Genomic DNA, 72,089 nt, shown 5'->3' with positions numbered 1-72,089 from the left:
CACGTCGGGGCATACCCATCCCACTTAGGGTGAAAAGTGCTATGCAAACAATATATGGACAGAATGCTGAATAAATCATACATTCACCCCCAGTCAAGATATCTGGGTTAAATCCATCGTTCTTTTTCTCACCATGCCACCCCAGTTTAGACCCAGCCATATGCAAATCAGTCTTGACCCTGTGCCTCATGGGAACAGTCCAGACCGAACTGCCAAGCCTGGCCCTCCCTGGACCGGAACCAAGCATTCTGGGACCGGTTTCTGGGTATTACCCTTCATCAGCCAGGCTAGCTTGAATCCAGTGGCACAGTGAGCAAGGGACCCAGGTCAGGGCATACCCATCCCACTAAGGGTGAAAAGTGATATGCAAATAAATGATGGACGGAATGCTGAATAAATTATACATTCCCCCCCCCAAGTCAATAGATCTGGGTTAAATCCATCATTTTTTTGTTCACCATGCCGCCCCAGTTTAGACTCAGTTATATGCAAACCAGTCTTGCTCCTGTGCCTCATGGGAACAGTCCAGACCGAACTGCCAAGCCAGGTCCTCCCTGAACCAGAAACAAGCATCCTAGGACGGTTTCTGGGTATTACCCTTCATCAGCCAGGCTAGCTTGATTCCAGTGGCACAGTGAGGAAGGGACCCACGTCTGGGCATACCCATCCCACTTAGGGTGAAAAGTGCTATGCATACATGCTCTCCAGCCCTCTGGAGTCAAGCTATCCTGGCTGATGAGGGCTGAAAGCCTGAAATCGGTCCTAGTATGCTTGTTTCCAGTCCAGGGAGGACCTGGCCTGCCAATTCGGGCTGGACTGTTCCCATTGGGCGCCGGGTCAAGACTGATTTGCATATTTCTGGGTCCAAACTGGAATGGCATGGTGAGCAAATAACCAATGGATTTAGGCCCAGATCTCTGTACTGGGGTGAATCTATGACATTGTTCTGCAATCTGTCCATCAATTGTTCTTTTTGCATTCGTCACCCCTAGTGGGACAGGTATGCCCAGACGTAGGTCCCATGCTCTCCATGCCACTGGAGTCAAGGTACCCTGGTTGATGAGGGCTGAAAGCCCGAAACCGGTCCTAGGATGGTTGTTTCCAGTCCAGGAAGGACCTGGCCTGGCAGTTCAGGCTGGACTGTTCCCATTGGGCGCAGGGTCAAGACTGATTTGCATATGGCTGGGTCCAAACTGGAATGCCATGGTGAGCAAAAAAACAATTTATTTAGGCCTAGATCTCTGTACTTGGGTGAATGTATGACATTGTTCTGCATTCTGTCCATCAATTGTTCTTTTTGCATTTGTCACCTCGAGTGGGACGGGTATGCCCAGACGTGGGGCCCGTGCTCTCCATACCACTGGAGTCAAGCTATCCTGGCTGATGAGGGCTGAAAGCCCGAAACTGGTCCTAGGATGCTTGTTTCCAGTCGAGGGAGGACCTGGCCTGGCAGTTCGGGCTGGACTGTTCCCATTTGGCGCAGGGTCAAGAATGATTTGCATATGGCTGTGTCCAAACCGGAATGGCATGGTGAACAAAAAAACGATGGATTGAGGCCCAGATCTCTCTACTGGAGTAAATGTATGACATTGTTCTGCATTATGTCCATCAATTGTTCTTTTTGCAATTGGTATGGTACATAACACAGAAACTCGAGTTCCGGATCCAGTGTGTCAGGGGAGGGATAGGCCCTGCTTCTTGTGTAAATGGGAAGAGATTGAGGAGGCAACACTGCAGTCAGAGACAGCAGAGAAATATAAGTTACCCTGACAGAGTAACAACTCCCTGTCCCTGATCAAGGTTGACAAAAGTATTTTGCAGCTCTGGGTCTGCAACTGTGTGGGGTGCACCAGACACATCTTCGGTATTCTACAGGTGGAGCCATGCAAACTGGCATATTATTAATAATGTTAAGTTTGCTTTAAATTAACACACATTGACAAAGTCAATAGGTCTGGCATTGGCAGCCAGCCTTTTGACTTTGTTAATGCTTGTTTTAGTTTGTGATGGTTTTTATTAAACGTTTTTGGTGAGTTATCTGCTAGGCTCTCAACAATATGAGCAAAGAAAACATTGGCTAAAAGCAAAAAACTTTTTATGTCTCAAAAAGCACAAATTGCTACATAGTGAAGGTAGCTGATAGCTGAAGAGGGCTCACTAATTGCCACAGGTTGCTTGTTGGGGTGGGCAAAAGAAAAATGTGAATGATATAGCAACAAGCCAATAGATGAAGATGACTGGCTGAGCGCCCTTCTAAGTAAGTATAATATATAACATGTAGTTTTAGTAAAATAGAAAGGTATTAGCTAATGTGGGACCAAAAATTATATACATACATTTTTCTGAGAGAATGCTCTTATTAGTAAGTATAATACATATAGGGGCATATTAGCAAGAACCTCGTTAAATTTATCGCCGTTTTAGAGGTAGGAAACTGCCGCTAAAATGGAGATAATGGGCTTGCTAATATGCATTATAGAATTCCAATAGAAACCCAGGTTAGTTGTGCAGGACATCTAACCTGGACTTCTATTGGAATTCTATAACGCATATTAGCAAGCCCATTATCGCCGTTTTAGCTGCAGTTTCCTGCCGCTAAAACAGCGATAATTTTAATGAGGTTCTTGCTTATATGCCCCCTAGTTTTAGTAAAATTGAAAGGTATTAGCTAATGTGGGTCCAAAAAATCTATACATACATTTTACCGATGTGGCCATTAGAGACCAAGGGCCAGATGTAGGAAGGCAAATACCGGTCGGTAACGGCCGATTTCGGCCGTTACCGACCGGTATTTGGAGTTTGGGATGTAGGGGCATGTTAAAATACAGATTCGGTAATTTTACCGAATCTGTAAAATACCGAATCGGTATAATTACCGAATCTGTATTTTGACATGTAGGTAGCACTGTAATCAGTGCTACAGGGGTTTAAGAGTTCTTAATTTACCACCAACTAGAAGTTGGTGGTAAATTATGAAAACCCTTTAAAAAGCATTTCTTTTGCTTTTTAAACAGTGCCATGTTGCAGACATACATGCCCTAAGGGCATGTATGTCTGCAACATGTGCACCCATGCACAATTGAGGGGTGCAACAGGGTGTCAAAGTGACACGCTGCCACCCTTCAATGTTTCCCCCAATTACCGAATCGGTATTTACCGATTCGGTAATAGACATTCATTCCTATGGGCCTCCAGGCCCATGGGAAAGAATTGCAATTACCGAATCGGTAAATACCGATTCGGTAATTAAATCGGTAAAATTACCTACATCCCGATTGCCAGTTCTTAAATACCGAATCGGTATGATTCGGTATTTAAGAATCGGTAATCTGGGATTACCTACATCTGGCCCCTAGTGCCGCAAATAGTTCAACAGGGATGAAATACACACATTTAGAAAGACAATCAGTTTGGATGCTGTAAACTTAAACACTATTACAAAGCTTCACGAACATCCAGCATCTGTGCAGCTTAGGCTGTAGCTATGATTATTTTTGCAACAGAGAGAAGATACAACATTGACAACAGCAAAGCAGATTTCAATCTCACACACCAGGGCCGGCTCTAGGCTCACGGAGGCCCTGAGCAGGGAGTGTAGGTAGGGGGCCCGAGGCCGCCAAATCCCTGCCAGGGGCCGCCACGCAAATATGTATCTAAGGATATATATTGGCGTGGCGGCCCCTGGGGTTTGGGGGCCCTGTGCAGGTGCACAGCTTGCACTTGCCTTAGGCCGGCCCTGCACACACATTCAAACGGACCTGGAACAGATGCAGCACAAGAGACATTACTTAACCCTTTCTCAAAACAGGTACAACATATGTAGGAGATATGCTAGCTTTTCTGACATAAATACACACAGTCGGCTCTGTAATCTAGCACACAGTGCATATGCCTGAGGTGGCAGGAATTCAAGAGTAGGCCCAAGTGGAATTTAAATTACTCTAGCATAATTAAAGTAATTTCAGAAATTTCACATTATGCTGGTTACTGAAATGGCAAAATTACCCCATTGTAAGACTGTAAGAAAGTGCCCCTTTTTGCATGGTTACCACACACTTTTTGCCTGACATTTGATGCACTTTGACTTGACTTGGAGCCCCTACGGACAGCAGCAGCACTCGCACTTTCCTGAACCTCGCCACTTTGTCTACGGACCCAAACGGCACTAATCGGGACCAGAGCAAACAGCGTCCCTAGCGCAAGGAGGGGCCAATGTAGATCGTCAGAGCCGCCAGGCAGCACATAAGAGCGGGGTCGGGCTCCCGAAGCGCGGGAGCCCCTACAGACAGCAGCAGCACTCGCACTTTCCTGCACCTCGCCTCTTTGTCTACGGATCCAACTGACCTAATCGGGACCACAGCAACCAGCGTCCCTAGTGCCAAGCAGCGCATAAGAGCGGGTCGGGCTCTCGCAGCACGGGACTCGTGCGGGCGAAGCCCGGGCCAAGGGCGGGCCCATCTGTGCCCGTCAGAGCCCAGAGAAGGGCCACATTATTAACATTTTTGAATTAGGAGCGTTGCTTACTGACTCTGGAAGGTATTGTGTCATATAATATTATTGTTATCACTATCTGGTTCCATCAAAATGAGGCTTGCAGCCTACATAGAGCAAATGGCGTCCCCATAGGCACCTGGCTGGGTGCTGTCCCCACCAACCACAATGCTGCCATTGCAGCGTTGTGATTGGCTTAGGGGAGGGGAGGGAAGGGAGGCTGCCTGCCTCCTTTTCCTGCTGAAGGCAGGAGAGCACAAAAGCAGCAGGAAAATGCTGGACCCGGCCAGTAGAGGAGGTGGCAGGAGACCCAGTATGGTAAGCTTATTTTTTATTTTTAAATCTCTCCCCAAAGTGAACCCCCGAATAACCCCGCCCAACTCCCCCCCACCTGCGAGCCATTCGAGCCACGACTGCCAACTCTGACCTGCTCACAGCAAAACCCCGGTGTGTCCCACAGCCACGATCCATCCAGAACCCGGAGGACCTGCCCTGCCTTCATCTAAAAGAATCTGTCTCCTGTGGGCACCGGATTCGCTCAACCAAAGAGTTTAACACAGAACCCAGATCTAGGCGGCTCAGCACTTCTGCACCCAATGCTCACTGCCCAAGTTTGGGTGGCCCAACACCACGAGGAGGTCTCCCAAGCAGCCCTGACCTGAAATCTGGTGATCCCCAACCTACCTCGAGCTTCAGACCCATACCTGCAGCTTCAGCTTGAGGCGTCCTCTCAACCGGGACCGGAGCTGGTAAGTAGATCCGATGCCTAAAGACACCCCTGCACTCGATGCCCCACGGCCTTGGGCGGCCCAACCAACAGTGTCCAGGCATCCCCCAAGAACCCAACTTACCTCTCCTGCCGGTGGTCGCCCACAGGACACCTCCTTGTCCTGCAGTATTTTATTTGAACCAGAGATCTCCATTGCTTATCACAGGGCTCCCGACGTCTCCTTGGCACTCTGCATCTTGCTGCCTCCGCGGAGCTCCTGTGCTGATTATTTGGGCCTGCAGTGTTGATCCTAACCCCTGGAGTTTTGCGCCCTCAACTGAATCGTCTGCTGGTAAGCAGCCCCTGACCGAAGGCCCCCTAGCCCAATTGGCTAACACTGGGCTTCTCTTTTCTGGGATCCGGCCGCCCTAGTGCCACTGGTGGTGCGCTTTGAGTGCCTAACCGGACCATGGGGAACCTTGGTTCTAAACTCCAAAAGCTATCAGTGCAGGCCATTTACTTACCTGCAAACTGTTAACATTCTTTTCTCCCATAGGAACCAATGTTATGATTCTTTCCCTCCAAAAAAGTTCTAAGTATTGAACTGGCTTTTTGTACGAAAACCAAAGTAATTTTTCTTTGAACCAAAAACCTGTGTTTTGCAAGACCCACAGTGTGATATCTAGGCATATCACCCGAATAGTAAAAGTAATCTTTAAGAACTCTAAAAATAATTCCAATGTGTTCTTAACTGTTTTAAAATCAAATTCAAATCTATGTAATGATTCCAGTTTCAAACACAATTACATCTCTGTGTACAGCCTGGCATTTGAAAGTGTATTTTACTTACCTGTGCTAAGTTCTGCTTGGCTCTAGAATTAACACATAAGTATACCTTTTTTTTGCTTGCCTAATTGGTCTTGGTTCTGTCTCTGAATGAGTGCCGTCAATCTTGATTGAGTGTATACAATAAATGCTTAGCACTACCTCCTAATAAGCTCAACTGCTCGACCACACTACGTCAAATAAAGCTGTTAGTGTTTGTCTATTTTAGCCTCTGTTATACCTCTGGGGATCCACTGAAATCTGTGCAAACTAAATCTTACTTTAGTATACCTAAACAATTACCGGCCCATCACTAATATCCCCACCCTGGCCAAACTGCTGGAGAAATGTGTCCAACTCCAACTAACAAAACACATTGATCAATTTGACCTCCTCAACCCTCATCAATCAGGCTTCCGAGCGAAACATAGCACAGAAACAGCTATGACACACATAATTGATGACGCCCTCCAAATTCTTGATCGCAATGAGTCCTGCCTCCTCATCCTTCTTGACCTCTCTTCAGCATTTGACACGGTCAAACATGAGAACTTGCTGGAGCTGCTAAGCACTAGAATGGGTCTATCGGGAACTGTCCTCAAATGGTTTTCGTCCTTCCTTCACAACCGGTCTCAGATGTTCAAGATCAACAATGTGCTATCTACACCCGTGCCTGCAGATCTAGGTGTTCCACAAGGATCCTCCCTCTCCCCCACACTGTTCAACCTCGTCATGGAACCGCTCGCCACCCTGCTCCAAGCCTCCAATGTCCAATTCCATATGTACGCTGACGACACACAACTTTACCTAAAGCTACAATCCCCGGAAGATATCAAACATCTGAATTCCACGCTTATCAACACTCAATCTTGGCTGGCCGATAATCACCTCAAACTAAATGCTCTGAAAACTGAGTTCCTACTCATCTCACCCCCGGCCAAAATTTCCACCACCCAAACCTGGCTCAATAACCTAACAGCACTCAATGTCCATCCTACCATCGTGGACTCGGCGAAATCCCTAGGCATCACACTCGACGCCAAGCTCAACATGCAGCAGCACGTTAGCAAAGCCACAAAAGGAGCTAATTTCCAAATCAACACACTGAGGAAAATTAAACCCTTCCTCCCTGCCGATGACTTCCGAACTGCTGTACAAGCTTTAGTCAACCCACGAATAGACTACGGAATTGTGGCCCTCAGCGGACTCCCGCTATCCACAACAGCACCTTTAAGAGCCTCCCTGAACGCTGCCGCGAGACTCATTACTGGCTCAAGAAAACATTCGCATATATCCCCAGACTTAAAGTCTCTAAAATGGCTGCCTTTTGAAGCCAGAATACAGCTAAAAATTGCAGTTATGACACACGCGGCCGTGCACCACAATGCACCCAACTACCTCGCTCAAAAGTTGTCTATTTCAGGAGGTTCGAGATCCAATAGAAGTGCAAAAAATCTACTCCTGAAACCTCGTAGATTCCGGAAAGAGAAAACATACAAGCGCTCCTTCTCAGGAATGGCACCTAGGATCTGGAATGCGCTCCCTCCTGAAACCAGGCTTATCTCCTCCACTGCACTCTTCAAGAAAGAGGTGAAAACCATCCTTCTGGCCAAGATCTCCTGAACCTTATAGGGGCTGGATCAGAGACTCTGCATTGCTTTGTATCACTGCTCACCTTGTCCTTTGGCACTATACTTCTACTTGGTGGGGACACTACTACGTTACTCTCTTACTACCGACCAATATATGATACACTTTGGTTTACTGATTCACTCTCCCGATGCCCCCACTCAGTGTTCTCTATATACTAGGACTTTGGTATAAGCCACTCACACACCCAAGGTGTACCTGAACACCTCTGTAGTGGGATCAATGACTTGTGCCGTCTTATATTACTTGTTTACCTGATTGTATATTGAGATGTTTTATGTATGTTAGTATTATCCTACCATGTTAGTGACTATTATACTGCTCCCACTATCTCTGTTCATTCCTACTGCCCCTGCCCTGTCTTTGTGAAGCGCTCTGATATCTGTAAGGATCTTGTTCGCGCTATATAAAACTTTGAATAAATAAATAAATAAATAAGTATAGTCTATACAGAGCCAGCTTCCTACAAAGACATCATGTAATTGCACGCCATTCACTGTAAAATATTACAGCGAGTATGTGGGAATAACGCAAATGACAAGAATGCGAGTGGCTGTTGCTCAAGCTACTTGAGTTTTTTGCTCTAATTTCTACTGCAAAAGGTGTCCTAGCTTAAACAATTGACAAGCATGCATTTCACACAAAAATATAGTGCTAAAAGACAGATTTGCATTTTTTGTAATTATAAGTAAATTCACGTACTTTCCCCAAACTTTTACGTAATTACACAAAACTAAATAACGTGAATTTTGCACACCCCTATTAAAGCGATGACAAACAACTTTCAATAAAGGAAACCATTTTTCCCAGCAGAGAGAAACTTTTGCCAATATGCTAGCTTCTGAAAGAATGGTGTTCAATGGAGTGGCTTGCTCTAATTTTAAGGTTATTAGCAACTCAATTTTCTTTTTATAAACACAAAAGTAGCAAGATCCATTAACTCTTTGTTCTGAGTACTATATAAGGTAATTGCCCCTATTATATGTAAAAGAGGTGCATATGATTTGCAGCAGGTGAAAATGGTACCTGAATGTTTTTTTCTTGATTTTAATTCTAGAGAAAACATTTATTAGCTTTTTTGTTTTTATACAGCACTCAAGCAGTCTGGCTGTTGCCTCAGAATGCGGAGAAAACACAAGGCCAAACACAATATAGTATATTGCGTAGAAATACTTTGTTTAGTGTCTCTGATATCATCTTGATAAGCCTGATATATTTATAAGAACAGCACGAATGCATAGTTTCTCAAGTAAGCTCTCTACTTCTTATTTCATCATTAAAAGTGATAATAATTTTTTGTAATGTGATGAGACACAGCTGCAAAACAATCACTTAAAAAATTCTCTTAATGTAAGATGCTGAAAAACAGCGATTTACATTCTTTTTTTAATTTAGGAAATTGATGCTTTCTTGTTGTGGCTCTCCAAATGATCTCATCAGATGCATTTCCAAGAATAGTTTAAGTAGGGAAAGAATTTTGATTTCAGAGGAACTTTGAAAGGTGGAGGCCTAAACAGAAGAGAGGCACAAGTGAAAAGACATGCAGCGGTCGCAATATGTATGTGGTTTATTGTGCTTGGGTACTGGTGCCGGGCTTACCCACAGCTATGACATGGTGATTATTCTGTCTGCTGAGTTGGGTTTATGTAATGGCAATAGCCTATATACTGTTGTCTCCAGTACATCTCTCAAAACTCTTATGATGCTCACTTGTTGTTTGACTTGAAATGACACAGTAAAAATACACTGGGTCTTATATCACCCCATTGCATCCGGGTGAAAAGAGTGACCTATCCATGTACACAAAGTGCTCCACGGTTGTGCACAGAAATATTTTGCAAAATTGTGTGAACTGATAGAGCGCAATCATGCTCTTTCATTTGTAGAGGTGCATCATAATCACGAATAGTCTGCACCTACATGTATTCTTTTGTTGTGTTAACATTTGGTGATTAGGATGTACTGGGTAATAACATGTGAAAGTGAAATGATAGAATTATGACGTGCCATGTAAAGAAATAAAGGTGGCGGTTATGTTTTGAATAATGTAACCTTTAGCATTTGTTTGTAATTGATTAACAAAGTTGCTCATTTATAATGTAATGCATACATTTAAACGTGCACCAGATTAAAATTGTATAAGGATGTGGCAACTCAAATTTAAACAGGTGGAAATCATGTGCTGCTTACAATGAATTGTACCTACAATGTGTTTATGTGACATGATGGTTTAGGAATGCTTAAGCAGAATGTTAATTTATATGCATTTTCATAGGTCCTATGTGTTTCACGCTTATGTTGACCGATTTCTGTAGGCCTGAAATATATTCTCTCTACCGGTTCTCCACGAAAGGGGAAAAAGCTGAATTTAATTTGCATGTTGAATTGTAGTGTTCTCACGTTTCTGTTGCAGGGGGAGAAAGTCATCTTTGTTAGATAGAATAAAGCCTTTTGTTTTAGGAGTTAGGCTCAGGGAGAAGATACTTTTATGCAAAGAACGCTGATAATTAGGAGACAGTGTTCTTTCTCACTGAAGGAGGCCTGGGAATCAAGGTAATTGAGCCAGTAGCTCGTATTTTCGAAACTAGATGGAAAATCCCCTATGAGAAGTGGGCAGAAGGATGAGGTGATCCAGATACAAGCAGTGGGAGTGTTTTGTATTTTCAGTTTTGAATTATTAGGGACAGTGCCCCGGGGGTTGAGTCTGGAGAGGTGGTGAGGAGATCGATGGAGAGGGAAGGAGCCGCTTAGAACGAGCTCTGTAGCTTAGGCTACTTGACCCATATACATGAGTGCACTTCTTAGGAAGTCTTCACTAGCTGACACCTTTTCCTGATCTTGCCTGGAAAATGCTAAGTAGGGATATCACAGTAGTAGTAGTGTAGGGAAAGCCTAATGCTTTTCATTTACCAATTCCAAATGAAGACTGATCATGACCTGGGGCAATAATTGCCTGTGTTCTGGAATTTGTAATTCTTTTCATGCTACAGCGTTTTAATCTCACCCATAGGTTTGGATTTGTATTAGTTCCTATGTACTTTTACATCCTCCTCTTGAGGTGTCTGTATTGCCAGTTATTTTTGGCTTTGTGATAAACCCGCTAAATTGGAATTCGGAGTCTGTGATTCTTCAAAGTCATGGATCTTTAAACTTGTTAGTTTGCCTTAATTAGTTATTTCTCCCCTCTACACTTCTCAGCAGGTAACAAAGATTCATTGACCAAGGGTTCCGGAGTAAATCGGTAGAGAGGAACCCAGTCCTATCAGTCCCTTGCCAACTAACCAGAAGCTTCAGGTCAAACAACCAGTGCTTATTGACAACCAGACTGATTAAGTGCAAAGATACCATGATCAATGCTTTCATGTTTTGGGATCTTAGGGAATTCTATTCAGAATAGGAAGTTCTCATGTCTTCATTATTGCATTTGGATACTGAGATCTTCTTCACAACTGTAATTTCCACTTGGATCCACAAGTTTTGCCTGGCCAGACTCCTAAGACCAGTGCTACCCCGAAACCGGTGTTACCCTGAAATCAGTCTCAGGATGCTTGTTATTGGTCCAGGGAGTACCTGGCCTGGCAGCTTAGGCTCGACTGTTCCCATGAGGAGCAGGGTCAAGACAGATTTGCATGTTGCTGGGTCCAAACCGGTGTGGCATAGTAAGCAAAAGTACAATGGATTAAACCCAGATCTCTTGACTGGGGGTGAGTGGTTGAAAAATGTCAGCACTCTGTCAATCATCATGTTGTGTTTGACTTCTCTATCTAACTTTCAGGACTCTTGCTCTTTTTCAAGGTCTTGTCATCAAGATGAGGACATAGTCAACAGTGGGTACCTACAGCACTTTTCATCCCTGTTGGATGATCAACTGCTTCACCACCAAATGGTTGTTACATATTTACTTTCTTCAAATTTGCCACTCACTCTTATATGTGTCAGTACCCAAAAGTTCTCTGATTCCACAATGGGCTGGTTAGAAATACTTTACTAAAAACCTGAATAAATAAACACATAATTATATGGCATTATAGATGGGTAACTACGAATAAATGGGATATTATTCACTAAGGTTTCGGAGCTATTTTAATTGGTGGGAGCGAAGCTTGAGTTGCCTATGATGTCACCTAGACCTCCACCACAAATAACATCCTGCTATTCACATTTTATAATTGTACAATTTCCATATGCAATTATAGGAAATCTGCCTTTTCTGCATGATCACCCTGGATTTTCCACCTTTTTTTTGACCCTATATATTTATTGGCTTTGAAACTATGTACACGTTACCCTTGCTAGCCAGTAGTAAAGGGCCTATACCTCCCTTTACACTTAGTCAAATCGGCATATTCCATTTTTTTGTTTGAATATCTTTTATTGGTTTTCACTGTACTTGTACAATACATATCATAACATCAATCAGAGAAATTCAACTTGACTTCCTGTACTCATGTCAATTTGCATAGGTAAAAGCAGTAAGTCATCACAGGACATCAGTCAGGTATCACATTACATCAAGCTAGTACATCCGCAAGGGCGCTTCCTGTGTTAAAAGAAATCACATACCTCAAAAACAATGTTTATAGTGTACCTTAAGGAAGGCGGTGTGAGGGCCGGGGAAATACAACAAGGCCCGAGTCGTAATTCAACCGGTTAAAGAGGGTTCATGTGGTAAAAGTGACTTTAGAGAGGGCGTAGCTATATGGTCTTAAGAACTGTATTTCTCGGGTGTCGCGTGCACTTGACATAAGGGGCTGATTTTCTAGCCGTGCACCTCTTGTTGCTCTTAATGGAAAAGACGGATACAGGGTGTGTCATCCCCGACAGTGTCGTTGATGGATGCTGATATGTGTCATGTAAGTTTCGGAGAACATGGTATTCAAAACATCATATCAACTAGAACAATTGTGAAAGAAACGCAAATATGCTAAGATATAACATCAAAAGTAAAGAAAAAGAAAAAACCCAACAGGTGTGCGGGGAGTCTGTCAATTTAACGCTATGATTGTGTGTCTTCGGTCTCGGGGGAAGGTTAGTGTGGGAGCCGGTGGTCTGGGAAGTCCACCGCGGGTGGAAATCTTTGGGAAAGAAAAGGGTAAAGTTCTATGTTGTAATCACGCCAGGGTCGTGGCCTCGAGGGAGCAGGGTCCTCACCTAGTGGGGAGCAGTATTGTCTCCTAGTGTATCTGAGTAGTGCCACTTATGAGCGTCAGGTGCCAAGCATTCACGTAGACGCATAGCCCCCCCGTCCCACCTGTCGTCCTGGTGGGGCCTGAGGAGAACCTTCCTAATCAATTCCTCTATTGTGACATGCCCGGTGGAAAGACTTCAGGGCATCATCCCAGCTTTGCGCAATGGGGTATTTACGCAGCCCCGCAGTTTCCTCTCTATGAAGAGTTACGCTCTCCGCCCTCGCCCAATTATCAAAAGAGCTGTACCAGTGTGTTGCCAGGGGGGTCCGCTGCACTTCCAATGTTTGGTGATGAGCCTCTTCGCCGTGATAAGCCCAAGGTCCCAGAATCTGGAAGGGACTCTATTAAGTTTCGTTCTCTTGTATAGGCCTAGTATGCATATCTCCCATGTGTGTCGCAGTTCCTCGCCCACACCCTCTGTCAGCATGTCCGTCATGGTGTGCCAGTATGTCTGTAGTGTGGGGCAGGACCACAACATATGAAGTAGATCCGCGCCCACAAGGGAGCATCTCGGGCACACCGACGTTGTGACCTCAAAATACCTATTGACCTTATCAGGTGACAAGTATGCGCGATGTATTATATAGAGTTGGATAAGCTTGAAGCGGGAATTTCGTGGTATGTTGGTGGCACGGCCAGCACTGCCGCCCATTCCCTGTCCGTCCATGCCCTTCCCCTATCTTCTGCCCAGTTATCTCGAAGGGTTTGGGAGGAGCATTGCGTGTGGGTCAGGAGAGCTTGTACCAGCAAATGAACCACGTGGGAGCCATGTCCAATGACGTGCAAATACTGTACTAATGAGTGTGTCGGCAGTTCTTCCGAGAGGTCTCCACACCGCCGCGAAAATATATGCAAAAGTGCTGCATGTAGGAGAAGCTTCCCGCCTGGAAGGCTCGTGTCCACCGCTAGTGTTTCGCACGGAACCAAGACACCTTCAGTATATAGGTCACCCACTGTATCTACTTCGGCCTGCGTCCATCGTGTTAGTGCTGCTTCCATCACTATTCCTCCATCCCTGGGTGTGCCCAACAGTGGAAGCACCGGGGCGTACGGTGTGACAGCACAGGTGAGTTTCAGACTCCTGACATAGCACTTGCAAGCCACTGCCAGATGCAGTTGTGTTGGGCAGGGAGTCTTGGTCAGGGGATGAAACAGTGTGTTAATTTGCGTTCGGGTCCAGGTCGTGGTGTCCGTGGCGGTATCGCACAAATTCTTCCCGCTTAGCCATCCGGCTACCCATTGCAGCTGTGCTGCCAGGTAGTACAGTTCCATATTGGGGACTGCTAGGCCTCCAGCATCGGGGGGCGCATAGAGCTTCTTCAGCACCACGCGCGGTTCCCCGTGTTCCATATTAGGCCTCTAATTGAGGTTTCTAGCTCTCGGAATATGCGAGTCAGGACATACACTGGGATGATAGCATAATAGTATAACAGTCTGGGTAAAACGATCATTTTCGTCAGCGTGACGCGAGCAGGCACATTGAAAGGGAGGGTTTTACAGAAAGTCATCTGTGCTTGCAAGGAGGATATCGGTACAAAAGGGGGTGGTGATGGACGGAGCATCAGAACCAATCAAACACTCACACCCAGTCAAAAGATCTGGGTTTGATCCATTACCGTTCTTTAGCCCACTCTGCCACCCCAGTTCAGACATGGCTATATGCAAATCAGTCTGACCCTGTGCCTCATGGGAACAGTCCAGCCCGAACTGCCGTGCCATGCCTTCCGTGGACCGGAAACAAGCTTCCGAGGACGGGTTTCTGGCATTCCAGCCGTCTTCAGCCCGGCTTGCTTGAATCCAGTGGCAAAGTGAGCAAGGGACTCACATCTGAGCATACCCTGCCACACTTATGGCGGCCAAAAGCGGTACAAAAGGGGGTGGTGATGGACGGAGCATCAGAACCAATCAAACACTCACACCCAGTCAAAAGATCTGGGTTTGACCAGGGAAGACGTGGCTTGGTAGTTCGGGCTTGACTGTTCCCATGAGGCACAGGGTCAGACTGATTTGCATATAGCCATGTCTGAACTGGGGTGGCCGAGTGAGCTAAAGAATGGTGATGGATTAAACCCAGATCAGTTGACTGGGGGTGAGTGTTTGATTTGCTCAAATGCTCCGTCCATCATCCCCTTTTGTATCGCTTTGTTCGCCCTAAGTGTGGCAGGGTATGCTCAGACGTGAGTCCCTTGCTCACTTGGCCACTGGATTCAAGATAGCCTGGCTGATGAGGATTATGAATCCGAAACCGGTCCCAGGATGCTTGTTTCGGTCCAGGGAAGACGTGGCTTTGCAGTTCGGGCTGGACTGTTCCCATGAGGCACAGGGTCAGACTGATTTGCATATAGCCATGTCTGAACTGGGGTGGCCGAGTGAGCTAAAGAATGGTGATGGATTAAACCCAGATCAGTTGACTGGGGGTGAGTGTTTGATTTGCTCAAACGCTCCGTCCATCATCCCCTTTTGTATCGCTTTGTTCGCCCTAAGTGTGGCAGGGTATGCTCAGACGAGAGTCCCTTGCTCACTTGGCCACTGGATTCAAGATAGCCTGGCTGATGAGGATTATGAATCCGAAACCGGTCCCAGGATGCTTGGTTCCGGTCCAGGGAAGACGTGGCTTGGCAGTTCGGGCTGGACTGTTCCCATGAGGCACAGGGTCAGACTGATTTGCATATAGCCATGTCTGAACTGGGGTGGCCGAGTGAGCTAAAGAATGGTGATGGATTAAACCCAGATCAGTTGACTGGGGGTGAGTGTTTGATTTGCTCAAACGCTCCGTCCATCATCCCCTTTTGTATCGCTTTGTTCGCCCTAAGTGTGGCAGGGTATGCTCAGACGTGAGTCCCTTGCTCACTTGGCCACTGGATTCAAGATAGCCTGGCTGATGAGGATTATGAATCCGAAACCGGTCCCAGGATTCTTGTTTCCGGTCCAGGGAAGACGTGGCTTGGCAGTTCGGGCTGGACTGTTCCCATGAGGCACAGGGTCAGACTGATTTGCATATAGCCATGTCTGAACTGGGGTGGCCGAGTGAGCTAAATAATGGTGATGGATTAAACCCAGATCAGTTGACTGGGAGTGAGTGTTTGATTTGCTCAAACGCTCCGTCCATCATCCCTTTTTGTATCGCTTGGCAAGGAGGATATAGCACATACTCGATTGCCCTCCAACACATCAGGTAGAGTTCTGTAAATATAAACCCCAAGATATCGAAACGTGGTGGGGTACCAAGTGAGTCTCTCATTATTAATGCGGATCTCACATTCCTGTGTGTCCGCACAGAAAGAGTACACTCCAGATTTGGCCCACTTGACCTTCAGTCCCGACATGGTTACAAAGGCGCAGAAAGTATCAGTCAGGGCCAACGGAAAGCGGGTTAGGTCTCTGATATATAAAAGTAAGTCGTCGGCATACAGCAACACTGTGTGCAGCCCATCCGCTAGGGGGATCCCCCACTCCATGCTTGGTCCCTCAGGAGTGCCGCCAGGGGTTCCATCACCAATGAAAAAAGTAGCAGGGACAGAGGGCATCCCTGCCTGGTACCCCTCCTAACACGAATGGTGTCTGACAGCAGCGCACCAGAGCGCACTCGTACTGCGGGCTTCTGATATAGCAATCCCACCATCTGGATGTAATCATCTCCGAGGTCATATTTCCTTAACACTGCCACCAGTTAGGGCCACTCCACAGAGTCGAAAGCCTTTTCGAGGTCAAGTACCAGCCCACCCGGATCTGGGCCATTGTTGCGTGGTGTATCTTTGCACCTTGAAGAAGCGCCGAATATTGAGGGAGGTGCTCCGTGTGGGCACGAAACCATTTTGGTCGATTTGTACAAGGGCGGGAACCAAGGGGACCAGTCGCTGAGCCAATGCGGAAGCCAGTATCTTGTAATCAGTGTTGAGAAGGACTAGTAGGCGATATGAGCCTAAATGGGTGCTGTCCCTGCCGGGCTTAGGGAGGGAAATGAGGGAAGCTTCATTCAACGTGGGTGGGAGGGAGGAGTCAGAGATGGTCGCCGCATATACTCTCAATAGCTCAGGGATCAATAAGTCTGAATAGGCTTTAAAAAATTCAGCTGGCAGCCCATTCAGGCGTGGGGACTTGCCATTAGAAAGGGAGAAAATGACGGTGCGCAGTTTGTCAGGTGTGAGCGGGGCTTCCAAGTCGTCTCGTTGCGTATCATCTATCGTTGGCAGCACTATGTCGGAAAGGTATGCAGTTATGTCAGCAAGAGAGACTCGTAGTCTAGATTGATATATTAACGTGTAATGTTGTACAAAAGCTTCATGTATGCTATGTTGTGTATGTACGACACCTCCCCCGCTAGTGCGTATTGCCGCCACCGGTGTCGTTCTAGTATCTTGTTGGATCAGCCATGCTAGCAACTTTCCCGGCTTATCCCCAAGATGGTGAGTGCGCGCCAAGTGGGCCTCATAGTTAAGATGACGTAATCTCTCTAGGAGCCTTGTATGTTCCGCACATGCTTCGTCTAGTGGTGGGTCATCCCCCCCACCGCCTCGCGCTCTTTTTTATTTTCACAACTGAACAAGGTGCCTCGCGCTCTTTTTGAAGTAAATCAGCTTCAATATGTGTCAGGTCCCTATCTAACTGTCTCCGCATGCCAGCTTGTGTGCCCAGGCAGTGGCCCCTGATTACAACTTTAAAGGCATCCCACTCAATTTGGGGGTGGACGCTGTACTGGCATTCTCTTCAAAGTATTGAACAAGACGCGTACTCAGTGAATTGCAAAAGGAGGCATCAAGGAGGAGATCAGGTTGAAGCCTCCAAGTGGGCACAGGTGGGTGTGGGCGCGTCCATGCCAACTCCAGGACATGCGTGTTGTGATCCGAGTGGTTACAGCCCATATGTGGAGAAGTGTGTGGAGAAGTGTGGAGTGTGGAGTGTGGAGAAGTGTGGCTCACTGGTTAGAGGAGGCAGACCTGGAAGCAGAGGTCAGCCCGGGACCAGGGTTCAATTCCCGGCTCGGCGGGGTCTTGAGTCCTAAAATGTCCATGGACTCGACAATTCTCGCTCCAGTGCCTACTCGATTCTCGGGTTCACACTCTGCGACTCTGGGCAATAGCTTGCTTAATCTCCACAACGGCCCCTCGCGGCGGGATGCCTGGCTTTCACCTTGCGGATACCCTGCCGGGGTTATCTCACAGGGGAATACCAGGACGGGTTCCCTAAGCAAGCGCTTAGAAACCGCTTGGTGATTTGCGCTATATAAATTCCTGTACATTTACATATAGTAGGTGTCAGTGACATGCAGGAGCAGCTCGCCTGACAGCATGTACCTATCCAATCTGACGTGCAGTGTATGTGCGCCTGAGTAATAAGAGTATATCTTTGTGGTTGGGTTGCGACTCCGCCAGGCATCGTGCAGATCCCACTGTAAGGCCCAGCTAGTCAGCGCTTTCATAGCCCCGTGGACAGGAGCCGCAGACTGGGGCGGGAAGGATCGGTACAGAGAGATGTCAAGGACACAGTTATAGTCTCCTCCCAGAACCCAGGGGACCCCATGCCAAGGTGCCAGTGCCATGGTTAGTTGCCCAAGGAAGCCTCCCTGATCTGTGTTAGGGGCATATAGTGAAGCCAGGACCACTAGTTGACCATCGAGTTTACCCCGAGCAAGCACAAATCTTCCCTCCTTGTCTATGTGGGAATCTGAGACCGCAAAAGGTGTCCCCGGTCTCACCCATATCAGTGCCCCATGAGCGTAGGACGAATATGTGATGGTATAAAGCTGCCCGCGCCACCTACGGTGCAACTTCTGCACTTCTGCGTCATTTAAGTGTGTTTCCTACTAGAGGGCTACCTAAATCCGGTGTCGTTTGAGATAGGAAAAGATTTGGTACCTGCGCGAGGGTGTGTTCATTCCTCTTACATTTCACGTGCATATCTTTATCGTTGACATTGCAGTTTCAGGTGGTCACCCCACTCCCACTCCTCCACAACTCCACAGCGAGTCACCACCTAGGCCCTCCCACCACCCCCCCACACACAACCATCAAAGACTTTTCAGTGAATGTTCGTAAATACTGCACAAAATAAAGTGAGAGACGCAATCCAAGTGGTGCGTCGGACCAAACAGAACACAACAACTGGAAAATACCAAAAGGTCGACTGCTAAACATGCTGCCGTCCAAACTCTCCAATGAGGTATAGAACATTTAGGTCCAGGGGGGTCGCTGCGCAAGTGGCACAACGGTGATAGTTCAACTGTTGAACAAATAGATTGAACGCTGCCCTCCCCAGGCAGTCTGCGTCGGCCTCGACTGGCACAAAGTATCCCATCGGGGAATGGCATAGTCCATTACACCTGAGTTACTGAATCAGTAAGGGCGCCAGGGGGCCCAGGAATTCCAACGGCACTCCACTCAGGCAGTGAGGCGCCAGTGCAATTACACCCAGGTTGTCCGCCAGGCAGCTCCCGCTGGGACACCCTCCCCCCAGTAAGCAACAATCACAGAGCTGATACTCACTGCGCCTTGCGCCGATGTCAAAGGGTGTGATAGGCGTTCAGGCCTTGGCTGCGGCCAAGGTCGTGGGCATGGTTGATGTACAGTTGAGTAGCAGCACCTACGCACTGCAAAGCAGAAAATCAGCCTTAAGTGATGTAGTCGTCCATTCAATGAATCAGATCAGCGGTCTGCGGAGTTACATCTGGCTGTTCCGTGGACATCTGGGAGTCGGGCAGCCCGTAGATAAGTTCATCGTCACTGGGTAGTTCCCGTGGGCTGGCCTCCAAAGCGGCATCCGTGTCTGGCGACGCACTGAGTTCCGCTACCATTCGGAGAGCATCCTGCTGCTCACTGTGCACAAGTTCCGCAGGCGGGCCAATTTCTGCCACCGTCCGTGTCTCGCGGGCTGGTGATGATCTGTTCCTCCAGCGGCATCGGGGCCCCCGGAAGCGCCGCAAAGATGAAAGAGCCGAAGTCGGCCTGGAGTCTGCAGTTACTCCACTGTCCAGTCAGGTTTCAACTTCCTCCGGGCTGGCGAAGAAGTGCGTTTTGTCCTGGGCTATCACTCGCAATCTGGCGGGGAAAAGAAGGGAGTATTTGAGGTCCAGCTGGCGGAGTCTTTGTTTAACTGCTAGGAAGGAGTGTCTTTGATGCTGAACTTGAATTGTATAATCGGGAAAGAACATGATTTTGGCATTGTCAATGTGAACATCTCGGAGCAATCTGGTTTCACGCAGTATGGAGTCCCGATCACGGTAGTTCAAGATTCTGATGAGTATGGGTCTGGGGTTAGTACCCGTAGGCAGTGGTCGTGTCGGAACTCGGTGCGCCCGCTCCACAACAAAGTGAGGTGAAAGTGCGTCATCCGGTAACAGTGATTTCAGCCAGTTCTCCAGATGTGTCGCCGGCTCCTTCCCCTCCCATCGCTCCGGCACCCCTACAATTCTCACGTTGTTTCTCCGTGCCCTCCCTTCCGCATCCTCTGCACGGTCCTCTAAGAATTCAACTCTGTTCAGCAGGTCTCTCATCTGCTTGTCAGACTGGGCGACTCGTGGTGTAAGATCTGCCACATTGCCCTCCAAGGTAGTGGTGCGTTCCGCCAATTTCTTGTGGTCAGCACGCTGGTGTGTTAGATCGACAGCCACACCATCTATCTTGGCTTCTAGTGAGGTGCGGGTGAGTTGCATCGATTTCTTCAAACGCTCCATGGCTGCCAGCATGGTATCAAGTCTAGCCGCCGTTGGGTCAGAGTCCGTCGCCTTCATGGACTTCTCCATCCTTCTCTTCGGTTGCGAGCTGCTAGAGCCAGTCCTCGCCCTGGTACCTCCAGACATGGGCAGCGTGGTAAGTAAGAGGCCGGCGTCTAGCGAGGCAGTGTCCAATGAATGGTAGAGCTCCGGCCTGCACCAGTGGAGGCGGGGAAGGGCAGGCACTCAGGTACAGCAGGTCATAAGAGGGATATCTCCACTGGGCGCTTCTAACAAGGAGCACTTAGACGATTCACTGCAGGACGGCGGAGCACCGGAGGGGGGGGAGTCCACCAGCATCCCTCTTCAATGCTGTCCAGTACTGCACGTTGTGTTGGGCAATGAGCAGGATATGCGTCTCCCCCAGCACCGTGTACAGGCCGGAATCCACTCCCAGGGAGTTCGTATTGTGTGGACGCAAAGGGGGGGGGGGCCGCCGCGCCAGCCCCACGTGGATGGCGTCTTCACCCTGACTCTCCACAGGTAGCCCAGCTCCGCAGGGCATCCAGCGGTCGATGGCGCGCACTGCGCCCCCTGCGCGCCGCAGCGCTGGCCTCAACTCCACGGCGCGGGCAGGGCCCCTCCAGGCCAGGCAATGGCTGGGCACGGGTTCCGACCCCGGCGCGCTCCACGGAGTACAGCACCTCCGGTAACCAGGAGGCCTCTCTTCCTCAAGGCCACAACCCGTGGCTCCGACCACCCACAGGGGTCCCGGCCTCTCGCCCTCTGGCCTGCCGGTCAGGACACGCTAGGGGCGGCCACGGCACACCCTCAATCGTCGTTGGAGCCTGGATCATCCGCTGGGCCTGTAAGTCCGCCTGCTGGTTTCTCTCTCAGGGGGGGCGCAGGGGGGGATGCGCCCCCCGGCTCAACGCGGACAGTATCTGCACCCCGCCGCACACCAGGCAGTCCCAGCCCCGCAGCGCTCCCGGCAGTCGACAACTCGCCCAGCGCCCCACGGTGCTCCTCAATGATGTCCCTGGCGCAGTAGTGCAGGGGGGGGCTCCCCAGATCGGGCGACAGTCAGGTGCGTGATCCGACCCATACTCGCTCCCGGATCGTCACAGCAGGCGTCTCCGCAGTGCGTAGTGCCCCAGATGCGCCACACTTCTTCCACCTCCAGGCCGCGTTTCGGGGCCTCGCCTACCTCCAGAAGCCTCTGTCTCTCCTGAGCAGGCCCGTCGGGCAAGTCGCCTCTGAAGCGGCCTCGTCACGGCCGGAACCACCGGTGCGGTAAGATGCGTCCAATGGGCCCCAAACTTCGCCAGCCAGTGGTCGCCGATACCCCACACAGCGCTGCAATTGGAGGCCGGATCAGGAGAATTTTAGCGGAATAATGGCCTGGGGAGACGGAGCTCGGATCGGAGCTCTAACTCAACCCGTCCGTTCCCATTGTGTGCTTAGCCACGCCCCCCCAAATTGGCATATTCCATATTCATATATTTAACATTTCCTATAAGTCCATAGTATATGGTACAAGGTGTGCCATGGCTTGGAAGTAAAATGCCACCAGGAGACTGCAGCAACAACAGTGGCAGTATAAACATGGCTTCAGGCCTACCATTGTAACCTGACTGTAGCAGTGTAAAAACTGCAATTTGCCCTGTCAAAATAAACTCTTTTCACAGGTAAGCACCTCCCTTTTAAATATTAATAAGTCACCCTTATGTAGGCCTTGTAGTCCACAAGGGAGGGTGCATTTCTTGTGCATTCACTGTCTGGTTGCTGGAAAACGTACTTTTGTTCTACCAAACTTCCGCCTCTGGGTTTATTGTGGGTACAGTGTCTGCCCCAAATTCTAGTTTTAAATGTGGGAGGACACTATCATTACCACAGTACACTCCTCACACACACACCCAGCCTTCAGAACAAAGGTTTAGTGTGGTTGAAGACATTCGCCATCTTTAAAATGCCCAAAGAGGGTAGGGTTGACCCCAGGGACTTTTACCCAGGTGGTTAGGACATGCCCAGGAGTCATTCCCACCAGGGAAATGTGGCATCTCCAGGCACCCACTTCAGAGCACTCCTCAACCTGAGGAAGCCCTGTCTGTGACTTGTGAGGAGCCAGAAGGACTGTACCTGCTCCCTCCCTCTTGTACCCAGGACAAAGAAGTGGACCCCAAGGCTCAGTTGACTGACCTCTTATTCAAGCAATGGGGATACAACTAGGTACAAGAGGCCTTTCCTGCAACTACCCAGTTGATCAGTGGCAACTGAACCTGCACCGGACCCTGCTTTTGGCCTTTGGATGACACCCTGTGAGTCTGTAGGTGCTTCCCCTGAGGTTCTGTGGAACTTTAAAAGTGTAGTCCTATGGTGGATTGGTAATTAAAGGACTGAAGTTAGAAGGTAAAATATTTTACCAGGACAAACCTGGTTGGTGTAGCCAATCCTCATACCATCGCGGTCATCATCAAATTGCGCCTAGGTCTCGGTTTACTGCGACCATTGGCTATGATTTGCAGTTTGTGCTTCTTGCCGTTATTTTTGCCATTTTGGTGTCATTTTGTTTGCTAAATTTCACTCTATTTTTTAAATTTGGTTTAGGATTTTTTTGTTCTGCATTTAAACGTTATTATTGTGTTGAGATTGCATAAATACTATAGCCATTGCCTTTAGGGTAAGCTTGTCTGCTTGTAGCCATAGCTAGCAGGGGGTTACGCTCAGGTTTATTTAGTGACTTTAATGGTTCACCCTGACAAGGATTGTGATTATTGCTTGCGATGGGTAGTCATCCACTCCAATTACTAAATCAATTTCTTACATATACATTCAGGGGCAAAGAAGTAACTGGGGTGGCATTCACACCCTGTATTAAAAAAAGGAAAAAAACACTGGCCTCCTTCCACACATACTAATCATCTCAAGACACTCTTCTCCCCCTAAGTGAAACAAGCATTTACAATGCAACGGTCTCGCCTTTGAAAAAGTTAGAGCTATTGGAATTGTAAATGACAACATTTTTATTTATGTGTTGGTTTTGAAAACAGATAAATAAATGGCACTGTCATTTACAATGCCAATAGCTTAATCTCTCGCAAATGCCACACACAAACACACAGAGTCCCACACACATACATAACTACAGAGCCACACGCAGAGCCACACACACACACATACACAGAGCCACATACACAGACACACACACAGCCCCCGCCTCCCCCCATCGGGACGCACCCTCCAGGGCCAGCATGGACGGGAAGTCCTTGCAGTCTGAGATGACCAAAGAGCTGTAAAAACACCAACATCTGTTATTACGGACGTTTATAAAATTACAAGGTTCAGAAACCCCCATGCTGTTATGCCAACTCTTGCCACCGCCGAAGATGCAGGTGTAGCCCCCGATCACAAGATGGCAGCAAGTGCAGCAAAGCATCAATGTATGGCCTCACATTAGGCGAACACGTACATGAGAAGGCAAACCCCCTAAAATAGTCTTCGCAGCACCTTTTGGTGCACTGGACAGGGCTTTTCAAACGGACCCGAGGGACCTCAGCAGAGACAGGGCCTTGAACCCTGCTAGTGGTTTTTAGGCAAAACAACGAGGAGCATATCAGAGCAGGCTCCATCATGTGGTCCGCAGAAAGGCTAGGGTGTGTCCAGCGCCCATATTGCCCATGCATTAAAACTTATGAGACCTTGGGGGACAAGTGAAGGTTATTATTGTTTTATTTATTTATTTTGTCTGGGCTGGACTGCTGCTTTCATCCTGACCCCAAGTGTTTTAGAGCGGTGCCAGGAGAATGAACAAACAACCAACGGGGCCCGAACTCCACATGAGTAAAACTCAGATGCTGCCTGTAGGCACCAGAGTGCAACGCAGCATGGAGCCACATGCTCGAACCTGTGCTCACCCCCAGCCCTTGGCAGACAACCATCCAGCAAACTCCTCACCCACTGCAGAAAGAGGGCCTGTTTCGGAACCCCTGCCGGCCCCCATGCGCCCACACCCACAATAACAGTGCTTGTAGGGGGCATACCCCTCATACTTGTGCCGGACTATGCATGCTGTGTAATTGCTTACGGGCGATGGACGAACTGGGAGATTTCAAGTCAGGCTTACTTCAATCCTACGAGGCCAGACCCAACCCACAGCTGTGCCTAATTAACAACCACCCGCATCAAACAGACACGACGGAAAGACAGCAGGAACCTCGCACCCCGGGCCTACGCCCACAGTTTATCACAAGCAAAGAACCAATGGCCTGAGTGGGGGCCTAGAGATACTTATTTTGACAGCCTTTTGCGTTTTATACAGTGCTTTACATGACCGCCTGTTGCATTACAGGAGGAAACAAATTGTTGTAGGTAGGGGGAGATTCCGAGACGTCCAAGCCAGCCTTGAACATGGTTCTGCAGCTCCCCAACATTAAAGTCTACTGCCCTAGCCATTAGGCCAAACAAACGAGCAGCAGCAGAGCAGCTGTTTACATTCCTCAAATCAGCTGTATGTATATATATATGTATCCCAGGCCATGTAATCCCAACGTACAAAGCCCTGGGTGAAATTCACACTTCACTGACCCTGCTTGCAACCACCCAACTCAATCTCACAGAAGTGAACCCTGGGTGACCTGCACGCGCTACGCATGCAGAAGACCAGAACACCCTCTACCCTAAATAACAAGAAACACGAAGGGTTTTGGTGATTTGCGTAGATTTAACGAAAAACTGTATCTCCCAAAAGCAAAGTAACGAAAGGCATATTCACAGTAACATAAACTATACCACTTTGCTACTTATGAAGGAAACATGCTCTATAATACATTTCTTCAGGGATGTCAGTTACACTTAGCTGCTCTGCTTTCAGCTGCTTTACTGCATGCTGGTCGAGAGATGCGCACACTCCTTCCTCTGTTCGGCACGCTCGGTCATCTCTCCGTTCTACTGACTCAGTCCTCAAGGCTTTAATTGCGTGGCAGACTCCCCGAGGAACCTGACACCTGAAGACATGAACGAAGGACTAAAACGGCATGAAACAATAGTGTATCAATCTAAAACATGCAATAGGCTACACAGAACCGTGTCGACAATATATGTTACGCCATCTAAAACTGAACAAAAATAAACGTGCATGAAAGAATGACTAAAAAGTCAGCTGATGACGTACATTCAAGATAGGAATCTAAAGCATGCAACAGGTCAAACACAAAAACTGGGCAAAAGTGGAGGGCCATAGCGGCCATCTTAGAATGGAAATATTTTAATGCTATTAAACGGAGGTATTAATGATTTAATTTAGGATCACCAAAATCTAATGCAGTCCATGAACATTTTATACTTGAATAAAATTATCGTGAAAATACAAAAGTCTACCTAAGCACTATTATTACCAATCTAATTTTCTTTAGAGCACGATAAATTGTATTACTGATTACTGAGTAATGCAATACATTTCGTTGGTAATGTAATTACCACTGGCTCCCCGGTAACATATGATGCACGCATGGTGGCAGGGTGAGTGTTATACACAGACTGTCGACTGAAAGCACAGCACGCCCTGTAGGAATTCGGGGGCGCGTTTTTCGTGCTCTCCCCTTCCCATTGGCTGGAAGGTAAAATTCCAGCCAATGGGAAGAGGAGAGGGCGGGACTTAAAAAAACACACGGAAACGCCCTGAATTGCGTTTTCACGGGGAAAGCGTGATTGACAGCCAATCTCTTCCAATGGCTAGCCTCCATTTATGGAGCTAGCCAATGGAAGACAGAGGCGGGACCAAAGCCCCATATGTAGGACATAAGATTTCGCCCTGGGCGGAGCACTGCTTACGCAGTGCTACGGCCAGGGCGAAACCTAAAAAACAATACCTGACCTCCTGCTACCCTCCTCCGTTGCCCTTTGCACAAAAAAGAGGAAAAGTTATCTGGCCTACTGCCACCCTCCCACACCACCCTCGGCACATTCACATCCCCTCAAAGCAAAATTCATGCTCTCCATTTTCAAATTGAGAGTGGAGAGTCGGTACTACACTGACAGCAGCTCTGTGAGAGCTGCTTGTCAGCCCAGCTGCACATCTATCATCAGCATGGGTCTGCAGAGACCCACTTTGACTGGGAAGAAAATGGTTGGATCAGTCACACTGCTGCCTGTGTCCTCCTGTCTCACTCAGATCTGTGGAGGCCAGAGAGAGGCTGTAGGAGTCTGGCGAGGCCACCATCGGCCTTACTGCCACAGCACTCAGGTCTCTGGAGACCCGGTTGAAGCATCTGAACTAAGGGGAAGCAAACACGTCCCCAAAATGACATCACAATGGAGGAAACCAGGTTTAACCCCTTTGGTCAATCACTGTTGTGATATCAATCCAGTGGATAACTAAATTCCTGCCCGGTGCTCCAGCTCAAGTCTTCCTATGGAATAAATATCCAACAAATATATAAATGTTTACTTTGAAAGAGCTATGATGTAATGATCTTGCCAAAAGTATTATTGCTAATCTTCTTAGCTAAGAGTGAAATGTGTACGGTAAATTAAGAGAGTGTGTGTTGTTTCAAGGCCAGTCCTGTATTCTCATGACAGGTAAATAGCAGCATCATCATTGCACACACTTCTTTACACACAAAAGTTACAACACAGGCAAAACCCAGCAAAACAATTGAATGCATCAGCTGTGTTTGTTTCAATATGATATTTGAGCGGAAATATAAAGAAATTCAGCACAGTGAAAAACTATTAGCCTAATTACAAGTTGGGCGGTTAATACAGTCCTGTGCGTAAACAGGAATTACAAGTATGTTTTTATTTAATGTATCCAATAATAATCACATGCATTAAATAACCCAACATTCATTACATTGCGGCAGTTCAAACCTGCCGAAAGTTGAAAGGGAAAAACATATGCTATTTACCGTATCATTTGGATTTTGGTGCGTTAAATACCAAAATCTGCTTGTTATTCCCCATAAACTCATTATTAGTGTTATTTTATCACACCCAATAAATAATGTACCACATGGTATCCTTATTTATCAGGGGCAATAAATAATGCCTCAGCTTGTAATCAGGAGCTTAGAGGCATATCTATCCACTGGGGTTGTAAAACGAGAAGCGTCTCTAAGAACTATTTATCAGCATTGGATTGTGTGATCCTTGGACGCACTTGCACAAACACACCTTTGTGCATCATCAAACATGCTCGCGATTTTTGAATGTGTACGTGTGAGTGGTTCTAAATGCAGTTTTTAAACACCTTAGCACAGCCGTTCTTAACCTTTTCACTTCTGTGGACCCCCGCTGAATAATTACTGGAGGCTGGGAACACCCAAGTAAACAATTTTTACAATTTGAACCTGAAAACAATACATAAACATACAGTAATGAGTATGCCTTAAACAAATATACAAATTATAAAATATTGTATTAAATTATCAAACAAAGAAATATGAACAAATCAAAACTTTAATGGCAAGGTTGGACCTTTTCAAAATTTTAATTTTATTTCTAAAAGACGAAGCAATATGATAGACTCTAGAATATAACTTTGTCTTTTTTGATCCCAAGACATGATTTTTTTTCTCAGTGTATAACAGAGTTGTTTCTATTGATGCTACCAATCCATTCATTTTGCTGTACTTGTGCTGCTCTAAAAAATCAAGATAAGGATGCCAACTTAAAGTTCATCTTCCACTTTGAAGTTCAGAACGTTTTACTTTTTTGTATGTGTACTTTATTATTAAGCTGGTAATATTATTTCAGTTTCTAAACAGTTACTGACCCTTTCAGTAGATGTTGAGAACCCCCAGGGGTCGCTGGACCCTAGGTTAAGAACCACTGCCATGGCACGTTTAAAAACCAAAACTCCCAAAAGCTTTCAACAATGTACTTACATGTTTTATATCAAGATACGTTTGCAAAAAAATATTTTGATCAACACATTAAATACAAAATACAAAGATAGGTGGAGACGTTGCCGGCAGGGGCAACACCACAGGAAAAGATCCCACAGAGGGTGCGTGACCACTTGGAGACACTTGCTATTTCGGACTTTGAGAGGGTAGAGACTGACGTCCTGTCCCCATTGGGGGATGGAGGTGCTGGAGGAGATGCTTCCCATGTGGGGAGAAACTAGGGGTCCTTCTGGAGGAGCATACACATGAAACATGTCGCGTTTTATTGCGCCACTCACTGGTGCTGCTCCAGCTAGCAGACCTAACACTGGAAAGGGGTGACCGATGTGGTGCCTTAAGGCCTGGTTTCTCCAAGATATGACTTTCACCAGGTCCTTGCAGATCCAACTGAAGGTATTCCTGATTGTCAATCAGGGAATGGGCAACTCACTGGGGACATTATGTGCAGCTTGTAAGCCCACCATGCATGGTAACGTGCGCTCTTATACAAGAGGCAGCTCCCGCGAGACGCAGGACCGACCTGCCCAAATAGAAAGGTCCATTATAACCCTAAAGATTAGGAATTGGAGTAATCTGACTGAATTGCTTGGCCGATGCTTGGCACTGGAGAGTGCTACCTTGTGCTTAGATGAGTGTAATAAAGATGTCTCCTTCACAACAGATGGAGTGAGAATATAATTTTAATTATGTAGAAAAGTAACTAAGACAGCATCAACCGTCCAGCAAGACCTTCAGCCCTGGAATGAGTGAATCACAGAATCGCTTGCCTCACTACATTCCATGACATAGTAGAGTTCCTAACTAGATTACAACACATCTCCTTTACACAAGGAATTGATAAGAATAAAATCATGAAATTAACAAATAAGGATAACATACAAGCATTAATACACAGAAGAAAAATATTGCAAGAATAATATAAAGAGAAAAGTTTCACAAAATTAGACATTCCAATTAACATACAAGAAATAATTTTATTAAAAAAACTATATCAAGGTAGAACGTAAAATTAATGCAAAACGTAATCTCTGAATTTCACAGGTAGATTCCGGCTTCTTTGAGGAGAAGTTCCCAATTTTTCGCTATAGGAATTCTCATTCGAAATTGTTATGATCAAAACTCTCATTCATATGGTTATGATCACTTGAATGATCAAAACTCTCATTCAATAGATTATGACCACCAGGATTGCGTACATTCATGGATTTCTTCAAACACTTCACCAACCTACACATACTCCACCCACCCCCGGTATTAAATTTCACAACATTTTTCTTGATGGCAAAAATAGTGAAAGGACCATTGAAGCTAGTCCTACCTTTCAAAGTATGTCTTGGATTCTTCACTAAAACTTTGTCAGCAATATTCCACTTCTTGTTCTTCACATGCATCCAGGAGTCATAATTAGCTTTACATTTACGTTGATATTCGGAAATTCTAAAACACCTTGCTTCTTCAAAAATTCCCAGATCAGAACACGCAGGCAGCCAGGAAAGATTCAATTTTGAGACAGCTTTCCTACCTCTCAAAGCTTCAAAAGGAGATTTTTACATGACCACATTGGGTGTGGTACGGTGTGCCCACCACGTATCTCTCAACACACCACTAAATGATATTATTAATTCAAGAGCACGATGGGCACAATCTTTGACAATCCGGTTCATCCTCTCAGCCAAACCTTTGGCCTGAGGTGTATATAAAGCTGTTTTCTGATTAACAATATTGTGATCCTTGAGGAACTTACAAATTTCATGAGATGCAAATTGTACCTTCAGAGACAAATACATCTTTGAGAAACACAATAACAGTTTTAGTGTTCACAGAGGAAACACATTTTGTGACTACCCACTTAGAAGTATAGTCCACAACCAATATGACAAAACGTTCATAAGAGGGCAACAATTCAAAAGGCCCCATAATATCTACACATAATTTTGACCACACAACGCCAGGAACTACAACAGGAGATAAAGGCGCATGATTGAGAATATGCAACTTATCACTGGATGCACATGACATGCAGTCCTTGACAACATTCTCAATCATGTGATCCATGCCAGGCCACCAGTATCTCTCTCTTATTCGAGCTTTAGTAAGACTCCGTCCCAGGTGACCCTCATGAGCTGTGTTGATTATTCTGTCTCTAAATTCAACCGGGGAACCACCCTATCTCCTCTCATAAGATTTCCACAAACAAATGACAGTTCATCCCTCACAGGCCAGTACGCTTTCATTTCTCGATCTAAGGTTTTATAATCATGCCATCCTTGATTAGTCCACAATCCAAGAGAAACAAGAATTGACAATGTCGATTCAGCAACCCAACACACACTCTTAATTTAATTTTCCCTTTGTTCCTTCTCCACGGGTAAACGAGAAAGACAATCAGCGGATTTATTACTGGAGCCAGGTATGTATTGTACTCGGAAATTATATTCCTGAAGACCGTCACTCCAGGGCTTGAGTCTGGGTGTGATATGTTCACTGTGCCAACATGAAAAGATTTGAACTAAAGGTCGATGATCTGTTCTAACTAGAAAAGGAATGACCCAGAGATAACATTAAAAATGGTGTACAGCCCAAAAAACACTCAGAGATTCTCTTTCAATACAAGAGTAATTAATTTCCGCATCTTTGAGAGCTCTGGAGGCAAATGCAACTGCTCTCTCTTCTCCATCCACAACTTGAGAGAGCACTGCACCCAAACCCTTGAGGCAGGCATCAGTAGTTAGCACGGTTTTTCTGTTGACATCAAAACGCCCTAACGTAGGCATTTTTCCAATTTCAGACTTGATCATATCAAAAGCCCTCTGGCAATCATCAGACCATACAAAATGTGATCCCTTTTTAAGTAATGCTCTGATAGGTTTAGTGACACATGCAAATCCTTGTACAAATTTAGAATAGAACTCGTCGAGTCCCAAACATGATCTTACTTGTTCTTTATCTTTGGGTGTGGGAGCTCTCACAACACTCTCCCAAAGTTCAACTTTGGGTTGGATCCCCTCACCAGAAATTACATGTCCTAAATATGTAACTGTTTCCACTCCAATACGACATTTTTCCAAAATCAGATAGGACTACAAAGTCATAATCATTTACCAAAATGTTACACTCAGGCATAGTTATTTTACCGGCATTAACCTCACCATTGTCATCATTGACACTCAATATTACAGTACGTACCACCTCAGTATTCTTCTCCGAATTGCGAGTTTTGTAGGATGATTTACAAACTCAGGCATAATGCCCTTTGACGCCACACTTCATGCAAATTGATTCTCTGGCATAACAATGGGGATAATTTAAAAAGTGTGAGAAACTTCCACACCTAAATACTTAGGTTTAGGAGAATCTCCGGAACTCCTTTCACTACTATTGCTACTATTAGTGGTAAAATTAGGACGAATCTCACGATCTGTTTTGACTGGTAAACTCTTGGGAAAATTACGCATGCGTGATTCCCTTTCTGAGGTTTTAAACTTTTCAATAGGAGAGACTTTAGCTACACTGTCTGAACTCTCCAAATTGTCCGTTTCTGCCAGAGCATGAACATCGCTATGTCCCTTCTTCTTATCATCGCGATTTTTCCTCATCTCTTTCACCCAAGAAGAGGTATTCTCAATACCCTCTACAATGGCTACAGCTTCAACCAACGTTGTTTTTTTTACAAGAGTTTTTCTTGGACACGAGTACTATTTGTGCACCTTACTAATTGATCTCTGACTAAAGAGTCAGAGAGTTCACCAAACTCACATGATCGTGCCAAGGTTTTAAGAGAAGCAACATAACTTCCAACCCGTTCAGTAGGACCTTGAATTCTAGTAAAAAACGTATGCCTCTCTAGAACCACATTAATGAGGGGGCCAAAATATTTCTCCAACATTGTCATGGACATTTCAGACAGATCAGTTGGTTCACCTCATCCCTTACCAATAGGAATGAGATCCATGCTGTCGTAAATATTACGTCCTTCAACACCTAAATTATGTAAAAGAATAGCTTGTTTCCTGAATGCTGAGAATTTTTCTCCTCCAATTACCACAATGTAGGAGTCAAATAAATTTCTCCACCTTTTCCACGCAAGAATTGGTTCACCTTTTTCTGAAAGAAAAGCTGGAAGTTGAGACATACTTGTTGATGCAGCCATATTAAAATTATACAAATGCAATATGTATATGAACCACAATATTTAGGAGTCTACAATAGCCCTGGTGTAGAAAAAATGGTAAGTAAAAAAAATAAGATTATTAAATATACATTGGGTTTCAAAGATAAAAGTATGACATTCACATTCATGATTGTATTCAATAAACCAATCTCCTTAGCTTATATTTCTCCTAAAACATTACTAGTTAACAAAGGTTAAAAAAACAAGTCAAAATAATCAAAGTAGTCACTGTTGTCAGATGGTCTTGAATTGTTGTCTTAAACACTTGCTCGTTGCTTCCAGCTGGTAATATTAAGTTCTAAATCCATTAAACCTTGAGGTGTTGGTTTTCCTTAAAGAAATCACACTGTTAGTGAGAACATGTTGCTACCAATGTTGTGTGCGTCTGTTACGCGCGTGCTGACGTGTTTATTAACGTTGATGCAGCTTGAGGCGATAATGCGCGGAAAAACAATGAGAGGACACGCGCGGCCAAATCTATTCACGCTGATGCAGCTTGAGGCGATGGTGCGCAGAAAGAATATGACAGGACCCACACGTTAATAAACTGCCGGTGAGTGTATTTCAAAAGATAACACCGGCGTGTCTTTTGTAAAAGTGGAAGCCATAGGAATCAGTTTCAATAAATATGCGTTAGTGAAACAGAACTCGATCTCACACTGCCGCTGGTGCAATCATACACATCCTTCATGCAATAGGCATGCAAAACACACAGCTGCTGGTGCAATCAGGGCACAGTCATGTTAAAGCACTTTGTCACTGACCTTCGGTGAAATGAACTGAATGGTTGTTCAATTCTGGTCCATCGTATAGACGTTGAACTTCAGTTCAGTCGGTACAGTTCAGTTCAGTCTTGCGTGGATCTTTACAGTCCAAATAAAAATAGTTAAAAAGGGGAACTGATGCTGAAGATGCCTGTCCCCAATCAGGCAAGGGTCCCTTGTTGCCAGTGTAAAAAGATGTCTCCTTCACAACTGATGGAGTGAGAATATAATTTTAATTATGTAGATAAGTAACTAATACAGCATCAACCGTCCAGTAAGACCTTCAGCCCTGGAATGAGTGATTCACAGAATAGCTTGCTTCACTACATTCCATGACATAGTAGAGTTCCTAACTAGATTACAACAATGAGGCCCGCCGAAACTGGTAGACAGCGACCAGGTGTGTCTATGAGTGGGGTTATAAATTGGGCAAACTCCTTTACTGGCTCGCGACTAAAGAATAAGAATCTAGGGTGGTGCCAAGTGTGGTGAGGGAGGATGGTACACGAGCCGTGACGGGCCCTGACATAGCCTCCTCATTTGTGAATTACTATGCTCTTCTCTGTGACGAGCGCACACACCCGGAGTGGGAAATGTCTACCCTAGTCATTGCTGATATTCTGCTATCCAGTCTCACCCTCTCAAAAGTAGTGTTGTTGAAATCTGGCAAGACGCAAGACCAGTGCGACTCCTACCGGCCGATCTCCCTCCTTAATACAGAGGCTAAACTATTTGCCAAATTGCTGGTGTGCTGACTCAGCATGGTCCTGACCCGGCTGGCCCACCCAGACCAATGCAGTTTTATCCCGCGGCATTAGACACTGCATCTGCCATGACTCGCTTCTGGTTGTTGCAATTTGTAAATGCCCTGCTGCTTCTTGACTTCCAGAAAGCCTTCCTCTTGGTTGACTGGACTTTCCTACAGGAGGACCTGGCTACAATGGGCTTTGGCATGTGATTCCAATCAAATATCTGGGTCTTTATGCCAAACCATAGGCGCAGGTGCAGGTGAACTGGGTGGTATCCCCCAGTTTTCCAATCAGAAGAGGCACGAGGCAGGGCTGTTCCCTGTCACCACTGCTCTTCATCAAGGCAATCGAACCATTAGCGCTATGGATACAGTGCGATGCTCAGGTCTGGGTGTCTGACTGAGAGTTGGCCCTATAGGGTAGAATAGCGTTATATGCAGATGACGTCCTTCTATTTATGGCCCGCCTGGCAGAGACCGGTCCCTGCCTTCCGTTTGTTTTGGACACCTTTGGGTCTGGTTCTGGGCTAAAGTGAACTGGTCTAAATTGAAACTAATACCTCTGCGGGGTGACAGGTGAGAACTGGCCCCCAAGCCTCTCCTTAAGGTGCCTCAGCTTCCGCTACCTAGTGATCCAAATGTCCTAGGAACCAGAAATCGTATGGAGCCTTAACTTCAGACCTCTAAACTGAACAGTACGGTTGGACCTTGATAGGTAGACCAAGCTACTGTTCAATCTGTACAAAATGATGATCGTTCCACAACTATTGTATACCATCTAGAATGACCCTTTTTCTATCCAAAATCATTGGCTGGCCACCTTCAACGCCAAAGCCCGCAACCTTATATGGGTGGGCAAGTCCCCAGGATCTCCTTTACCCAGAGTGTCAGGTAGGCATTTGATGGTGATCTGGGCATGGCGGACATTCGTCTCTGCTACTGGGCTGCACATACCTTGCTGGTGAACGACTGGGCTCATGGAGGGTGAGTGGATCCAGCCTTCGGGATGGAAATTTCACTGATAGGTCTGGACAACTTCCCGGGCCTGTTATATGGGATGCCTATACCGCAGTCCCTCCCAGAATCGGGCAGGGTAGTGCTCGGGATCTGGAGGGCTGCATTGCAGTGGACAGGTTAGGACCACAAAGTTACGCTGGAGACAAAACTCTTGACTGGCAGATGGCTGACTCAGGTGACATGACTGGAAGGCTTTAAGGACTGGGATAGAATAGGGGTGTTGAATTTGGGCAATGTGTGGGATGGAGATCACTTGAAATCATTTGCTACCCTTCAACCAGAATTCTCTCTCCACAAGTCGCAATTCTACCATTGTCTCCAGGTTAGACATGCCCTCTTACGGCACTACCGGTATACAACCCCCTTGAGGCTTCACTACGTTTGAGACTAATAGAGAAGTGGGACATTTTGCAGGTAGATAAAGTCCTGGTCCACCACTCACCCTGTACCCTTTCACATCTGAGAGCCTGATGGGAGTGCTGGGTGGGAACTGTAGAAGATGCAGAATGGACTGAAGTCTGTATGGCACCATGTATCCTGGAAATATCGACTACACCTAAAAAAAACTATTTTTACACAGCACCTATTTCACACACAGAAGGCTGTGGAAGGTGAAAAGAACCTCTGAACCCAGCTGCACTAGACTTCAGAACAGCACAGGGGATTTCTTCCATTTGGTGTGGGGATGCCCTCCTATCCAGCAATATTGGCACACCATCTACAGAATTCTCTCTGATGTTTTGGGTAAACAGATTGAGGGCGCACCTAAAATTGCATTACTGTGGATCCTAGATGATTTGGGAGGACCCAGGTTTGAACGAATCCTGGTGGGAATAGGGACGATCTTAGTGAAAAGAGACATTGCAAAATGCTGGAAGAGTCCGACGGCCCCCCGCTACGAGAATGGAGAGCCGGTATAGACCATTTTGCAAAGCTGGATGAACCTATTTATATTGCGAAGAAACATGCCAAGGCGTGGGGCAAATGGAGGTCCTATAATGGATTTGAAGGGATTTATAAGTAAGAGGGGATCAGAGGGCTACAGTGCCTTTCATGGATCCTTGCTGCAGGTTCTCTGCGTAGACCAGCGAATGGTCTGTTTTGTTTCTGTTTGTGATGAAACTCTAATAAAAATGTTCTTATAAAAAATATGCAACACACAAAAAATAAATAAATGCATATGAGGAAATAGGAGATTTGAGTCACTCATTATCAATCTTTGGAAGGATGAAAACCTATTTGCCTCTGCTCATCAATACTCGCTCAGATTTTGAGTTTTTGGGAAAATAGGCTGTGGTAAGGGACTGAGGAAGATGAATGACGAGGAAAGAAAGAGCAACATCATTCACCACAATCTGACAACAGTGAACACTAAGGGCCTGATTATGATGTCGGTTGGACCGACTTCTGCGGTGCTGTCAGAGGCAGTCAGACCGCCAGGGTCTTGTCGGAAGCAGTCAGTCAGAATGCCGGATTTTTTATGCATGCATCCTGTTTTCTGAAAGACCGCTGACTCGGACAGCCTTTCTGTGACTGCCGAGATAGTGGTTGGGGAAAAACAGTATCCATAGGGCAGTACAGGGATCTCCCAGTGCTGTCTGGATTATGATGTGGGTTTTCAACGATCCGACTGCCTCGAGTCATCGGAAACTATGGATTTGGGGTGCCTACTCAACCAAACTCGCTTCTCTCCAGCATTCTCCACCGTCGATCCCATTCTCCAGGTCCCCCGTACACCTTAGCAGCTGCACCTCGATGACTACGAACCTGTGGGCGCTGGAATCCAGGTCCTTATGCGGTATGTATCCCCATTGACTGGACCATGCACATTCTGCCTCACTCCAGCAATGGGGTACATGGTGCACTAGGCATATCCCCACACGTGTCATGCATGTGTGTACAATTCGCATGTTTTCTGTGATTTTGTACACTTTTTCAGTGACATAGTTGGGGATATGTGCTCCACTGTAGGTGCGACCGCCATGGTAGCAGCAGTTGTATCGTAATATGGAAAGAAGAAACTTCCCGGCCTCGATGGTCGAAAAGGGCCCACGAAGATGGCAGTCAGATGGTCGGTCTGACCGGCATCGTAATCAAGTCCTAAAATGTTAAACCTGAGCTGTTATGCCCTACAATCTCCTGGTATATAGTTTTTTTACACAATGCAAGAGGAAGCCGGATAACTTAACAAATAGATTGCAATTTGCTAAATTTGCAACCTGCAGCTATCCAGTGAGAAATCTGGGCAGCACTGCTCCTATGGAATCAATACTTTGGCCTGGCATATGAAGACTCACTCATGAGGCAGCTCAACTGAATAGTTGAAGCAGTAGGCGGAAACGTGAGGAGAAAATGGATCTGCCAAGGCTCAGCTATCAATCTCAAGAGTGCTGGGCACGCAGCTGGTGCGCCAAGATGAAAGGTTTTAGAGCAAGTATCTGCCACAAAATCTTTACCAAGTTGGAAAATGATGATGTGCACTACATCACAGTTTGGCAAGAAGGAGACCAAATTCGGATAAGGCTTTTGACCTTTGAGGAGCATAATAAAATGGGTCCTAACTACTTTTCCTTCATAAATCTGCTCTTGTCATCCATTACTCAGATATGAAACTAATTTTTTGTCGTGAAGCTGCAAGCAAGTGTCTTTTCTTTAGTTCAAAGTGAAAACAAATAAGGGAAACTTATAAACATCTTGTTACAATGATAAAAGGGTCCAGAGGTGGTAGTTTCAGGTAAGTATTTATTGTAATATAAGTTTACAGAGGTATGATCATGAAGCCAGAATGTAAAGTAAGGCAGTAAGTATCTCTGTAAATATGCCCCACCAGGAGCTGTCCTCCTGGCAGCTCAGCCTTCAGTCACCAACTGAATCAGTTCACCCATCCAACATTCCATGACATATACAACATTCCACACAGACAGGCTAGAGAGCAGGGGAAGAGAGAGGATAGAGAAATCACCATAGAACATATCCCCCTTCTTTACACTTGAAACAAAAACAGAAGAAGAGTCAAGAAATGAATAAAACAAGCTAAACGTAATAAACAGAAAAAGAACCACTGCCATAAGGAAAGTTGAAATAAGACAAGGCACGAACACCAAGTGAGGATAACGAACTCCTACAATCAAGAAAATGAAGAAACAGGCACAAACACCAGGAACATAAGCAATACTAAGTCAGAAGAAGAGAACAGTTAAAGGAAAGAAGTAACAAGCTAGAATAAGATAGAAGAGATGAAGCTTGAATATAAAAGAGCACACATCTTCTCCCTTTAATGGTAAAAGAACGAGTAAAACACTAACAAGAAATAGAGAAAAATAAGAAATAATGGAAAGTTAGTGAAAAGTTCTCGGACACATCGACACACACCAGTTGGCCAGACCGGAGTGGAGAGTAACCACTCAGAAGAGAAAAGCAAGAGAAGTACTCCCAAGAATTCAAGAGAAAACTCCATTACAAAGTGAGAAAAGAGGTGAGGATATATACATTAAACAGGAGTACAACCAAGCAATACAAAATCATGAATTTAAATTTGCCTGAAATCTGGCATCAATGCAACAATACATGTAAAGCATTAAAACTTATGTATCACTAATAGAATGACAACTGAATACCATGTGACGTACGTCTACGCACAGGAAATGTACAAGAATAATAAAACTTTTGCGCAAAAGAAAGAGAATAATATCAATAGAGCTCTAGAATATCAATCAGAAAACAGTACTGATTTCAAAGAATGACGTCAGAAAAATATCATTTTAAACCGGTAACCGTAGACAAATAATGTCCACTCATAAAGCATGCATACATTTAAATTACTTAAATATCATTTGTAAAATTTTAAAACGGTAACCGTAGACAAATAATGTCCACTCAAAGCATGCATAAATTTAAATTACTTAAATAAACACTATCAATTATAACTGCATCATGCATCGTCAAAAGAAAATTGCACTAAGAATGCGTCATTAACATTTAGCTAGCATAACATAAGAACTGGTACCATTTATCCCTAGAACACATAGTACCCCTGTGGATAATCCTAAAAGGAAGTAATCAGTGCTGTATTATAAATGAAAATGTACTCAGATAATAATAATATTAATAATAATACCTGCTGCAATCTAAAATCACATTGCATTAAAATTGTAAAAGGCATACATGTAATGTACATCATCAACAATTATTATTATTATGAGCAATAATAAAACAACTAACTAAAATAAGTAAAGTAGTCACCGCTGTCAAATGTAGGAAAATAAAGAACTAAAATAAATAAAGTTGTCACCGTTGTCATTGCAATAAAAGGCAGAAACAGCAGGCTAACAATAATCCAGGACTTGCAGCAGGAATAACACGCTATTACTGTAAAATACTGAGATTGCCGTAATATTAATAAATGAATGGTGTGCACGTCACCGATAACAGGAAGACATGCACGTTGTGATAGTGATGAACTTGAGAGTAATATGAAATTACCTGTGACAAAATATGAAGATCTGGAATATTGAACAATTTAAAGAAAATCCATGTTGTAGAAGAAAACGAAACTTCCATTCTTTAGAAGCTGAAATAAATGGGTACTAGAACGTCTTGATGCAGCGTGAAAACTACGTTGAAATAACTTTATTGTCCCGCATAGTAAACAAACGTGGTTGGCAAAAGCAGGACGTCCAGATAAAGCGATGCTCCAATATGGTGGCACGTACTGGTGACGCTGCGCCGTGTGGTTGAAGGCACGGAAATGCACCCAAAGCTACTGCGCAGCAATATTGACGTTGAGTAAGCGTCATTACTTACGAAGACATGAGAGGGAAACGTCCGGCTACTGAGAGGCTGCACGTGCTTGATGAACGTGCTGGCTGCACGCTCGAGCCGCATTTGAATGAAATGATGACGGTTAAACAGCTGAGTTAGCCAGGCAAGCAAATGAAATACAAATAACGCATGAAGATATTTAAACATCCGAATCATGACTAGAATTTTTCCCTGAAACCCAATAGTCTGAATGATGTTGAATAGGGTAAAACAGTGTCAATACTTTCCAAGAGGGAGATGACGAAATGCAGCCACAATTCAAAATGAATAACTCTTAAATGAAAACAGGCTCATAAATCAGGTGCCACAGCTATTAAATCAGGTGCAGTCACTTTTCAATCAGGTGAACCAGTTTTAAATCAGGTGCAGCAGTAGATAACTTAAGAATTTAGAAAGCAGGGAATCATGAAAAACGGGTAAAATGTTAACTTCTTCATGGAAGCGAAGCAGACGTTACTTGACAAGTAGAATGAATCAGGGTCTGTGCTCACATAAATATGCTCGTAAAAATGCCACTTATCTTGAAGAATTTAAGAAAACAAACTCTTTGCGATGTTGAAAGTCACTGACTCTGTTATAGATTACGCAGAAAAATACAGAAGGGTGATCAGGCCAACTGTAATTGTGAAAAGTATGACTTAAGAGACAGGGTGGTATCATAAGGCAGAGCACTTGATGAGCAAAGAAATCGGCTAACACACAGCAATCACTTGTTTTTAATGATTTCAGTGCTGCTTGTGTTATGGATCTGTATGTATGGAAGAAGGCAGTCTCTGAGCAAGAATGGAATTTGGCCTATGACTCTGACAATGTTTTAAAGAAAGTTAAAGAATGCCTAAGTAAGGTTTAATGTCATTGTAAATTTCATTGTTTAGTTAGTGAAAACCATAACACTTTTTTTTTATTTCAATATAGTTTGCACAAAACAATCTAGGTATCGATACCCATCCAAATACAACTATTACAAAAAAGAATACATATTTACTCTGTCATTAAAACTATTTCTAAAAGCCGGAGTACCCTCTGTGACAAACAGGGAGTAAAATTAGTTTTAGTAAAATCCTTTGATTTTCTAAAAACTGAAACGAGAGACAAGGATAAAAGTGCTGAGTGGTTAAAGTGCAAGATGTTAAAGTAGTTTACTGAGAAGAGTACCAAGTTGGGTCTGAGTGCTCTTGGGTAGTGGCAGAGCGCCCCTCATGCCCATGCTGAAAGAGGCCCCTTGGACTAAAGTGCTTGGTTAGGCTCGGGGTGAAAGAACAGTGCGTCGATTGGTAAGTGTGGTAACTTCACTCAGGGCAAACTCGGGAGAGCAACAATTAAGGGTGACAGACTTATAAAAAACAACACCCATGTCCCCATTTGCCTCCAGGTGATGAGAGCAATGTGCTTTACAAATAACAAACCGTTGGTGAAGGGCCTGAGGGATATTTAAAGACCAGCCTAGGTTGTACCCCTTTCAAAAGTTACTGCAATAACAAGAAAACCTAGGGTTTTCTACAGGAAAATATCTTAAAAAACCAAGAACAGCGCAACAAATAGCAGTCTAACCAAGTATCTGCATAGGGGCCAACATGTTTCAGCCTATTGACACCTGGTGTCAGGCCTCCCCCTGACGCAGCACCGGATAGAGGCAACGACGGACAGAGCGGGGTCTCACAGTTCCTGAGCCAGGTCCAGGAGAGGTGAGGTCTGGTCCCCGGGCACACTGGATGTAAATAAATACACCAGGTGTCATCGAGGAGATCCAACAGACGACGAGAATATATCCTTTGATGTTGTAGATCTAGTTTCACTTCTGAATAATTATATATTTTATGTTGGCACATTTTTTGCACTACATGCAGTAGCATTATCAATAAGAACAGAGGCCCTGAAGAAAGCCTGGGTCCCCTTTTTCCCATTAGGCTGAAACATGTTGGCCCCTATGCAGATATTTGGTTAGACTGCTATTTGTTGCGCTGTTCTTGGTTTTTTAACAGGAAGGGACCTTTCCCTAATAAAAAGTTCTTTTGGTCTACTATCCTATTTTAACTCACCACTCTTATTATTTTTTGCACTGCACTTGTTTCCACCATTTCATTATGAAACGGTCCAGTAATGATTATGGGTCAGAACCCTAACCAATCTAGGGTACAATCAATGTCTCAATGATCAAGAGACACACGACCCTAAGGATGACCAAATGATAACATTGATCATTGCATGTCTTTGATGGGAATCCTACAGGATTTCTGATCTATAATCACAGGTGGCCTTTTTGTTTAATACCCTTGTCTTATGTCAGACTGTCTAGTCTTGACTTACCTTGATGTACTCTTTTTAGATGTCAGGAAACAAATAAGGAATCTCTAAGATATTTTCCTGTAGAGACCCCTAGGTTTTCTTGTTATTGGAGCAATGTGCTTTATACAGTTCATGGAAGAAGAGACACTTGCCACTCTGAGGTTCCGTTTCAGGTTTCTGCATGCAGGGGTAAGGTTTAGAGCATATAATTTAAAATAGACCCCAATCTCAGAGGATTCTTCAAAGTAAGAAATGAATTCAGTGATGTTACATCTTTCTTAATGAGAGGCAATAGAGCTATTCCATCCAAGGAGTTAAGGAAAATGTTTGTTGTGCTTTCTCATGAAGGCCATTTAGGTATAGTTAAAATAAAAAGGATAATTAAAGAAATGCACTTATGGCTAGGAAATGACATAGGGCCAAATGTATCAAGCTACCCTTTTGCGATTCTGAATTTGCGATTTTTCGCGAATCGTAAATTCAGAATCACAAAATGGTATGATTGTAAGAAATCGCAATAAAATAGCGATTCGGTAAAAATCGCTGTCTTCATTGCGAAACCCCCAATAGCGATTCCTTAACGTGAAAAATCGTTATTTTGCGATTTTTGCAAATCTGCTAATTGGAAACTCAGGTGCAGCTTGATGACATCACAACCAGGAAGTGTGACTACCCATGCTGCACCTGAGTTGCTGAATCACAGTCAGAGCGAAAGAGTGGTGGAGAGGGAACACTGCAGTGGTGAAAAGAATGGCAGACATTGGAGACATGGTCAGCCAGAAAAAACAGCAGCAGCAGCAGGGGGAAGGCCAGAGGAAAAGAAAGCAAACGTTTTCTGAGGCAGACTTGGAGGTGCTAATCCAAGAAATGGTGGTCAGCCATGAGCACCTATTTGGCAAAAAAATCACTCAGGGTGCCTGAGACACGGAAGCGGTGCATATGGGCAGAAATCCAGCAGAAAGTGAATGCTGTTGGTGTGACACACAGGAGTGTGGAAGACTTAGGAAAGCGCTGGTATGATATGCGCCAGCGCTCCAAGGAGAAGGTGGCTGCCAAGTTGGAGCAGTCCAGGAAGACCGGTGAAGGGATCTCCACAGCCACTGACTCCACACCTCTTGAGGAACTGGTGGAGGGGACCCAGCTACCTGAAAGTGTAATAGGCGCGGCTGACCTAGACAGCTCCGAGCACCCGGTACCAGGACCAGGAAAGAAGCATGCCATCACACCCCTGACACCCCCCACCACCCCCACACCCCCAGCAGCGACCCAGGGGCAGGAAAAAATTAGTAGTCCAGTGCAGGTACACAAGCACACACTGCAATGCATTATGGGCGTTGTAGTCACATGCACATTACAGTGGTTAATTTACACCCAGCCAGTCCCCAATAGCATGTGCACTGCAGGAAAGGCAAATACAAGACACATGTAATCCCAAACAGTGATATTTAATAATTGACAAGTGCAAGTCAGAACAGTTAATAAATGTGTGCATTTACGTCCACAGCACCATCTGGAACACAGCCTACAGGCAGTGGAAGTCAGGGCGATTCCCCAAACAGAGAAGCAGCAGGGCAAGAGGAGGACACAGAGGAGGAGGACAGCCCAGTCAATCCTCCAAAGCGCTGCAGGAGACATGTAGTCCCACCACTACCCCCATTGAAGGACGAGGGCCAGGACAGCGATGGGGATGTGCAACCTGATCCAACACAGCCACAGCGACAACAAAGTGCACGTGCTGACCCAATCCCAACAGTCCCAACCAGGCGCAGGTCCCGTTCTCCAGCAGTGCTGCAGATCCAGTGGAAGAAACAGTCTTTGGCGGCCTGGAGATGCACATTTTGCAGGTACAGCGCCTGCAAGCAAAAAATATCAAAGCGTTACAGAGGGAAGTGAGGACAGGCTTCAGGGGCATGACGGGTGCCTTGGAGGCACTCTGTGCAGAACTCAAGGCTGGTCGTGCTGCTAGGCGCAGAGAGATGCAGCGCCTAGACCTGTACACACGGGCGGTGAACCACCTGTCCTCTGCCACCAATGTTCTATCAAGGCGCAGTATCTGCATGCAGCACGAGGTGGCACACAACAGCCAGGACGTTGCAAGGGCACTGGTTCAAATTAAATCTGCAGTAGACGAGCTGCTGGCAGTTCGCACTACTGGGCCTGGAGTCCTGACTCCCACAGATGAGGATGCAGATTCAGGAAGGAGCAGCATCACCCCCCCCCCCCGCCCTCCATGGATAGGTGCCGTAGTGGCCGTACGAGTAGGCCTAGCGGCCCAAGTGAGGAGGGCACTGTGCAACCCCAAACAGGGGCTTCCTCATGACAGCGCCGCATTTGAGGTGCACCAAATGTGACCACTGGATGGGTGCAGCTACCCACTTTACATGTACACTTGCTCCTGTTGAAAGACTTGCACTGTGACAATAACATGTGCTGGACATTGGGAGAGATATTGGGTGTCCTTCAGGCTGTGTGACATCATTCATCCTGAAGTTAAAGAATGAAACACAGTCTCACAAATGATATCTAGCATTGTGTCATATTTTCTTACCTAGAAATAGTTGTGTGTAATCTCATCTCGCCTCTGGCGCCCAGCAGCTGCACCAGCTACATCGGCTGGCATACGTCCTGGGGCAGGCCCCTCCACACCTGATGGATCCGATTCACAGAGCTCCACCGGTGTGCCTTTCCTGGTGGCGATGTTGTGCAGCATGGCACATGCTACCACTATCTTGCAACAGGTCTGGGGGCTGTATTGTAGTGCCCCTCCCTCTTGTGTAGGCATCTGAATCTGCTCTTGAGTATCCCGAATGTACGCTCAATGGTGCCTCTGGTTGCTATGTGGGCGCTGTTGTACCGCCGCTCCCCAGCGTTGGCTGGATTCAGGTAGGGCATCAGTATGAAGTCCCGCACCGCATACGCACTCTCACCTGTGGGGAGGAATGGATATGGTTAAACACTGTCCTGCACATGCTATTCTTAACAAGTGCGGCCTCTGTTCAAATGCATTTACCTAGTAAATATCCCTCGCCAAACTCCCCACTTGTGAGTCTACGGTGTATCCCACTGTGACGGAAGATGAAAGCGCTGTGCGTGCTGCCTGGGTATTTAGCGACAATGTCCGTGATGATGTGCTTGGCATCACACACCACCTGTATGTTCAGGGAATGGTAGGATTTGGGATTCCTGAACACATACTCATTCTGGGAGGGAGGGAATATTGCAACATGTGTCCCATCTATGCATCCAATGATGTGGGGAAATTGGGTTATTTGATAGAAGTCCTGCTTGGTCTGGTCTAGTGCCTGTGGGGTGCTTGGGAAGTGAATGTGGTGATGCAGCCTCTTTACCATGGCATCAAGGAACGCGTGGAAAAAGCACAAAAGTGCACTTTGTGACACCGCTCCTGCTGAGACTATCACCCCCTGGAATCTACCTGATGCCAAGAGGTGCAGTGAGCACAGGATTTCCACTCTCAGATTTCCACTCTCAAGTCCTGAGGCGGAAGACGGGAGTAGCTGCTTTTAATTCCTAAATTGCTTTTACTTACTTTCGTTGTTACTCACCCTCTTTCCTTCCCCCCTCCTCTTCGCTCCGGTCCCTGCACAGCCGATTTTGGGGCTACTGCAGGGGACCAGGCACAGCGACTACAGCTGCCATCTTGGAGGGAGGGAGTCGTGGGTTAGCGGTGCAGCCGACAGATCCTCCCGCCTCCCGCTGGTATTTAAACCGCGCCTCTGCTTCATGGGCGTTGTTCAGATTTACACTCTCAACTCCTGAGGCGGAAGCCGGGAGTAGCTGCTTTTAATTCCTAAATTGCTTTTAATTACTTTCGTTGTTACTCACCCTCTTTCCTTCCCCCCTCCTCTTCACTCTGGTCCCTGCACAGCCGATTTTGGGACTACTGCAGGGGACCAGGCACAGCGACTGCAGCCGCCATCTTGGAGAGAGGGAGTCGTGGGTTAGCGGTGCAGCCGACAGACCCTCCCGCCTCCCGCTGGTATTTAAACCACGCCTCTGCTTCATGCGCGTTGTTCAGATTTACACTCTCAACTCCTGAGGCAGAAGCCGGGAGTAGCTGCTTTTAATTCCTAAATTGCTTTTAATTACTTTCGTTGTTACTCACCCTGTTTCCTTCCCCCCTCCTCTTCGCTCCGGTCCCTGCACAGCCGATTTTGGGGCTACTGCAGGGGACCAGGCACAGCGACTACAGCCGCCATCTTGGAGGGAGGGAGTCGTGGGTTAGCGGTGCAGCCGACAGACCCTCCCGCCTCCCGCTGGTATTTAAACCGCGCCTCGGCTTCATGCGCGTTGTTCAGATTTACACTCTCAACTCCTGAGGCGGAAGCCGGGAGTAGCTGCTTTTAATTCCTAAATTGCTTTTAATTACTTTCGTTGTTACTCACCCTCTTTCCTTCCCCCCTCCTCTTCGCTCCGGTCCCTGCACAGCCGATTTTGGGGCTACTGCAGGGGACCAGGCACAGCGACTACAGCTGCCATCTTGGAGGGAGGGAGTCGTGGGTTAGCGGTGCAGCCGACAGACCCTCCCACCTCCCTACAGTATAAGATGCCTCCCCTTCCCCGGCCGCGCAGCGGCGCGCCAAAGGCGCGCCAAAGGCAAGCCCGACTGCGCCCGTCCGCGACCGGCCGGGACCCAGGGCCAGCCATAATGCCCAAACCTACTCCTACTCGTCAGCACAACTACGGCCCTACCAGGGCGACTAGTGCATTAGTCCCCCCACCCAGACTCGCATCAGTCGCTTTGGAATCTCCTCTCATGCCCTGACCCCTGCGGAATCCTCCGCACTCGCAGGGTACCCCTCGCAGCTCTCTGTAACTCCTCTCCCTGCCCAGGCTAGCGCCATGCTATTGAACACCCGCTCGGCGGTAAAGCATCAACTCGAGCTGCTTATCCTTCTGACTTCTGCCAACCCCGACATCTTATTCTTAACCGAAACCTGGTATTCCTCTGACTCATTACCGGGTGTCCTGGCTACTCTCCCTGAATCCTACTATGTCCTCTGTGCTGACCGTCCGGACGGGAAATCCGGCGGTGGAGTGGCCATAATTATCAACTCCAAATTCCAGCTTCAACTCCTGCCCTACCCCCGAATCCCCTCAGTGGACTTCCTGGTCGCCCGCTCAACTAACCTCGCGGTCCCTTTGACCTGCCTCTTACTATACCGCCCCCCTCAGACTATGCCCCATTTCATCACAGCCATACAGGGGATGTATGACGTTACAACGCATACTTTTACAACGCATACCGTTACAACGAATTTTTTACAACGCAAAAACTTTTACAACGCATACCATTACAACGCATGTTTTTACAACGCAAGTACTTTTACAACGCATGCCATTACAACGTAAGTATTGGTAAGTATATAATATTTTTTTTTTAATTAATTGTAATTAATATAATTTAATTTAATTTAATTTAAATTTTTTTTTTTTTTTTACCCTGTACCCCTGTACCCCAAAAACCCAAATTAACCCAGAACCCTAAAAATACCCCTGTACCCCAAAAACCCAAAACTGTCCCTGAACCCTAAAAATACCCCTGTACCCCAAAAACTGAAAACTTTCCCTGAACCCTAAAAATACCCCTGTACCCCAAAAACTGAAAACTGACCCTGAACCCTAAAAATACCCCTGTACCCAAAAACTGAAAACTGACCCTGAACCCTAAAAATACCCCTTTACCCAAAAACTGAAAACTGACCCTAAACCCTAAAAATACCCCTTTACCCAAAAACTGAAAACTGACCCTGAACCCTAAAAATACCCCTTTACCCAAAAACTGAAAACTGACCCTGAACCCTAAAAATACCCCTTTACCCAAAAACTGAAAACTGACCCTAAACCCTAAAAATACCCCTTTACCCAAAAACTGAAAACGTAAAAAAAAACCAAACATATAAAATATTAAATATAATTATATACTTACCAATACTTACGTTGTAATGGCATGCGTTGTAAAAGTACTAGCGTTGTAAAAACATGCGTTGTAATGGTATGCGTTGTAAAAGTTTTTGCGTTGTAAAAGTTTCGTTGTAATGGTAGTGCGTTGTAAAAGTTACGTTGTAAAGGTTGTTTCCCCCATAGAGGACCGGCTGGCCACTCTTGTGGTAAATAACTCCTCTGTGCTCATTCTGGGAGATTTTAATTTCTGGCCCCATGACCCCCGGGAAGATCTTACGTCCAAAGAATTCACTGAATCTCCTGGCTGCCTTAACTTCACCCCTTTGATCCACCTCCCCACCCACTCTGGTGGCCATATCTTGGACCAGATTTGGGTTGCCAATATCTCCACCTCGTCTCTGTCCATCTCCCCCTGCATTTGGTCCGACCACTCGCTCATTTCCTTCTCTCTCGATTTAGGGGCTGTCAATAAAGTTTCCCCACCTAAAAACAGGTGGCTCCGCAATTGGAACCGTGCGGACATGCCCGCCTTGTGCGCCTCCCTTATGGCCTCATCCCCTCGCCTAGCGGACTCCTCCCCGGACTCACAGGCAGCCATCCTTAACAATTGGCTTTCGGCAGCCTGTGACTCAGCCACCCCCCCCAAGTTAGTCAGGTCCTGCTGCTCCCATGAGGCTAATAGGTGGTTCACCGAAAACCTTAAAGCTCTTAAACTCTCTCTAAGACAAGCTGAACGCCACTGGAGGCGTAGGTATTGTCCCACCCTTAAGTCCCAATATTCCGCCCTTCTTCGCGGATATAAAACGACTATCCTGACGGCCAAAACCGAGTACTTCTCTGCCAAAATTCTCCTAGCCAGTAACAAACCCAAGGAGATTTTTTCCATTGTTCACAATCTAGCAGCTGCAGATAGAGTACAACCCAAACCGGTTCCCTCCCAATCCCTCTGCAACTCACTTAACTCCTATTTTATTGAGAAGATAGCTGCCATTAGACATAACATACCCCAGCCCTCCCCTTCCTTTCTCCCCCCCTCCTGCCATTCCATCCGTCTTTCTTGACACGTTTTCTCTAATTTCAGAAGAGACTTTCCTTAGTCTCTTAAGGAAAGTTAAATCAGGGTCCCCTTTGGACTGCTGCCCTGCCCGCATACTTAAGGAGGTCTTTTCCAACTGTCCTGGACCCCCTCTTACCCTTCTCAACACATCTATTCAACAGGGCATTGCCCCAGCTGCTTTCAAATCGGCTATTATCACTCCCATTCTGAAAAAACCCGGGACTGACCCCTCCTCCCTCCCTAACTTCCGCTCCATTTCCTTACTCCCTTTCCTAGGAAAGACTCTTGAGAACCACATCACCTCTTGCCTCTCGACTTTTGTTGAGGATAATCATCTTCTAGCCTCCCACCAGGCCGGCTTCCGTCCAGTTCACTCGACGGAATCTGTGGTTCTATCAGTCCTGGACGAGCTCAGGCAATGTGCGGACTCCAACTCCTCCCAAGCCTTGGTTCTCCTCGACCTGTCCGCCGCCTTCGACACGGTCGACCATTCCATCCTTCTCGACCGTGTCGGAGGCGCCAGTATCCGGGGGTCCGCCCTGGCCTGGCTCACCTCCTTCCTAGGGCATCGGTCACAGGCCGTCCATCTGGATGGCTTCTCGGCCTCTTCCTGCCTGGTCACTTGTGGGGTCCCCCAGGGTTCTGCTCTCTCTCCTCTTCTTTTTAACCTCTATATTCACCCCCTTATCTCGGCTTTACAAAACATGGAGGTGTCAGTCTACAACTACGCAGACGACCTCCAGCTCATTTTCAATCTTTCCCCCTCCCACGACTCCAGGTCTAATCTCTGTTCTGTCCTTACTTTCATATTCGACTGGATGAACTCTAACCAGCTAAAATTAAATCCGTACAAAACAGAGCTGATACTCACCGGCAGCCTCCCTAGTCCTTGGTCTCCTGCATTCTGGCCCCCTGCCCTTGGTCCCCCTCCTTTCCCTTCCGCTAAAGCAAAAACCCTGGGTATCTTAGTCAGCCAAGATCTGACTATGCACCCTCAGATCAGCGCCGTTGTTTCATCTTGTTTTCTGTCCCTACGCATCATCCGAAAAATTTCCCGTTTTTTTTCTGTTGAGGCCCTTAAGCTCATTGTCATGGCCATGATTGTCTCCCGCCTGGACTATGGCAATGGACTTTTTGTAGGGATTCCGGCGTATGAGCTCCGGCGCCTCCAGCTCATTCAGAATCAGGCGGCCCGCCTGATATACCAGCTCCCTAAGTATCATCGTGTCACCCCTCTTCTCAAATCCCTTCACTGGCTCCCCATCTCTCAACGCTCCCTTTTCAAGTTGGGCTGTCTCACCTTCATGGCTCTTGCAGGCACTGCTCCTGGGTTTGTCAAATCTAAAATGCGGCCCTATCTCCCTAAGAGAAACCTTCGCTCCTCTACCCAAGTCCTTCTGGTAGTCCCTCGCTTCAAGAGGAAAAAACACGGTGGCCTTCGGTTCTCCACCCTTGCCCCCACCTTCTGGAATGCCCTCCCCTTCTCTATCCGGTCCCTAACTAACTATATGGATTTCTGGAAACCTCTTAAAACTCATCTTTTCTCTTTAGCTTTCCCCTCACAATAACTGTCTTAGCTCTTCTTCTATCTTTTCCTTTTCTGTCTAAAATCTGGTCATAGCGCCATGAAACTGCCTGGTGTTAGCGCGCTCTATAAATGCTTTTAACTTCTAACTTCAACTACAGGACCTGGATGTGGGTGGGGATGGAGTGTGTCCTGCGTGTGGGGTGTTCAAGGAAGGGTTTGAGTTCCTCAATTAAATCAAGGATACTCTCTTCATCTAGTCTGTAGTGTGTATAGATGTCCTCCTCGGTGCACGGAATATTCTCTCCTGGCGTCGCCTCCTCTGTGCAGCAGCTCTGAGTCGCAGCCTCCTGGCTATCATGTACAGTCCAGCCATTGTGGAAAGAGTCTGTTGCATTCTGGGACTCCTTAAATAGTTTGCACCTGGTTACCACCCGCTCCTACTTGATGGTAATTGCGACTCTCTAAATTGCGATTTTCGTAAATTTGCAAATTGCAAATTTGTCATACATGCCATAGCGATGTCTAAATTTGCAATTTCCCGTTTGCGAATTTTGCTAACTGAGAAATCGCAAAATAAGGAATCGCTAGGAAATTCGCAGAATTCTGGGTCTCGCAACATAAGGAATCGCAATTTTTGCGATTTCTCATTTTGCGATGGGATTTTGCTTCATACATTGGAAATAGCTCATTTTTATTTGCAAACGCTGTTTTTTGCGATTCGCAGCGTTTGCGACTAAAAATTATCTTGATACATATGGCCCATAGAAACAAAGGGTTGGCAGAGAATGTGTTGAGAGCGAGAGGGATAGATATGACAAATCACAAAAAGCTTTGAATCCTCCTTTGTGTTCCATTGGATTTCCGAGTGTACCTTCGAATAGCATTGGATTAGAGCTCATGGAACCCATAATCTAGGATGAAGGATTTTACAAATATTTCTTATTCCTGGTAGACTCATATTCTTAATTGGTTAAAGTGAAAATTGTAGACAACGTAGACACACAATGCGTAATAAAGTTTTAGTATGAGGTTTTTCAAAAAGAAGACTTTCTTTGCTTTAAACTAGACAGACAAGAGGGTACAAGTCAAATCATATGAAATGTTAGAATTCTTGCAATGTTTTGGTATAAATATACATTTACCTTGTTGTATCATCCCAGCAGGAATGGTGCATGAAAAGAATGAATCGCAATATCAAACCTCCCTTGCAACTTGCTAAAGCTTACAGGAAAGACTTGGTGCATGAATTAGAGAAAACGTTCTATACATACAGGGCAACCAAATTGGAATGTACAGGATTAAGCCCATTTATAGTCATGAGAAGGCTCATCCCTTATTCAAAAATGAATCTGCTTTGAAGAAGCAGCATAGTTCAATGGAGTTTGGATGATGTTAGACTTCCAACTTATGTGGCATAAAGAAAATATAAGAATTATTATGACACGCAACATGGAGTCAAAGACACTTGTGTGCATGTGTCAGACAGTGGGTGAATGTTATACATGAAAAAATGACAAAAAGGTGAAAGCAAACTCAAACGAGTTGCTAATGTTCTCAGAAATTCTGTAGTTTTAGATGATGGACGTGTGTGTCACTTAAGTAGCATTTCCAAATACTCTAAGATAAGGTTTTGGTGGCTCATTGATGATGATTGTGATGGTGGAACTTGTGGTGATAATAATGCAGCTGTTAGGTGATCACATTGTAAGGATTTACATGGCAGAGTGATGTCTCAATTTTAATCTCTTCAGAGCAACAATAATTTGAATCCTGAAGATAAATAGGTTATTATGGAACTTCAGCAAAATTTGATAGAAATGTGTCTAGTACTCAACAAAATGACACTTGATTAAATGTTGAGTCCATTCGCTCTAATTTAACACATACTCTAACAGTGGGTAAATTTGATAGTTTTACAAAAAGACATTCCAAATGTAAAGACTAATTATGAATGTATAATGTTATAAGTATTTTAAAATATACATACATTTTCTTTTGCATCTCCATTTTTTCTTTCATTATGCTTTTTTCCAATTGCTATGGTTAGTTCAGGCCTAATGTGTTGGTTAAAAAAAAAGGATTTTTGTATTGTTCACCTACATATTTTTTACATTGAATGTATTACAGGCATTGTACTGTGTTATGTTGTAAACCCAAAGGGCATTCTGGGAGGTTGGTAGCAGGGAGTACTACAAGGTGGGTAGTGAGTGAGCAGAAAGGGCAATGGCAGATGGAAAGGAGATGGTTCTTTCTACGTGACTGTTTGCATGAATCAACAAGCATTTGCAATGCAATAGGTCTCGCAGCATTAAAGTTTGAGTTACTGGCATTGTAAATCACAATGCTTTGTATTATTTTTTTTTTAATTTGCAAGAAAACGTTAGAGGGGTGGGTGGATAAAAGCAGTGCAGGTGGAGAAGGGAACAGGGAGTAAAGGTGGAGGCGGGGAGGGAGGATAATTAGCGAGAAGAGGAATTATGAACCTGAAGGAGAGAACGAGAGGATAGCTTTGGGGGAAAGTATTGTTATAGCGCACAGTGAGGCGCGTGCTGCGCACAGGGGAGAGACACATGAGAGGTGGGCACTGTGGGGGCTTCACTGCATGTCGTGAGAAGGAGGCAGTCAGAGAAAAGGTGGAGGGACTGAATGAGGCACAGGCAGGCATTAGCAACAGGTTAATAACTACATTTAATTGTACATAGCGTTACATGGCACACGGGGGTCTCGGAGCGCCTAAAAAGAAACAGCGAGGCCAAAAAGTAAGAAAAGTTGTAAAAACGGAAGACATCAGTGGGGAGCTCAGGTTCCCTTCTCCCGAGCTCCCTGTAACCCTGGCGCAGATGCCTCTGCCCTCTCCGCTGATACCCACCTCCTGGAAAGGGTGCCCTCGGCACTGCCACACGCACAGACATCTATCTCATTTCAAAGTTTAACGCTCAATTCTTGATGCATTAGGTCAGAGTGCGTTAGCAGACGAACGCCACATGCAAGCTCGGCTTATTCTGAGCTTGAAGGTCCAAGAATACCTCTAACCGAGCCAGAGCCTGGCGTCTGGCTTAGGCCTGGATCGGCTTTTCAGTGGTTCGCCCGCCTCGACTGCTACATGACTAGTAGGGTGCCGTTGAGTACACAGAGGCGCTAATGCCCAAATGTGGGTGTAATTTAGAGAGTATTGGTGCAAACAGCAAACCAAGTGGCCATTATAATGGCAATTATAGAATGATCCTACTTTGACAAAGAATGAATTTGTCAGGTATTTAGTTTAAAAGCTACTATCAACTGGCATATTATATAATGATTTTGATTCTTGCTTGCCCTTCTCTTGATGCTTAAGTTCGGGTTTTTGTATTGTGCTTCTTCTAATCATGTTATTCTCTTTTCTTTTTAAATGATATTAATATTTTTCCTTCCATGCTTGTGCACTTTGTACCCTAATGGTAGGACCAGGCTGGCCCTATGAGTATCATTAATATGTCAACAGGCATATATGGCCACTCCCACTGCCTCTTGCATTTTGGTGAATCACATTTATGATGTAGTGCTGAAGGTGCTTGAAGTACAACATTCTCCTGATTGTTCTCAGCTAAGGCCAACTGGAAACCAACATCTGACCCAGGGAAAAGGGTCAGACAAGCTACACATTTAGGAGGCTGGGACTAATATGCGATCATGGGGGAATCAGTGGCTTTGCTTCAGGGGGGTTTGGGGGTGTTACGCCCCTCTAATAAATGTATTGTATGATAAATAGTTGGGTACAGGAGCTTTCAGTTGGGTATTGTGAGATGTTGTCGGATTTCACTAGGGATGTTTGCACACACACACAGACAAGAATACACACACACACACACTCTCCTGTTTTTAGATTCCTCTCAATATTGCTTATTTTACAAAATATTGTATTTTGTCTCTTAGTACTCCTACCACTGTAACCAGTCCGCATTCCTTTCCCTTTCCATTGGCACTTGGGCCTCTCTCATGCACCCTGCTTGTGTTGTAATGTATTGAAACAGTACATGCCAACCTGATTGTTGGAAAACCTGAAGCTCACACCCCCTCAATCTTACTGACCATGTTACGCCCCTGTGGGAATAGTCGGGTCATTGCAGTCCATTCTGTTCCCTACCCTGCAGCCCCTTGGGGGCATGCCAGAGCGACAGGACGACCAGGCCAGCTCTGTTCTCAGCAGATGGAAAGAAGTCTCGATGATCGAGACCCTCTCGGTGAGAGATTGTGGCTATATGCAAGAGTCCCAGGTTTCCAGGCGCACGTCTTACTTTCATTATCAATCCCAGGTAGGTTGGAAATGTATGCAGACACCACCGAATGTAGCCTGCCTTTACAGCATGGGTATTTGTAAACAGGGGCCCCTGGACACGTGCTACCCCCCGTCTGGGGCAGGTGAAATATATTTACCTTCTTTCAGTGTTCTGTCTGGAGGCGCTATCCCAGAAAGACCGGAGGCTCGAACACCTATTGGCCCAGTGCCTCAAGGAGTCAGAGCACCAGGGGAGTCGGAGCCCGCAGCACATTTCAGCCTGGCCTGCTTTATGTTTAAATTATTGGGAAATAAGAGGCGCTGTTTAATGTCTTAAAGCGCTGCAGGACGTGCGGGGTAAGTGAGCGTGAGACACTAATCCAGCGATGAATAGGCGAGTTCAGAGCCGATAAACTGCGCACAAGCGAAAAATAAAATACAGCCCTACTGCAGGAGAAACAAGCAGCAGGAGCAAAAGGGGGGAGGGGGAGCAACAGAAAATGCCCCCGGAATCCCGCCCTGGCCGCACCGGAAGTCAGGCAAGGTCGCCTGTGACGGGGGCGGGGCCGCGTCCGGACCGGAAGAGGAGGCAGGCGGAGTCAATGCGTCTCGCGCCCCGGGGCTCCTGTGAGCTGTGGAGAGCCCCAGGGCCGCGCCAGCAGGAGGTTGCGCGCCGCGTGTTGAGAGCAGAGTCCCCCGAGATTGGCCAGGTACGTTCAAAAGGGTTGGGGGGCTTGGTGCACTCGTGTGTGTGTGTGTGTGTGTATGCTCGTGTGTGTATGTATGTGTGCGACGGTGACGGCGCCGGGGAGGGGGAGGGGTGGGGGGCCTTGGTGCACTTGTGTGTGTATGTGTGTGGGGGGGGGTGTCTCTGTATGTATGTGCGTGCGTGGGCGCTTGTGTGTGTGTCTGTGTGTGTATGCGCATGCGTCTGTGGTGTTTCAAGCTTCCCAGGAGACAGCGCCTGGCCACAGCGCGCGTTCGCGTGCGCGTGGCAGTTTCAAATCGCCATGCGCGTGGCCAGGATTGTCTCCTGGGAAGCAGACACGGCAGCAATAGGTTCTCGGCGGAGACGCGCTTCCGCGCGGCTAGCCGAGACCTAAAAATGTCCTACTTAACGTAATGGAAAGTTTCAGTTCTATTAAGGACCAAGAAGCGAGGATTATGCTTTATCGTTCTCCACCTTAATTTAACAGCAGCCATTTTAACAGAGAATCAAACCACATTTCCCAGAACTCCAGGGAAGTTGGTGAAACAAAAAACAGACAAGCACAGTCCATCACAAGCCATTGTCCAATCAGGATCCAGCATATAGTCCCTCTTCTGTGTTCTAGTCTTCCTCTTTCGTCGCGCAAGTCATGCAATTAATCTTTTCCTACACCTCTTGCTTTCCATCATCTCCTCCTGGAACCAAAGAAGCGACATCAGCACTAGAAATGAACTCAATGATGATTGAATACATTCAAGAAAAATCGCCATTTCTCCGCAGAGAAAAACATGCTATTAATTCAAAACTACTAACCATTCTAAACAAAGAAATACATTCTATTTATCAAGGCTCCGGAATTAGGAGCACGTACAAAATATTCCAACAAAAAAAATTACTTACTATTTACGGAAAGGGAACTCCAGAGCACATTCGCGGCTGGGATAATCCTTGCCTCAGAGTCCTTAAAAGAATTGAGACTTTCCATTACGTTAGCTAGGATATTTTTCATTCTATGTCAGGAACAGAGGCTGCGGATTATGCTAGTTTAAAGCTTACTTACCTCCAAATGGTGCATATCAATAATGGGCTTAACATAGAACCTCTTGAAGGTTGACTCTGAAGACTAATTGGCTGCATTCCTAATGTCTTCAAGCTGTGCACCTAGAGTGAAGGCCTTGGAGGCCATAGCCCCCTGGCAGAATGGGCTCCAAAAATCCTGAGATCACTGCCTGCCTCCTGCATGACCCACCGCACCCAACGTTCAATAGTGGGAGACGAAACCACTTTATTAGGTTTTCAAAGAGCAATCAGAAGTTGACTCTCTCCCGGAAGCCTAAGCTACGCTAACATCTCCTCATATGCCTTTAGACATTGCATCACACATAATTTAGGAAATTCCGAAAATGCGGTGTACTCAATCACTCTGGTGTGACATTTAGTTATCTGACAAATCGTAGAAGAAACCCCTATAGGAGATAAAACCCTTCCTGTGATATCCAGGGCTCTTACATCCGAGATCCGTCTACACAAGATCAAACAAAGGAGCATTGCTAGCTTTGCCAACAGTTTCTTATGCGACAAGAACTTATTTGACTGCCAAGACAAGAACAGGTTCAGGACCCTATTCACATCTCGCAGCTCTGAATATTGTGACTCTGGTGGAAGAGATAATCTGATACCTCTCAGATGCCGACACACAAACGGGTGCTACTCAACTGGGGAGCTTTCCATCGGAATGTGGCCTGCCAAAATGACAGAACAAAAGGTATTGAAAGAGCGATAAGCCAAACCTTGCTGGGCCAAGCGTGCTAGAAAATGTAAGACTTGAACTATGTCAGTGCCCACGGGATCACAACCCCATTGCACAGACCAACGACATCATCACCTCCAGACTGACCAATATCTCTTGACTGTGCTGTCAGACAGGGCCTTGGACAAGAGGTGTCCAGCATATGCCTAAAGGCCTGGTATTGACCATCTCCTCCTGTAATCCTCCACGCCATCAGGTGTATTGATCTGTCCAGCACCGTCTGATGCGGAACTTGATCCAGGTCAAGAAAAAGCTCTGGAAACTAGGGGAGACGGATTGGAAAACCCCAAGAAAGTTCCAGAGGAACCGGAAACCAAATTTGTGACCTCCAAATTGGGGTAATAAGAACTACCTCTGCACATTGCCAACTGATCCGGGCTGACAGTCTTGTGATCATCGCAAATGGCAGGAATGCATAGGCTTGCTCCTGATCCCAATCCTGCAGGAATGCATGCATGGCAGCTGACACAGGATCCGGCCTCCAACTAAAGAACCAGGGTATCTGATGATCCAGTCTGGAGGAAAAAAGATCTACTGAGAACGGGCATGTTGGTTTTGAGGCATAGCAAAAACTTCTGGGTGTAACCTCCAACGACTGTAATCTTGAAAAAGGTGTGAGTGCTAATCCGACACCTGATTCTCCTGCAACGGGAGATATTCAGCCGTCACTGAAATCTGGTTGTCAAGTCAGAACTACCCAAAAAATGTCACCAGATCTGAGAGAAACTTCAACAGAGTGCCGCCCAGGTGATTTATGTACCTGACTGCCAAAATATTTTTCATCTTTAGAAGGACACACGTCTGAATTCTGTCCTTGGTCCAGCAACAGATTGCGAAGGACCCTGCCAAAAGCTCTAAACAATTGATGTGCAGTGTTTGCTCTTGCGGACACCATGAACCTCCTGTGGAAAAATCTCAACACCGGGCGACCCAGCCTGACCTGCTGGCGACCGACTTTATAACCAGGTCTGGGTGAAACTAAATATTGCTCGTCCATTCCATGCCTCGATATGAGGCATCCAGTGAATCTCCTTGCGCGCTTCGCTTGACGGGGCGAAAGAGTGACAGTAAGGAAAGTCTCTCTGTAGATCCCCACCTTCAGCTTCTGCAGAGCCAAATAATGCAATGAGCCTGGAAATATGGACTGTATGGAAGCCGAGAACAGCCCCACCAACCAGGCAATCTGCCTGAGGGGCACCCTCTGCTAGACCAGCATCCGGCGTAGCTTGTACTGGATTTTTGATATCTTTCGCAAAGGAAAGTTGAGAATAGCCTCGGTAGGGTCTATCACTAAAAGCAGGAAGGTTGCCTTTTGAGACTGAACCAGAAGAGACTTTTTGACATTGATGACAAAACCAAGGCTCTCCAACAGGTCGACCACCCGCTGTAACTGCTGCCTTATCAGCTGGGGATCCTCTGCAAAAAGAAGCATATCGTCAAGATACACAATAAGGTGAATTCCCTGTGCCCAAAGGTGTTCCACGACAGGTTTGAGCACCTTTGTGAAAAACCAAGGAGCAGGAGTAAGTGCAAAAGGCAGAGTTGTGAACTGGTATGCCTGCAGGCGCCAACGTAACTACAGGAACTTCCTGTGAGGGAGAATATTTGGACTAGCAAGGTACGCATTCCTTAAGTCCAAACAGACCATTCAATCCATCAGGCGTAAGACATCTCTCAGGAGGTGGATTCCCTCCATTTTGAAATGGCGGTAAAGCAACCACTCGTTGAACTCGCTTAAATTCAACACTGGATGCTGACCACCGTCCACTTTTTCCATTAAAAACATGTTGCTTACAAAACCTGCGGGTGCGGAGATGTAAGGCAAATAGCCCTTTTCTCGAGAAGGGATGCAACCTCAGCATCGACCAGTTCTGCCTCCTGCAGCGAAAACTGGAGAGACCTGGGCCTCATCTCCTGGCGTGGATTGGGGCAGAACTCTATGCAAAACCCCTGCACAGTTTGCTACACCCACACCTGTACAATTGGCCAAGCGGCCCCCACTTGTAAGAGGGAAGAGGAAGATACACTTACTGGAGTTTGAGGCAGCGTCACCTCCTCTGAAGCCACGGCCCCTTGAGCCTCTTCTGCGGGTGGGGTAAAAGTTGTTATAGCAGGCTTGATGCTGAACTGCCTGTGCATGTAGCCGTACCCTCTAGAGTTTTGGAAGGACTTGCTGGTCAAACGGCCCCCTACCTCGACCGGCCCTATGGAAAACCCAGGAGGAGGAAACCCACTTCATAGAAGACTGGGCCTTATCCAGGGATGTGAATGTATTAAAAGGCTTGCCAAATAACCCTCCATGGGCCACCGCCCCAGCCTCAGAATCTGCTAAGTCACCCAACTTCAGGTCAACCTTAATAAGAAAGGATCTTCTCCGCTCAGTAGAGAGTGCGCAGTTGATATTTCAGAGGAACACTACTGCATGCTGGGCCCAGCTGGAGAGGGCATCCGAAAATATAAGGGCACCCAATGCTTTTGCATATTCGGCCATGTCCAGAATCATAGTGACAGGACCAGGGCATTCAAGAGCATATCCTGGCATGCCTGCTAGGACCTGTTGATCCTTTTCTTGGGGTCCTTAATAAATGTAGACAGTAAAGTGGCCATCCTGGGGTCCAACCTTGCCATCCAGAGAGGGTCGAGAACACTCCGTCCAGATTTGATTATGAGCCTCTTTACCCATGGGGGTACGAATCCTACTAGCCACATAGCTTATCACCTTGGAAGCGGGTGTCCACTCAGATGACCAAGGGTTTAGGATCTGGTTAGGATCCAGCATATCAGAACCATCATCCACCCTTTGAGGGTCACTAGGTAATGGTGTAGTGGAAGGGTGCCATCGTCTGGAGGGACCTGCCTCTTTCATCTGTATCCCCCTGGGCATCATCTCCCACCCCTTCTGCCGGGCCCACGGATAGAGGCAGCTCGGTTGGGGTCAGTGTCCGTGGGCACAGCCAGTGACTGATTCTGAGTGAGAAAAGCTTTCCCCGCACACTTGCAAAAGCATCCCGGTCCTACCTATCAACCTTTGGACGTAGGCTGCACATTCCCCTGAGCAGTCTGCGGGCGTTCAGTGACATTCGCCGTGGGCTGAGCCCACTTTGCGCATTTGGTCACAATCTGCTGTGCTAGTCGCGCTTCCATGGGGGCCATAGCCTCCTCAACGGCCGTGTAAATGGATGCGTCTACTGCATCGTAAAAGTCACCATCTCTGGAACCTAGGCCAAGGGATCCTCATCCCACTGCATAATACCTCGTTTCCACATGCTTGCAGCACAGATAGCACCACGGTAACAATACAAGGGACCCTGCCAGTCGCTATATGATACCAGTGCTGCTTAAGGCAAGTGGGGTAGAGTAGGGCCTCCAAGCAGTCTCAGTGAGACTGTCGTTCAAGTGCTGGGGGCCAACAAATCACACAGAGGGCAGAGCTGCATCTCAATAGGAGTCGAGGCCCAGGGGACACTACCCTCTCTTACTGATACAATAGTTAGGGTACAATTAACCACCTGGGAGCGTGATCCCTTCAGGCCAGTAGTAATGCCTGCCAGCAATACAGACTCCGATGGGGCATCTATGACACCAAGCAAACCTACCCCAGGTGGCTACCCAGGGAGTGCAAGGTTTTGCAGGCTTCACAGCCTGTACAGACCCTCAATGAGGGCGTTACTCTCCAGGGGCATGTGGAGTCACTGACAAGCAACGGGCAATCTTGAATCCTGACAGGGATTCCAAAATTGCTCATCACAAATCATATAGTAGTCGCGCTGCAACAGGGCCACCGCGTGGTTGGAGGGCACCGTCGCACTCTGCCACATAAATAGGGAAATTATAATGCTGAGTCACGTAGGAGCACAAATGTGGTCCTGTGACTGAAATCCGAACATACCCACACAGTCATAAACATTTAACCACCATATGAAGAGAAAAGGAAAAATGCACTCATCTCTTGCTGTGAGCAGTGAAGAAAGAGGAAGACCAGGACACAGAGAATGGCTATGTGCTGGATCCTGGACCCTGATTGGACAATGGCTCATGATGGACTGTGCTTGTCTGTTTTTTATTCCACCAATTTCCCTGGAAATCTGAGAAATGTGGTTTGATTCACTGTTAAAATGGATGCTGTTAAATCACAGTGGAGAAAGATAAAGCACAATCCGAAGCCTCCGGTCCTGATGTAGAATTAAAGTACTCAAGCTTCATATCTGTGTAAGAGCCATCATTACACAGCATGTTTGTCCAAAGCAAGACTTGGTCACAGTGTAATGGCAGCGACCCAGCCGTATGTGCTGTATGTGCAATAATAGCCAGCATCATCACATTGGTCGTCATTGACTTTCCTTTCCTAAAACGTTTGTGTGAGGGAGACAGCAGGCATTTAGTCTGTTTCCTTGCAATGAGAAGATAAATTAGTATACTTGACAACATTTTCCCATTTTCCAGTAGGCTGAGCTGGGTCAGGAGTAGGTAATGAGAAGATTTACATCTGTTTCCATCCTTAATGATAGATACCTGCATTTCTCCACCTAGCATTGTGTTTGGTGGTATTATTTAGATTGAATGAAAAGATAAGCAAAAACAATGGCCAATAATTAGGTGCAATCCTAAGGAATGTATCGATGAGAACATTTGACCCATGGGCATTTAATGCTTTACAATTGCAATCGCAGTTGCCACTTTGGATACCGTAACAGTGGAGTCAGGGAACCTTGGAAAATCACTTTTCACCACTAAAAGATGTGTAGTGGAACCATAAAGATGTGTGGTAAACCTTCACCAATAAGTATTGACTTTTCTGTGCCATCATCTGTTATTGTCCCTTGGGTGATTAATTTATAGAAGGCTTCACATCTTTAGTTATTAGTGCCTTAACAATGATGTCCTAGTTCTTTGATGGCAACATTATATGTATTATCCTGTTTAACAGAGGATATTTTATTTTTTGCTAATGGCTGAAATCTCAACATCCTACAGAGAAGCTGAATGAATTTATGAAGTTTGCTAACTTCCTTATCATAAAAAGTATTACTCCCAACTCTCTTTGTGCGGTACTTGAAACAAAAAAATTTAGCGCATTGATGAATTTCATCTACAATTATTTCATAACAGTTGATCCAAAGTGCAGTATTGTTACATGACTGGAACAATATAACAAGTAAACTTTTCATGGTCGTAAACCCTCTGATTTGCTAAATCAGCGGGTTTGTGATCACCCAAAAGCATTTTGGGATTTTCTAAACCCATTTAATGATTTGGGAAACTTTTCCAAAGACATGTAAAAACAGGCATGGTGGTCTGCTGAACCTTGATGGCCACCATCCCTGTCTTTGAAGCCAAACGTATGTAGTAGCAGTTTGGGACCTTTCGAATGAATGTATGGCAGTTCGATGTACGACCCACTCCAATTCCTTCTTTTGTGAAATGACCTAATATTATATAGGTCAGTTGGCAAAATAAGCTACTAATTGCAGAAAGTCTGCACAATTTTTGACTGCTTTTTGTTACCAAATTTTAGTACATCTAAACCCATTTATCTTTATTTGTTCTGTGAGATAAGGGGTAAAAAGGTCGAGATCCCTTACTGGCCGTTTATTGAGCAACAAATCTTGTTGTAATACTTGCCCTTGACTGGGGTAAACCCCTAACATCCTAATATATAGACAAGGTTCGAAGTGGTTGTCAGTGCAAGACTGGTTTCTCGAACTCTTTCAGGAAAAATTCCAATCAAACAATAGTTTATTTTGTTGGTTGTTTATAACAGTGTTGTCACTCTATCCGTGAGAGTGAGTGAGAAACAAACAAACGCCAATACTGCGCCGTCAATGGCATAAAATATCAGTGGATAATTTGCGGGATAAATGGATTCAACCTATATTCACTGATGAAGACACAGCTGACACTGCTTTAGGGAAACTCAACGAATCGCTAAAATCCGCCATCGACATTCTGGCCCCACTAAAACCTCATAAACAATATCTCTCAACCAAGCAAGAAAAATGGTATTCACCTGATCTTAGGAAAGAGAAACAGAAATGCAGGCGTCTAGAAAAAGCATGGAGGAAATCAAAAACTGAAGAGAAAAGGATAATCTATCAAAAGGCCCAGTTAACTTATTACAAAAACATAAAGCAAGCCAGGAAGAACTGTCTTTCCTCACAATTAGCAGAGGCAGGTAATTGTCCAAGAGAGCTGTTCAAAATACTACAGAGTTTTGTAAAACCCACAGCTAGTGAGAGCCCCGATGAATTCTCCCAAGTACTCTGTAATGAGATCTCTATGTTCTTTGAGGACAAAATTAACCTCATCTATAATAAAATCCTAGCGTCCAACGGTGCTGGAATCACGTTTCCCCTCCCTATAGGTCTGCCAATTCAGAACAAAAATTCACTACTCTCCTTCCCACCAGTTAGCGATCTTGATCTACCACTCCTTATCAACCATATAAAAACTGGGTCTCCCAACGACTTCCTTCCAGCTAAAATGCTCCCCCCTCTGATCTCCCTCCTGGGACCCTCCATACAGTCAGTGATGAACATCTCACTGACGGTAGGTCAAGTCCCAAGGGAATGGAAGGTTGCGGTGGTGAACCCAATAAGGAAAAAGTTGGCCTCTCCCTGGACAGACCTCCCTAACCTGCGGCCCATCTCCCTCCTACCACACATAGGGAAGATGACTGAGAAGCATGTTAATACCCACCTATCAAATTATATCGAGGCAACGGATGGCCTGGACCAATCACAATCTGGGTTCAGGCCAAACCACAGCACCGAACCAGCCCTCCTAGCAGTGACCAACAACATCAGGATGACACTGGATGATGGGGGTCTATGATTCTGGTGCTGTTGGACTTATCCGCTGCCTTTGATACGGTGTCTCATGAAGTGCTTCTCGGTCGTCTGAGGGATGTGGGATTGGGGGGCGTAGCTCTGTCCTGGATGGAGAGCTTTCTCTCTGGCCATTCTCAAGAAGTCAGGCTGGGCTCCCACAAATCCATCTCTAGGGAGCTCACAAGGGGAGTGCCACAGGGCTCATGTCTTAGCCCCAGATTATTTAATGTGTACGTGGCCCCCCTGGCCGACTTAGTGAGGTCCTTTGGGTTCACCCCGGTGTCATACGCCGATGACACCCAACTTCTGTTCCCTTTTAAAACCTTTACACCTGCCTTAAAACAATCCTTTGCAGATGGAATGAGGGCAGTATCAGAGTGGATGGCCAAGAACTGCCTTCAATGTAATGTGGGCAAAACAGAAGTACTACTGTTTGGGGATGCGGGGAAATTATGGTCTAATGAGTGGTGGCCTTTAGAACTAGGACCTGTTCCCATTCCGAAACAAATCGTGAAAAACTTGGGGGTGCTATTCGATCAAGCCCTAACATTCAAAGATCATGTTAACCAAGTCGCCGGTACATGTTTCCGGGCCATTGGACTTCTGAGAAGAGTGTTCCCATACCTCCCAGACACACACAGAAAGACCTTAGTTCAGGCATTAGTCTTAAGCAGATTGGACTACTGCAATGGCCTTCTCCTTTCAACTAATGAAGGCCAATTTACCAAACTGCAAGTAGTCCAAAATACGGCAGCAAGGCTAGTTCTAAATGTTCCACCTAGAACTCCCTCCCGCCCTCTGCTTACTGAACTACACTGGCTTCCTGTACGACAACGCGCCAAGTTTAAAATTCTATGCTCCATCCACAAATGCCTGATAGGCATGGGGCCTAAATACCTGTCTAAAACCTTTCAACCCTATGTCCCTGGGCGATCATTACGCTCGAGTAACCTTCAGCTGCTGCAGGTGCCTAGAATAAAAAAATCTAGACAGGGAGGTCGTGCCCTGGCACACACAGGCCCAGTTCTCTGGAACTCTCTCTCCCAGACACTAAAACAAATCACCAATCACCTGTCCTTCCGAAAAACTCTCAAAACCCATCTTTTCACTAATAGTTAAATACACCTCCCCCACTCAGTCACCTTTGAGCACGAACCTGTATATCCTATGTTCCTTCACCAGGCAAAAGCGCGGAGATACCCCTTCGGGGGTTTATTCAGGCGCGATATAAGACCATAAATAAAATAAATAAAATAAATAAAAATAAACTGACAGCCAACACATGTTTCACCCCTTTACACGGCCATCCGGCCTGGGGCTTCCTCAGGGCTGTACATACATTCATGGTGAACAGAGAGGGGGTGGTGTGTAGCCCATTGACAAAATTGAAGGAGGATAGGGAGATAGAAGGTAAAGGAGAAGAAAGAAGGAAAGATAAGACAATAGAGGAAGGGGAATTGAGAGGTGAAATTGCGGTTTAAAAAAACTATAGAAAAGGGGAATGGAACACAACGAACATCATGCGGTTGTTGGAACATTAATATAGAGCATTTAATCACAGTAGTTTGAGTGAAAGACCAAGGCGAGAGGAAAGAAAAAAGGAAAGAAAAACTATGAAAAACTAATGGGAGACAGGAAGCATATAGGGCAGTTTGCAAAGTTTTTTTTAATCGAATTATTACACAACAGAGCGGTTCAGATATTGTTAGCGAGTCATTGGATGATATATATCATTATACAAGTACATCAAATGAAGTATTGAGGGTCAAGACTAAGCATGGGCAGATCTAGCGGATCTCGCGTACGCGAATTTGCGTATTTACGGGTTCGCAATACGCAAGATCCGCGAACTCTCGCGGATTTGCGGATTTTTACGTTTTTTGTGTTGGCGAGCGTTCGCGAGGATTTGTGGACCATTTCGCAATTGCGAACTTACTTTTCGGCTCGCAACGGCCGCGACTATGTTGTTTCTACGTCTGGTTTATGATCACAGGTTCACAGCACCCTCTGTTTCACCACTGCCACCCTCTGGTACACCCATGCCACCCTCTGGTACATCCTCACTGCCACCCATTAGGTTTGTTTATCACTGTAGATTATGGGGGTGAAAAAAAGCAAGCACACCTGCCCTGCTTCAACTGCCATGAATTAATTTGGGGTTGATTAATGTGTCAGTGATTTTGAAAATTCCAGTCTGGCTGGCACCTGCTTCCTTCCTTATCTGTAATTTGCTTTCTGTTGCAGTGAAAGCAAGCACACCTGCCCTTCTTCAACTGCCATGAATTAATTTGGGGGTGATTAATGTGTCAGTAATTTTGAAACTTCCAGTCTGGCTGCCACCTGCTTCCTTCCTTATCTGTAATTTGCTTTCTGTTGCAGTGCAATTTTTTTTCACAGGACCTTTATGGTCTACTTGTAGCTATTCTATGAGCCTGCTGTTTGGGTCATAGCAGGGTCATGGAATAGTTGCAAATAGGCAACTGAACTCTGGAGGGGCCCCTCAGGAAGCACTAGAGTGAATGGTTACTAATGTTAAGTTTGAACTTTTGCACCTGCTGATTGCTTTCAGTTTAGCAAAAATCGTTTTTCTGCAATTTCGCGCGATTTGCGGGGCGCGAATCCGTGCGAGATCGATTTCGGAAGCCGCGAATGCGTGCGAATACAATTTTTGTTTTGCGGCGTGTATGTTCGCGTGATTTTTTGCGTGTTCGCAAGGCGCTTGTAGCTATACGTTTGCGAAGTTACCCTAGCGGTCGTACACGGGCGCGGCCATCTTGTTTGCGTGACGTAATTCCATTTCCGGCCGCTATGTGTAATCTCGCAAAGTGTGCTGCTCGCTAGTACAATTTCGCGCGTGATCGCGAGGAAAATCTCGCGCGAACTTACCCACGCGGTCGTGAATGGGCGCGGCCATTTTGTTTCTCATTCATTGCTATGGTTCTGGGCATGCTTTCTGTATCCTCTCTGAATCTCTGCCATCCTTTGCTTTTTTTGAACTTTATTTGATCTATTTTACTTATTATCTATCCCTCTATTTTTCTAGCTCTATATTTTTGTGTTTTCGGCTACTTTTTGTTAATTTTAAACTACTTTTTTAAACTCTTTTATTTTCTTCTTCCCTATTCTATTTCTTCTTTATTATTTAACTCATTTCTGCCCAGACCATGGTAAAGGGAGCACCCTGAGAAGGGGAAGGGTCCCGCACCCCGTGCCCGGCTCCCGTGCGGGCGTTTGAGGGGGGAGCAAGTGATGCCACGGGAGATCTTTAGCGTGGAGGAGGTGGCCGCACTCATCTTCCACGTCCAGCGCCGCCTCCCCAAGACGATCCTGGGAGGCGGCAAGATCGCAACCGGCTATGGCATCCGGGAGCGCCGGAAGCGGTGGGAGAAGGTGTGCCGGGCCATGTTTAAGCTCTCTGGGGTCCGGCGCACCTATAACCAGGCCACCCACCGCTGGACGGATGTCATGGACCGGGAACGGGACTTGCTGGACGTGGTCGGCGTAGAGGTCCCCGGGCTTGGTGAGTAGTAGTAGCCATTTCTAGCTATTTCATCACTAATCTGTTTTATCCGGTTCTGTTATTTGCAAATCTTTGTTCTTTACCAAGAGCAATAATGCTGCCGATTACATTAGGTAAATTATATTTCAAAATCTTCTATGCATTTCAGGTGCACTGCTCTCTTTCTCAGTAGCCTTGCTTGCTACTATGCCTATTTGTTTTGTATTTTGTGTTCATTTCATTGGCCTGAGAAATTATGTATGAGTGTAGTGTAAAGAACTGCGTAATGCTAGACACTAAGGGTCATATTTTCAATTACCGGCGCATCCCTGCAAAGTAGCAGGGATGCGGCAGTAATTGTGCGCCATGCCACCACCACCCATTGGCCCAAAACGTCACAGAAGCCTTACGCATCTGTGGCGTAAAGGCGGCGCATTGCTGGAGTTGCGTGCCAACGATGGCGCAGCTCCAGCAATGCTCTGGGGTGCCCTATCTCCCCAATGCTGCATCAAGCCGTACGTCGGCTTCAAGCAGGCGCAGGGTTTGAGTCACGCATCATTGTCCTAAATGTGACTGATTGACATCTTGTAGATTTCCCTCACCCACTTTTAGGATTCGTTCCTGCGCAGGAACGCCCTCCCTTGCGCCGGAACGCCCCCTGATGGTGCAGGGCTTTACAACGTGATGCATCTCCCATATGCGTTTTTTTTAATATATACGTCGCACCATGGCGACTCTTTTGTTCTGCCGCTGCGTCACAAAAGTCACGCAACAATGGAGGAAAATGAGCCGCAAGGGACTTCTAAATCAGCCCCAACAGACTGAAGTCCAGTCCTTCCTTTAGACACATGGCTATAAGAAGAAATAGTGGTGGTGGTCGGTGGATTGATAGTTTGAGTATTCACTGATCTGCAAGCAGGATGGACTTTGTCTGTCACTTTGCGTGCTGCGGACTGCTGCCTGCCAGGCCTAGGCAAACCTTTTTAGTAGTCTGTTTATTGAGTTACATAGGAACTTTGAAAGTCAACGGTCCGCAAATCAGGCAATACGAATAACGTAGTATACCACATGAGATAGGTCAATATATCCCGTGGAATAGTTGTCTATCTATTTGCTATTTCTCAAAAATATTTTGTTATAGTTCTTTTGAAATGTTTAATTTTTGTTGACAAATCTCATCCATGTTTTCTGGTCTTTCTTTCTTTCATGTTGTAAATCAGCTCCCCCCAAGGGCAAGAGGACACAGGATGAGGGTGCTGTTCAGGAGGATGCAGGCCAGGATCGGGCAGGCGAGGGCTCCTTTGCTGGCCCCAGTAAGTTTTAATTTTAATAAAGAGTACCTATTTTTTCCTAGCGTTCCTCATTCGATTTTTTCTAAATCGTCTTTGATCTTCTTGTAGACTGGATCTAAATTCTTATCCTGCCTCGACTATGACTCCCTGTGGTATTACTAGATTATTCTTATTAGTCTGTGTGTGTAGCTAACTAAGATTGCACATTTGGCAATTCCATTGGACTCCCATTCTAGTCAGCAATAGCTCTATGCACTGAGTGCAGTCCTCTGGGATTGTCCATAATGTCTTTTCAAGTCTTCTAAATGTTTATGCTTTGACAATTGCCAACAATAAAAAGGTGAATGACCACCAAGAAAGAATAAGATACTACTTTCCTTTTGTTTTGGATAGGAGGACAATCCATGCTACTACTGTTGCAGGGACAAATCTGCACAAACCGAACTATGAACACTAAATAGTGCATTGTTTATCAATTATAATAGGCGCAGGTAGACTTTCTTTCCACATACCTCAGTGATATCAGACTTTGAAGAACCCCCAATCTCCTTACTGACTAGATAGTGTGGCAGAGTCATTTAGCTCCCTAAGTCACCGATGATTGATCCCCAATGATCATTAGATTATCCTACGCAGGGCAAGAGTACGGAGTCACAGTCAAGAAGTGTCAGAGGCACTCATGCTTGCAAAAATTCCAAAACCTTTAGCTCATCCACTCTAGTCTGGAGGACCAAAAACCACAGAGTCTATTTAAGTTTAAAAGCTTTATTAAAACTAAACACATTTATTAAAATCAACTTTGTCATAAAAGTAACCGTTTAACTGAAAATGGAAAAGTGCTTAGTGCTAACGATTAATTGGACACATTTCTTGTGGTCGAGCTGAGCTCTCACCTGGTTTGAACTTGAGCTTGACCCTGATCGTGTTCTTAGAAGTCAAGCTTCTGTTACGAGAAAAAGTGTTGTGTGTTAAAAATAAAAAGCAGGCATTCATCAGTTGTGCCAAAAAGTGCAGCAAGACAACAGCCTTCCCTGGAAAAAGGGACATTTTTACTGTAGAGTATACAGTTACAAATTATTACATTGTATTTCGTTTTTTTTTAACTTTCTTTATTCCTCCTAGACCAAATATTATATAGTAGTGAGTGCTCTATTCTAACATTCTTAAATGTACTTTGTAGGTGGAACATCTGGTGGCGGGGCCAGCGCGGAGGTGGTGGATGAGGAGGACAACACTTCTGGGGAGGAGGCGGTGCGAGTGCCGGACGACACCAATGTGCCTGTGAGGGTTGACACGGTGGTGGCGGGCACAGGTAAGTTATATATTCGAAAAGCGAAAGAAGGGTGTAAGTAAGTGTGGAAGGACGAGAAATTTTATGATGGCTGGCAAAGAAGAATGATATGTGTTTGCTTGGCCCCCGAGGTGGCTGGGAAGGAAAGAATATGGTATGGTGCATGGCTGGGTCAATGATGAAGCAAGGATGGGTGGAAGGACAACAGCCTGGGTGGGTGAAACATAAACTGTATGTGTGCATATACTTTGAATGGATGGATGCCTGGAGCATGGTATTATCTGACTCTTAGATAGCACATGTGTATCTAGAGAGAGTAGATGGTCACTGGATGAACTAAGTGTTACCTTGAAGAGCATGTAACACCGCACCCGCACGTCCGTTCCAGTGTGGGGAAGGCAAGGAAAAGAAATTGTAAATTTGTCCAATACTACCATGAATAGTAGCAATAGTTTGTATTGCAACTGCAAGCACAGCATATATCCGGTTATTACGGTGGACACTCCGTACCTCTCTTAATAACTTTAGTTTAGTAGTAGTACGTCATTCATGTGTGGGTGTATCACTGTTCACTCAATAATAAGCAAAGCACCTAAAGTCATCCCATATGTCATCAAATACATCCCATGTGAAGTGATAGATAATCTAATTATTTAGCTTCTTCATTTTCCTTTTCTAGTACTCATTTGCACTGTAGGGTGAAAGGTAAATTAATTAAGCAGTAGCCCTTGTAACAGAGTATTCTCAGTGCCACCCGTAATAGAAAAGTAATAGCTTCACCACCTGCATGTACTGGACCGGTACAGTAACGCAAGTCTGTCTCACTCATCATGGTGTGCGTCTGTTTTTCTCGGGTGCAAGTTCACTGCGCTGGCATTCTGCCGGCTTGCATAAGATAACGTACCAATTTTCCGAAACAAGAGAGAAGAAGAAGAATAAGACTGGTGTACTGTCATAGTCAACTGTAATGGAAGTCCATAGTGGTCGTAGAATTTGTTCATTAAACTACCACTAATGTTAGAGCAAGGATGCAGAAGTGGGAGGTTAGATAGATACTGTCCTCAATAGTTATGTACTGTGCTTTCAATTTGCTACTTGTACTGTGACACAACTTTCGGCTCAATCCCTTTGTGTTATTAATGTTAAGGAGCATTGGTTACAGACGATGTCTTTCTTTCTTCATATAGATGCTCCTTCCAAATCGACATCACGGAGGGAGCAGGCTCGAATGGCCCGGCAACGGAGGCTGGATGCCACTGTCGCGGAATATCGGCGGCTGGTGGCCCTGGAGGAGTCGGAGGACACGCAGTCGACCGGTGCAACCACAACATCCTCGACTGGGACAGCTGCATCCTCCTCCGTGACCCCACGGGCTGCCAGCCAGCGCAGTGCTCCAGCGGTACGGAGCCGGGCTAACAAAGCCAACCACCACCGCCAAGCAGCAAAAAGACCAGCTGCCCCCACAGGAGCTGCAAGGCACGCCAGCGCCGCCTAGGAGTGAGCAGGAGGTCCATAGGTACAAGAACTTGGTGGAGGGCCTCCGCTTCGAGCATGCCACCCTCCGCAAGGAGTATGATGCCCTGGCCGCAAAATTCACCAGCACCCTCCAGTAGTGGAGTGTCCCTTGCCCTTTTTTTAGAGACTTTTGGGGGGTGGGATTTGGGAGTTGGGTGCTT

The sequence above is a fragment of the Lissotriton helveticus genome, chromosome 5_1 (assembly GCF_964261635.1).
Source record: "Lissotriton helveticus chromosome 5_1, aLisHel1.1, whole genome shotgun sequence".
NCBI classification, from domain to species: domain Eukaryota; kingdom Metazoa; phylum Chordata; class Amphibia; order Caudata; family Salamandridae; genus Lissotriton; species Lissotriton helveticus.
The sequence above is the reverse complement of the archived record's forward strand: the minus strand, read 5'-3'. Positions refer to the sequence as shown.